Genomic DNA, 72,089 nt, shown 5'->3' with positions numbered 1-72,089 from the left:
TTTGTAATGTAGAGTGAAGTTTTCTTGTATTTTAAACTTGTCTCTAACGACTGATTTCCACTCTGCACAGGTATCTGAATATTCAGAAGGCAGCTGAAGCTTGTGAATGAAATGTTCATCAAGGATCACCCGTAATTGTGCCGAGTGAGCCATCTCCTTTTTTAAAAATGACAGTTAAATTAATTATCAATTTAGAGAACAGACATGCATTTGAATTAAGCCGTCATTTTAGTGTTTACTAAAAGGTTGCAATGTTTAGTAAAAAGATAAATAAAATTATGGTGATCAATAAGAGCCTTTTATGCCCAAATTGCTTATCTAGAATTGTATGGAAATTAAATGTTTCAAAATAACCATACACTTTCCCTTAACCACATATGCGGCTAATGGCACACAACCATTTAGGTTGTGCTGAAAAAGTACTTAAAAGTTTAAAATACCTGCACTATCTACAAGTGCACATTGTACCAGGACTTTCTGATTTTGTGCAAATACACCAGAGAGTCCTCCAGTGGAACCATAAGGCAGAACCATACCTACACAGTATTTTGTTTAAAAACAGAATACCATGTTGGCCAACAGAACTGACATTTTATTTGAGAATTTGCCTTCAAACTGCCTTCTGTACAGCATTATGTAGCAAATCCAGCTGGACATTGGTAACATGCAATACAGAAATAGCCAGTTTTGAAGACTCAATCATGGGAATGAAAAGCCATCAACAACTGCTGCTTTGCTGCAAGGGACAGCAAGATGTTTCAAAAAGATTTGGTTTGCTGCACAACACGTTTATAAAAACTGTGCTTTGTCTTGAAGCACATGGTACATAAAGCCACCAAAGAAAACACCAACCAATCTGTGTTTGTGCTCAGATATTTTGATGTCAAGGTAAGAAACGGACTCCTGTGTATGGACTCCAATGAACTTGTGCAACTATCGATTCCTCGATAGCAATTCGATAACAATTAACCAGGCAGGTTCATCAACTGGAATTGATAGACCTATAAAAAAATGGAAGATCTGAGCAGGGCCCAGTTTTCATGGGCATTTCCCCCAATACTCTTCTGAGTTTCAAAGGACAGAGGTACTGACTTTGGACTGTTAGTCTTGTTTGTCCATTTATTTGGGAAATGTTGGATGGTAACATTTATTTCACTTACTGTCACATTTCTTTCGAATGAAAACATCCAAGCACAAGGCAAGTTCTTCAGGAACAATCCCTTCAAAAACATTGTGCAGAAGATCAGGTGGGTATCCAGATAGAACATGAAAATAACTTGACACATTTTCTTTTGACACAAAATGAATGGACAATGATCGGATCTTGTAGTACTGACTGAATATGTTCCTCATTTGTCCTTCTTTGAAATGCTCCTGTGCGCAATTCTTTTGATATAAAATCTGAACGGTGGCCAAAGCAAAACCTGCATGCGCAATTCTTTTGATATAAAATCTAAATAGTGGCCAAGGAAAAACCTTCATGGGTATAGTCCAGAAATATTTTAGACAAATGAATGACCACTATTAGCATCTAATTCTAAATTGAAGTGATCTATGTCGACCTAGACAGTCATGCTGTAATCTATAATGTTTGAGTAGGTCTGCTTTTTTTAGAGAAAACTGAGATGATTATTTGATGGTAAATAGCCAATTAAATGTGTAAATACAGAACAATAAAATATATATTGTAAATTGTTACCTGCAAGTGCTTTGTACAGTGTCCTAAAGTCCTGGTTTAGTTTTTGCTGTTGCATGGAAAGATGGACATTAATAAGAAAATAATTTAACAAAAACAATAATATTAAACAACAGGAAATGGTGAGAGAGAAAAGCATTATTGTCTCTAACATCGCGCATTTGCATAAAAAAATATGTTTCATGCACATTTACAAAAAAAAAACCCTCACACATGTATTTGTATTTAATATTTGTGCATTAGTGTAAACGCGAACTTGAACCAATAATTATGCACAGTTGACACAAAGCACGCACATATACTTTTAAAATAACCAAAGATACATATTATAAATGTCCAGAACAAGCATAGTTGATGTGAGCTATATATAAAATTTGCATATAATATAAAAAATGCATATAAAATAAACTAATGTAAACATACATTGGATGGATGAATAAATACTCTTGCAAGCGTACTATAGGTGTATATATTTATTATAAAATACTCCTCCAAACATACAATGGATCGACTGATGGATAAAAAAGTTTCTTTTCGGCTTCTCCCGTTAGGGGTCGCCACAGCGGATCCTCCGCACGTTTGATTTGGCACATGTTTTACGCTGGATGCCCTTCCTAACGCAACCCTCCCCAATTTATCCGGGCTTGGGACCGGCACTAAGAGTGGCTGGGGATGGTTCCCTGACCGGGAATCGAACCCGGGTCGCAGCGGTGGGAGCGCTGCATCTTAACCACTAGACCATCAGGGGACCTGGATCGACTGATGGATATATTTCTAAAATAAACTCTTGCAAATGTACAATTGACCGAAGGATAAATGATATAAAATATACTCTTGCAATCGGATGGATCGATTGACTGATGTATATTAATAAAATATAATCGTATGTGCATACAATGGATGTTTAGACGCATATATAAAACAAAAATAAGATAGATGAAATTTTTAATCCACTTGTAAACTTTCAAGTCAGACAATATGACATTAGCAAGGAACATTGCTAATTAAATAAACTAATGTTAAACAATGTTTAATGGACAATGTCTTTTTTTTACATAGTTAATATTAAGACATAAAATTTTACAATATAAAATAAAAGTTATAAAATAAAGGTTTGGAATAAGAAATTTGGAAATATGTACGCTTTTCAGTAATGTCTTGCAAACTAAAGTGTCTTTTTTTTTAATTTTATATATATTAGAGTACGTATTTTTTTCTAGAAATCCTTCCAAACAACTTTTGGTAATGTAGGTGCTGTCATGGAACACCAGACGGCGAAAACCCGGGAGTAAAAGAAGATGTAGTTTATTTATCTTTGAAGAGAACAAACATAGGAGATTCAGAAACTAGTGTGCAGGAAATAATAAACATAATAAACTTAGCAAGCTTCACAAGAAGCGTAACGACAAGAATAGGATCAGTAGGGAGTCCGGATGATCTAGGGTAGGTAAACGGTAAATCGGATGGCGAGTGAAGGGGGAGAGAGATCTTATAAAAGAGATGGATTAAGTGAAAACAGGTGCAGGTGGTTAATAGGAGGGAGAGGTTGAGCGAGAGTTTTGAGCGTTAAAGGGGGGGGGCTTGTGGTTCTCTGACATAACCCCCTTCTCCAGGAGGGTGCAGGGAGGTAAGGGTCAGACAGTTCTGGCACTGTTGGCTCCATTTGATTATGTTACATGGGCTCCAGGAGAACCTAGGGGAGTGTTGTGAGAGCCAGGGACACCTGAGAATGATGCTGGTGGTGGAGTTTTCTAGGACCAGAAATCGTATCTCCTCTTAATAAAACAATCCTACTTGTAGGGTGATTACAGTATTTCACCCAGCCACGTCCTAAAGGTCTCCCCTGGATCGTTTGTATGGTGAGCTCCCGAGCCCCTCTCTCACAGGCCAGCTGGAGGTGCTATAGGCATTCTTGGGATATGAAATTTCCCAAAAAGTCTGAATCTACAAGGGCCGAAACTAGAAGTGATGACGTGGGGGTGATTTTGACAGGTGGGTTATCTCAGAGGTGAGGTTTACGGTCCTCACCACTGGAAACGGGGTCTTTATACGGAGCACTGGCATATAAAGTGACCAGGATCATAACAATATAGGCATGCCCCAGCCATGAGGCAGCACTCTCTCTCTCTCTCCCCTCGATAGCCGTTGGGTACCGATCTGCATGGGTTCCGGTTCTGGGATGGAAGGGACGGTGGGGTGGAGTGATGGTTCAGCCTCTCATGATTGACAGACGGCCAGCCGCTGGAAGATGCGTAAAGCTTGCTGGATGAATGCCTCTAGGCCCAGTGCGTCATCATATATTGCCATAGCCATCTTGATGTTCTGGTTTAGCCCCTGACAATATGTACTGTAGGGCCGCCATTCCAGCTGCTAATGGCAGCCAGCATGCGGAATAAGAGGCTATACTCTGTTAGCAAGGAAGACCCTTGGCGGAGATTAAAGAGTTGGTCGGTTGTAGTGAGTGCCCTAGTGGCTACATTGAACACCTCAGTGAAGTGAATGGTAAAATTAGAGTACAAGGTGGTAATGGCACTATTGGCATTCCATATCGCTCTAGCCCATGACAGAGCCTTCCCAGTTAACAGCGAGATGAGAAACGCGACCTTTGAGAGATCGGTGGGGAATTAGGCAGGCTGCATTTTGATTTTAGAGATTTACTTGTAATAGGAAGCCACTGCACTCAGCCGCTTCCCGGGAGATGGAAGCCCGAAGTGCCATTGGGCTGCCGGAGACGTGTGGTGTAGCTACGCTTGCAGGAGCCGGGGAGCTGGAGCCGGAGCGAACGCCTCCCGGAGAGAGGTGATGAGTTCCTTGACTGGACCTGTGGCTAGTGGTTTTCCGACAGGTGCCAATGAATTATAGTTTTGGAAACTATCATTTGCAATTCCTAAACTTTGATCTTTGAAGATGTTTTTGGCCACTGAAACCATTCTCTTCTCAGTGTTGAGACAATATAGTCGTCCTCTTTTTTCAGAACACTTAACTTATTTACTTAATTATTGCCCTGGTGGTGGAAATGGGCATTTTATTTTTTTGCTAGTTTCTTATAGTCACTTTCTCTTTTGTGTTATCTCATAGTTGAACAATTTTCTGTTCCTAGTCACCTATTTGATGAATGGGAATAAACATAAAAAATATTTGACTATATGGGTTCATAAGGATGCCACTAATTGCGTACATACAGTATTATGCAAAAGTTTTTGGCACTTGTGAAAAAAAGCTGTGAATTAGAATGCTTTAAAAAATAGAAACTGGGGTTAGTCTGGTTCTCTCTCTCTCTCGGTGTGTGTGTGTGTGTGTGTGTGTGTGTGTGTGTGTGTGCGTGTAATGGACTAGTCTTATGTGTATATAAGCTCCCCATGTTTGTGGTTTCAGGAAGGTTTATTTTTTTTTCTCAGTTTGTTAATTTGTTTGATTATTGTTAAGTTTGGTTCTGTTTAGTTGAGTCTTTTTTTTTAACATGCCCAGACCTGTCTTTATCTTCTTTTAGTCCCCAAGTAATTGAATTTGTAACTTTATTTTTAATCAATTATTTTTGTTAGGAAATCCTGCGTTCCTGGCCTTTGGCCGTGTGGTCCCACATAATATATATAAAACAAGCAGGTTTCAACTGTTCAAACTGTTTAGACATCCAGGGGAAGTTTATTCCACTACCTCTGGGCCAGAAAAGAGAAGAGTGTATATGTATACTTACCTTTTATCTTGAGAGATTGTGGGATTAGAAGAGCAGTGCTATACGATCTCAGGCAGTGTGGTGCAGTGAAAGGAATGATGAGATATTTGAGGCTGCTGGTCCAATTTTAGCTTTTGTAGGCAAACATCAGTGTTTCAAATTTGATATGTGCAGTAACTGGAAGATAGGGGAGGAAGCACAGCAATGGATGAGAATTTAGGCAGGTTGAAAACAAGTTACACAACTGTGTTTGGGATATTGAATGTGACTGCCCTTTTGCGGAAAAACTGCATCAATTGTTCTAGGTACACTTGCACACAGTTTTTGAAGGGACTCAGCTGTTAGATTGTTCCAAAGACCTTGAAGAACTAACAATAGATCTTTAGAGAATGTAGACTGCCTTTAATCCTTCTCTCTCACCATGTAATCATAGACAGACTCAATGATGTTGAGATCAGGACTCTGTGGGGTCCAAAATTATTACTTCCCAGACTCCTTGTTGTTCTCCACACTGAAGAGTTTTTAATGTCATTGGATAAATGTTTGGGGTCGTTATTTTAAAGTAATGCGACTGACACACAGCTTCAATGACAGATACATGACAATACATTACAGTTATCATACTGCAGAATAAATTAGCGGCCAGTCAGACATGCTACTGAACAATGGATAAGTATCTGCCAGTATTTCTCAAAATTCTGCATTAATTCTGACTAATTCTTTAATATAGCGGTAAAACTGTTTAATTAACAGTTATTCTGGCATTATATAATTGTTTGCGGACTTATCCTAGTTATGTGTTATCCTTTACTGCCCAACGTCTGCCGAATATCTTCTCTCCAGGTAGATATACAGCATTCCAAATCAGTAATCACTAACCAGTAATTAGATCTTTGCCTTCGCATAATTTAGGCCAACACACAGGAGGGCCGGCGGCAGCAGTGGGCAAGGGTAGGCTTAGCCTGCCCAAATTTGTATCTTGCCCACACAGTCAAAATAACATTTTTGTTATTTTTAGCCAAAGGGAAAAATAACAGAAAAATACCAGCATGATTTCTAACTTCTGATTTGGTTTTAGCCTGCAGCCAATGATCAATGATCTGTCTCTAACAGTCCTACCCAAAGCCCCGCCCCAGCAGCACAGAATCGATTTTTTCACCACTTTTCTCACACTACTTCCAGTTCAATAAGCTTACAAGCTTTATCTCCATACTGTCTTTTTTTTTTTTTATTTGTCTACTTTTCTCAGTTTGTGATTGTTGTGCAGTAGCTAACAAATGCTGGTTTAACCAACATTACATTTTATTAAACTTTATTCAACGGTTGTTACAATTTGACGCGTGATGTATGTATTTTTTTCATTGCTGCTGCTAGCACATCAGAGGCTACAGCTAATTTTAGTTTACCCTCCACAAGCACTGCTTCTCCTCAGTCCTCAAAAAGTGCCCCAAAACAGATCCATCTCTTTGCTGTTTCAGACCCAGTTCAGGCAGTTTCTGACATGCCATTCAAGCCAATATGAGCTAATTACCCAAAGCATTCTTTTGGTAATCTATGGTGCTCATTTCATCCTTCATTGTGCTGAACATGAAGATGACTGGAGATCGGGGAATTATAGTGTTTTTAGCATCATGTGTGAGTTCTTTCACATGGTCAAGAATCCTAACCCCCTATCATCACACCAAGTTACATAAATGAAATTTGTAAGGATTTGAAAGGGATAAAGATAATAAATAAATAATCTGATAAACAATCATCTTTATCTGATAAACAATACAAATAAAGTTGTAGGTTGCAGTTGGATATAAAAAAAAATATTAAGATTTATTTGTATTATAAAAGTGGTAAAAAAAAAAAACATTTTTATAATGTTCTGATTCCTTTTTTGTAATGAATTGAGGAAAAAAAAGAGTGAAAAAGTTTGATAAAATTAGAAAAAAACTATTTTTTTAGATAATGTTCTGATTATGGACTGAATTTTGAATATAGGATTGATAATTTTATTTAGGATTTTATATTATTTGGGAGCTAAACTGATCCAATAAAAACAAGATTTATGGAGTTTAAAGAATAAGATGGGGGAAACTGAAGGAGGAAGACTAGTGTGAGATTCAGGGAAGAGGTCAGACAGGGGCTCGGTGGTGGTGAAGAGGTGCAGGATGATTGGGCAACTACTGCAGAAGTGATAAGGGAGACAGCTAGAAAGGTACTTTGTGTGACATCTGGAAAGAGAAAGACAAAGAGACATGGTGGAATGAGGAAGTGCATGAGAGCATAAGGAGAGAGTTTGGCAAAACACAATTGGGATCGACAGAGTGATGTGAAAAGTAGGCAGGAGTACAAGGAGGTGCGGTGGCAGGTAAAGAGGGACGTGGCGAAAGCCAAGGAAAAGGCATATAAGGAGCTGTATGAGAAGTAGGACACTAAGGAGGGAGAAAAAGGATTTGTACTGTTTTGCCAGACAGAGGGACCACACTGGAAAACATGTACTGCAAGTTAGAGAAATAAAGGATGGAGATGGAAATGTGTTGACTAGTGAGGAGAGTGTGTTGAGAAGGTGGAGGAAGTATTTTGAGCAGCTGGTGAATAAAGAAAAAAAAGAGAGGGAGAAGGTTGGACTATGTTGAAATGGTGAAGCAGGTAGTGGATAAGATTTGTAAGGAGGATGTGAGAGCAGCAATTAAGAGAATGTACAGTGGAAAGTTGGTTCGACCAGATGACATACCGGTAGAAGCATGGAGATGTTTAGGAGAGATGGCAGTGGAGTTTTTAACAAGATTGTTTAACAGGATTTTGGAAGGTGAGAGGATGCCTGAGGAATGGAGAAGGAGTGTGCTGGTACCGATCTTTAAGAACAAGGGAGATTTGCAGTCTTGCAGTAACTACAGGGGAATTAAGTTGATCAGTCACACCATGAAGTTATGGGAAAGAGAAGTGAAAGCCATTTGCTTTGAGAATGTTGATGGAGAAGTATAGTGAAGGTCAGAAGGAGTTGCATTGTGTGTTTTGGATTTATAGAAAGTGTGCAACAGAGAGGAATTGTGGTACTGTATGAGAAAGTATGAGAAAGTCACTGTAAGTCACTGTATGAGAAAGTCAGGTGTGTCAGAGAAGTATGTGAGGGTGGTGCAGGACATGTATGTGACAGTGTGACAACAGTGAAGTGTGCAGTAGGAACGACAGACTTGTTCAAGGTGGAGGTTGGACTGCATCATGGATCGGCTCTGAGCCCTTTCCTGTTTGCAGTGGTGATGGACAGGTTGAAGGACGAGGTCAGACAGGAGTCTCCATGGACTATCATGTTTGCGGATGATATTGTTATTTGTGGTGAGAGTAGGCAGCAGGTTTAAAAGAGCCTGGAGAGGTGGAGGTATGTGCTGGAAAGAAGGGGAATGAAAGTCAGTAGGAGTAAGAGAGAGTACGTGTGTGTGAATTAGAGGGAGGGCAGTGGAGTGGTGTGGTTGCAGGGAATAGAGGTGGAGAAGGTGGAGAAGGTGGAGGAGTTCAGGTACCTGGGGTCAACAGTGCAAAGTAATAAAGAGTGTGTTAGAGAAGTGAAGTGAAGTGCAGAAAAGAGTGTAGGCATGGTGGAGTGGATGGGGAAGCGTGATTTGTGATAGAAGAGTGTCTGCAAGAGTGAAAGGGAAAGTTTTTAGGACTGTGGTGAGACCTGCGATGTTGTATGGTTTAGAGACAGTGGCATTGAGTAAAAAACATGAGGTGCAGCTGGAGGTAGCAGAGCTGAAGATGTTGAGGTTTTCGTTGGGAGTGACGAGGATGGACAGGATTAGAAATGACTTTATTAGATAACAGCGCATGTAGGACATTTTGGAGACTAGGTGAGGGAGGCGAGATTGAGACGGTTTGGATATGTGCAGAGGAGGGACATGAGGTATATCGGTAGGAGAATGCTGAGGATAGAGCCACCAGGAAGGAGGTTAAGAGGAACGCCAAGGAGGCGGTTTATGGATGTGGTGAGGGAAGACATGCAGGTAGTTGGGTTGAAAGGGGGAGATGTAGAGGACAGGGGGGTATGGAGACAGATGATCCGCTGTGGCAACCCCTAATAGGAGAAGTCCATTCTCTTTTCAGATGTCAGACCAAGTATCTTCCTAGTTGTCTCCCTTATCACTTCTGCAGTATTTGCCCAATCATCCAGCACCTCTTCACCAACAGCACCTGTCTGACCTATTCCCTGAAACTTACTCTACAGTCTTTCTACTTTAGTTTCTACCATCTTATTTTTTTTAGTCCTCACTCTCCTCCTCTTCTTCTTCATCTCCAAAACCATCTACAGACCACCATCCGATGCTGTCTAGCTACACTGTCCCCTGCCAACACCTTAGTGTCTTCAATCTCTTTCAAGTTGCATCTCCTTCATAGAATGTAGTCCACTTATGTGCACCTTCCTCCACTCTTATGTCACCCTATGCTCCTCCTTCTTCTTAAAATAAGTATTTACCACTGCCAATTCCATTCTTTTAGCAAAATCTACTACCAATCTGTCCCTGTACCAGTCATAGTACCAATGTTTAAAGTGCCCACCCTTACCTCTACTTTCCTACACTTCTACTTTCCATGCTGTCTCACTAACAACATCAGCCTCACTAACAACTGACCATAATTATATTCCCTGCTCATATCTATTTAGTACTGCACAGAACTGTCAGTCATCACATCATCTGTATATGTTGCACACACTATGGCTACTATATACTGTACAATGTTTTATAGTAAACTCTCTAATCATACCTGACACACAATACTATCATTTGCACTACCATGCACTCTCACACTTTATGTACATTACTGATCTGTATCCGTATTTATTACCCACACTGTCTATACTGTCTCACATTGCCTGTATTGTCTTGTATAGTCTGTTTGTGTCTTGTCTTGTCTGTTTTGTCATGTATAGGTTTTATTTATGTCTGGACTTTTGAGAGTCACTAACAGCTGGAACCAAATTCCTTGTGTGTGTCAACACACTTGGCCAATAAACCTGATTCTGATTCTCTGTAGATGTCTTCCCCTCTCCTTCTCCATCCTTTGGACAACAGTAGCCAAATTTTCACCGATACCGTGTTGGCTAACAATATCTGTGGCAGTCTGAACATCTAAACTCTGCTACAAAGGTAAACTTGTGGAAGTCAGTTGCAAGATGCAAGGTAGTTATATTGCATCAGCAAGGTGTTTCCCAGGCAAAGATTTTAATGCAGTGGTTCCAAGATATGCTTTAAGCTATTTTGAAAAAGCCCAAAGAAACAGGCAATTTTGAGTACCGTAGATGCAGTGGTTGGCCAAGGTAGGTAACTCAATGTAGCTAAAGAAATACACATCATGCCTACTGTCCTTGCACATCAGAAAATGTCCAGCTATGCCATAGCAAGAACTGGCAAAATCCAGTGGAACCCAGCTGCACCTATCTACTGCCCAGAGAAGTGTGGCCAGTATTGATATTAATAAAAAAAATGCAGCCAAATGGTGGTGCCTCTGGAAATACCTCTGACATGTATTCTGCAGCAGGACAATGATCCCAAACATGCAGCCAAAGTCATTAAGAACTATCTTCAGCATAAAGAAGAACAAAGAGTCCTGAAAGAGATGGTCTGATCTATATCATAAGGAAGAGAGGAACCTTGAGAGGAACCAGACTAACTTGCAATGAGTCTGTTACAGTGCTGTGGAGGAATTTCGGTCCACTCATCTATGCAGAATTGTTGTAATTCAGCCACATTGGAGGGTTTTTGAGAATGAACCGCCTTTTTAAGGTCATGCCACAGCATTTCAATAGGATTCAGGTCAGGACATTGACTAGGCCACTCCAAAGACTTTGTTTTGTTTTTCTTTAGCCTTTCAGAGGTGGACTTGCTGGTGTGTTTTGGGTCATTGTCCTGCTGCAGAATCCAAGTTTGCTTCAGCTTAAGGTCATAAACAGATGGCCGGACATTCGCCTTCAGGATCTTTTGGTAAACAGCAGAATTAATGGTTCCATTTATCACAGCATGTCTTCCAGATCCTGAGGCAGCAAAACAACCCCAGACCATCACACTACCACCACCATATTTTACTGCTGGTATGATGTTCTTTTTCTGAAATGCGGTATTACATTTATGCCAGACGTAATGGGACACACACCTTCCAAAAAGTTCAACTTTTGTTCCACAGAGTCAGTCAGTCCACAAAGTATTTTCCCAACTTTCCCAACAGTCTTGGGGATCATTTGACAGATGTTTTCTGTCAAAACTGAGATCAGCCTTTATGTTCTTTTTGTTTAGCAGCTGTTTTCGTCTTGGGATTTTTGCCTAGTCTCTTTCTTATGGTGGAGTCATGAACATTGACCTTAACTGAGGCATGTGACCTGCAGTTCTTTGGATGTTATGGGGTCTTTTATGACCTCTTGGATGAGTCGTCGCTGTGATCTTGGGGTAATTTTGGTCAGCCGGCCACTCCTAGGAAGGTTTTCCACTGTTCCATGTTTTTGCCATTTGTTAATAATGGCTCTCACTGTGGTTCACTGGAGTCCCAAAGCTTTAGAATTGGCTTTATAACCTTTTCTCGACTGATAGATCTCAATTACCTTTTTCTCATTTGTTTCTTAACTCCTTTAGATTTTGGCATGATGTCTAGCTTCTGGGGATCTCTTAGTCTACTTCACTTTGTCAGGCAGGTCCTATTTTTATTTTTATTTTTTTCTCTCAATTCTTTTTATTGAAAAATCAACAATCACAGATACAAAAATATAAACAGAAATTCTCCATTTTTCCTTTTTAAACAACAAAGAGCAAACACCCCCACCCCCCAAAACACAAACAAACCCCGAGACAAAGACACAGACACATGCGCACGCTGAACCTTAAACTGAATTAGACTGAGGCAGGCACAGGAAGTGGTAGACCGTATTCTATCTACATCTTTCTCCCACCGTTCGTCGCCAAACTGCAGCCCCAACTCCAACTCCCAAGCGGTCCTGGTTTTATCTGTATTACAGCTATTGAGAGATAAAATGAAACTGTAAATCCAGGAAATCAAACTACGCTGGTGTGGAGTAAACATGACTAAACTCTCCCAAGGTTGCTTGGGGGGTACAGAGGGAAAATTGGGAAGGCATTTAGATACAAAGCTGCAGACTTGGAGATATCGAAAAAAAAATTAGCTGTAGGCAGCCCATACTCTAAGGACAGGCTGGTGAAACTTCTAAAGATGCCATCTTTGTACAAATTATAAAGTTGCTTTTCGTGCCATAGTGAGAAAGCTGAATCTAAAAGTGACGGGGGAAACAAACGATTTTTATTCAAGAGACCCAGTGTTGACAGAGCCCTAAAATTAAAGTGACGCCTAAACTGAAACCAAATCTTAAGTGTATTCAGTACGACTGGATTGTCAGTATATCGAGATGGTTTAATCGGAAAAGGTAAGCAAAGCAGAGCAGATACAGAGGTTGATCTACAAGACAGCAGCTCTAGATTGCACCAAGTGGATTCTGTTGAATTGGTCCAGAAGTTCAGTTTTTGGATATGTGCAGCCCAGTAGTATATTTAAAAATTGGGCCAAGCAAGCCCACCACTAAGCCTACATCTCTGCAATAAAGTCTTACGGATTCTGGGCGGTTTTCCACCCCAAAGAAAATAATTAATGATTATATCTAAAGAATCAAAGAAATACTTAGGTAAAAATAGTGGAAGCGATTGAAAAAAATTAAAGAAACTTGGGCAGAACAATTATTTTAACTGCATTTTTCCTGTTAAAGACAGAGGCAGATTGCTCCACCTCTGAAAATCCGACTTCATGTCTGCCACAAGCGGAGCAATATTGGCAATAAAAAGTTTGGGTAAGGAACGGGTCACCGTGATACCAAGGTATTTAAAGCCTGAACAGTTGAATTTGAATGGCAGATTCAGACGCTGAAGTTGTAGAGCGGTATTGTTTACCGGATAATCACTCTTATGGAAATTCAGTTTGTATCCCAAGAAAGAGCCAAAATTATCCAAGACAGATAAAATGACAGGAACAGAGGCTGCAGGATCCGTCACATATAACAACAAATCATCAGCATATAAGGACACCTTATATACTCCCTTGCGAGTAATACCCTTAAAGGCTAATGAGGATTTAAGTTTAATGGATAATGGCTCAATGGCAAGGGCGAATAGCAGTGGTGACAGTGGGCACCCCTGACGGGTTCCACGCCCGAGACTGAAATAACCAGAGCTAATATTATTTGTACGGACACTGGCTTGCGGAGATTTATAAAGGAGGCGGATCCAGGATACAAATGTATCACCAAACCCAAATTTCTTTAATATTGCAAACAGGTATTCCCACTCGAGTCTATTAAACGCTTTTTCAGCATCCAATGAGACTACAACCTCAAGCAAAGGAGATGACTGCTCAGAGTAAATTATATTGAAAAGTGTATGAGTGTTAAAAAATGAATGTTGCCCTTTTATGAATCCAGTCTGTTCCATAGATATGATACGTGGTAGTACATTTTCTAACCGGGAAGCAATCACTTTCGCCAGCACTTTCACGTCGGCATTCAGCAGCGACAGTGGTCTGTACGACCCGCACAGGTTGGGATCCTTGCCCTTCTTCAAGAGAAGGGCTATTGAGGCCTGATTGAAAGTGGTTGGTAGCACGCACCGATCCAGAGATTCATTGAACACACCAAGGAGCAGCGGCACCAATTTATCGATAAACTTTTTTAAAAACTCACCTGGAAAACCATCTGGGCCTGGGGCTTTATTAGACTGCATCGCCTTTATTGAAGCTCTGACTTCATCAAGAGATAGTGGAGAGTCCAAGTCCATACAGAGACCGTATCAATAACAGGAAAATCGACACTTTGAAGGAAATCACCCAGTCTCTTACTATCAGTAAGGCATTCAGATTTATAAAGAGCAGAGTAATATGACTTAAATACCGCATTGATATCTATGGGATCGGTAACGGTGACATTTGAGTCATTATTAATCTGCGGTATTAGGCGTGATGCAGCCTGCCGTCTTAGCTGATGAGCTAACAATCTGCTTGGTTTGTCACCATATTCATAATACGATCAACGAGTTTGTAGTAACATGCATTCAGTTTTCTTAGTGTAGAGGAGATCGAATTCTGCCTGCAACTCAACACGTTGTTTGTATAGCTCTGGAGAAGGGTTGGACACGTAGCTCTGATCGAGTTGGCTGATAGCCCATGAAATTTCCCTGAGTTTAGCTCTGTGCTCCCGATATATGAAAGCAGAGTACGAAACGATTTGCCCCCTGAGATAGGCTTTCAGAGTCTCCCCTAATAATGAGCATGGAGAAGAGTCAAGACGATTAAACAACAAGAATTCATCAATAGCTTTAGAAATAGACGCACAGAAATCCTTGTCTGCTAGGAGATGCGAATTAAACCGCCAAGGAGATTGTGTAGGTCTATGGGTTAAGAATTGGATATCCAATGCTAGAGGAGCATGATCAGAGATCACAATGCCCAAATAATCTGTAGAGACAACAGAGCGATTAAGACGGCTATCGATAAAAAAAAAATTAACCAGCAGAACCTTGGTCTGTATCTGTGTACCAGCCACAATGACATATCTGCCATTCCTATCTGCAATTGTATGGGTAGGTGAAAACCGTATGCTTCTATTTACTAGGATGGCCACCCCTCGTGCCTTAGAATTGAAATTGGAGTGGAAAGTTTGACCAACCCAAGGACGGTGAAGCCTAAGATGATCTCTGACTCGGAGGTGTGTTTCCTGTAAAAATACTATGTCGGCGCGTAAGCATTTCAGGTGGGTAAAAATCCTAGACCGTTTAATAGGATTACCCATGCCCCTAATATTCTAGCTAAGGAACCGGACAGGTGCACCACTGCCAGCTAAACGCGAGTCTGTATTAGCATCAGCCATTCATCCAAAAACAACTACACAAAAAAAAAAAGAAAACAGGACCTGTGAAGCCAGGGGAATACACACCCCCCCCACCCCAGTGCGCGCGCATCCAACACACAAACACAAACACATACCCAACACACAAGTAGAGTCCCCATACTAACAGTAAACCCAGGGGACAGAAACATGAACTATCAAAAAAGAAACCTATCGCCACCACACAAATAAATGTGCTAACGACACGGAGAACAAGCCTATCCTAAGAAAAGAGAGGGCTCCAGCAGATTAAACAACACAAAATAAATTATGCGCAACTATATCTAGTTCACGGCTACTCATCCCCGGTCTACATAAATATATAAACAATGTTTCTAGAGGAAAAAAATTCCCAACATAAATCGACCAAGCGTTTATGAAACAAACATTAGGTTTTCAGGATCACTTACACTTTGATTCCCGTAAAAATAACACTTAACGCAAAAAAAAAAGCGACAAAAAATATGTTCACACTTTAGACAGTTTGGATAGTTTTTAGATACTTGCTGGCCTTGTCAGGTGAAAGAAAATCTTTGCCCACACCATTGTGTGTAATACGTAGCCACGCTGGATAAAACAACCCGTACCGCACACCTTCAATGCCACGGAGCTGCCGCCGCACCTCGTTAAAGGCAGCCCGTGCTTTTGCGGTTTTTTCGTATGGTCGGGAAAAATAGAAATGTTCAGGCCCTTAAACTGAATGTGCTGTAATTCTCTGGCGCGCTGTAAGACATCCAGACATTCGCTGTGATAGTGAAATTTGGCCACAATGGCTCGTGGTCGTTCACCAGGCTTTGGTACGGGCTGTAGAGTGCGATGTGACCTGTCCAGAACCGGCTCCTTCTCCAGACTCAGTGCCTCCCTCAACAGCACGGCAACACTCGCGGTAGTGGAGCTATTGGGGCCCTCAGGAACACCAATTATCCGGACATAATCGCGCCGTGATCTAGCTTCCAGATCTTTGCATTTGGTCTCCAGCTTATTGTACTCAGCAGTAAGACGGTGTATGTCACAATGCATTAAAGCGATATCATCGGTGCAAACAGAAAGTGAGTGCTCCATTTTAACCACGGTGCCCTTCAGTTTCCACACCGCAGCCTCATTCGCAACTTTATCGCTGGACAGCTGCGCCTTCACCGTCTGCAGCTCCGACTTTATTGTCAGCAAATCGTTTCCCAAAGTACGCTCCAATGCACGTAGCTCGGCCTTAAATACCTCGATGATTTTGAACCTCAGAGAGGACAGCAGCTCTGACTTTAATGAGTCACTATCAGCCTTAGAAGCCGCCTGTGAAACGATGGGCCCTTCACACGGAGGTGAATCACGAGAAGGCAAGGCCGCAACTGTTGCACCAGGCCACAGCTGCGACTGAGTTGTGCTACGGGTCTTAGTAGTTTTACCAGACATTGTAATTACCTCTAGATTCAAATACACAAACAACGAGGGTAAACCGAGGGATTGAGAGCAAAAATAAAAGTGGGGAAAAACTCGAAATAATAACAATTATAACATTGATCCACCGGAGCCCCCTAACACCACATCCTACTCCATGACAAGCTCGATAGCACCCTCAGGCAGGTCCTATTTAGGAGATTTCTTGATTGCGAACAGGTATGGCAGTAATCAGGACTGGGTGTGGCTAGAGAAATTGAATTCAGGTGTGATAAACCACAGTTTTAACAGGGTGGCAAAAACTTTTTCACACAGGGCCATGTAGTTTTGGATTTTGTTTTCCCTCAATAATAAAAACCTTCATTTAAAAACTGCATGCTGTGTTCACTTGTGTTATCTTTTACTAATATTTAAATTAGTTTGATGATCTGAAACATTAAAGTGTGACAAACATGCAAAAAAAATAAGAAATCAGGAAGGGGCAAACATTTTTTCACACCACTGTAGACAGGTTTGTGTGCCTTTCCAAATCATATCTAATCAACTAAATTTATCACAGGTGGCGTCCAATCAAGTTGTAGAAAAATGTCAAGGATGATCAGAGGAAACAGGATGCACCTGAGCTCAATTTTGAGTGTCATGGCAAAGGCTGTGAATACTAATGTATGTGATTTTTTTTCACCTTTTTTATTTGTAATAAATTTGCAAAGATTTCCAACAAACTTCTATCACCGTGTCATTATGTGGAATCTTTGTAGAATGTTAAGGAAAATAATGAATTGAATCCATTTGGAATAAGGCTGTACATAACAAAATGGGGAAAAAGTGAAGTGCTGTGAATACTTTTCAGATGCACTGTGTGTGTGTGTGTGTGTGTGTGTGTGTGTGTGTGTGTGTGTGTGTGTGTATATATATATCTTTCAAAAATAGGTGTTAAAAAATCATTTCTTAAAGCATTCTCAGTTTACACTATATTTTAAAGGCTGCATTAAACTTTTTAATCAGAACCTGGTGTATGATTAATCAATTATACCAAGCAGGTCCTCATGATTTAATAATAAATTTTCATATGTAGGTTGAAACACAGACATTAGCTGAAACTAAAACAGCTGTGTAGGAAGCTTAAAACTGGGTAAGGAACAGTGAAACTCTGTTACTATGGTGAGGTTGTGGAAAACAGTCTCAAGACACAAGGTAGTTATACTGCCTTAGCACAGTCTCAGGAACAGTAAACATCTGTGAGTTTAAGACAGAAAGTGTTAAATTTGTATAAAATTTTAAAGAAACCGCACTGTGTGTGTGTGTGTGTGTGTGTGTGTGTGTGTGTGTGTGTGTGTGTGTGTGTGTAATACACACACACACACACACACACACACACACACACACACACAGATAGATAGATAGATAGATAGATAGATAGATAGATAGATAGATAGATAGATAGATAGATAGATAGATAGATAGATAGATAGATAGAAACCCAGCCATTAGGGGGGCACAAGCCAGTGCACTCTTAGTGCCGATCCCAAGCCTGGGTAAATGGGGAGGGTTGTGTTAGGAAGGGCATCCAGCGTAAAATATGTGCCAAATCAAATATGTGGATCACAAATGAGAATTTCATACCGGATCGGTCGAAGCCCGGGTTAACAACGACCGCCACAGGTATCGTTAGCCGACAGGGTACCGGTGGAAATTGGGCTACTGTTGGCCGAAGGAGGAGAAGGAGAGGAGGAAGACGTCTACAGAGACGGCGGGAAAAGGAGCAGTGTAGGAGAGTAGAGGTTCGGGTTGGTACTTTAAAGGTTGGTACTATGACGGGTAAAGGGAGAGAGGTAGCTGATATGATGGAGAGGAGAAAGGTAGATATGCTGTGTGTTCAGGAGACCAAGTGGAAAGGGAGTAAGGCCAGGAACATTGGAGGTGGGTTTAAACTGTTTTATCATGGTGTGGATGGAAAGAGAAATGGTGTAGGGGTGATTCTGAAGGAAGAGTACAGTAAGAGTGTAGTGGAGGTGAAGAGAGTTTCTGATAGGGTGATGATCGTGAAGGTGGAGGTTGAAGGGATGATGATAAATGTCATCAGTGCCTATGCTCCACAAGTTGGCTGTGAGATGGAGGAGAAGGAAAGATTCTGGAGTGAATTAGATGAAGTGGTAGATGGTGTACCTAGGAAAGAACGATTGGTGATTGGGGCAGACTTTAATGGGCATGTAGGTGAAGGGAACAGAGGTGATGAGGAGGTGATGGGTAGGTATGGTTTCAAGGAGAGGAATGTGGAAGGGCAGATGGTGGTAGATTTTGCTAAAAGGATGGAAATGGCAGTGGTGAACACGTATTTTAAGAAGAAGGAGGATCATAGGGTGACGTATAAGAGTGGAGGAAGGTGCACACAGGTGGATTATGTTCTGTGTAGGAGATGCAACCTGAAGGAGATTGGAGACTGTAAGGTGTTGGCGGGGGACAGTGTAGCTAGACAGCATCGGATGGTGGTCTGTAGGATGGTTTTGGAGGCGAAGAAGAAGAGGAGGAAAGTAAGGATTGAAAGAAGAATAAGATGGTGGAAACTGAAGGAGGAAGAGTGTTGTGTGAGGTTCAGGGAAGAGGTCAGACAGGGGCTTGGTGGTGGTGAAGAGGTGCTGGATGATTGGGCAACTACTGCAGGAGCGATGAGGGAGGAAGCTAGAAAAGTACTTGGTGTGACATCTGGAAATAGAAAGCAAGACAAGGAGACGTGGTGGTGGAATGAGGAAGTGCAGGAGAGCATTAGGGGAAAGAGGTTGGCAAAACAGAAGTGGGATCGACAGAGTGATGAGAAAAGTAGGCAGGAGTACAAGGAGATGCGGCAGCAGGTAAAAAGGGATGTGGCGAAAGCCAAGGAAAAGGCATATGAGGAGCTGTATAAGAGGTTGGACACTAAGGAAGGAGAAAAGGATTTGTACCGATTGGCCAGGCAGAGGGACCGAGCTGGGAAGGATGTACTGCAAGTTAGAGCAATAAAGGATGGAGAGGGAAATGTGTTGACTAATGAGGAGAGTGTGTTGAGAAGATGGAGGGAGTATTTTGAGCAGCTGATGAATGAGGAAAATCAGAGAGAGAGAAGGTTGGAGGATGTGAAGTTGGTGAAGCAGGATGTAGATAGGATTAGTAAGGAGGAAGTGAGAGCAGCGATTAAGAGGATGAAGAATGGAAAGTCGGTTGGACCAGATGACATACCAGTAGAAGCGTGGAGATGTTTAGGAGAGATGGCAGTGGAGTTTTTAACCAGATTGTTTAACAGGATTCTGGAAGGGGAGAGGATGCCTGAGGAATGGAGAAGGAGTGTGCTGGTACCGATCTTTAAACATAAGGGAGATGTGCAGACCTGCAGTAACTACAGGGGAATTAAGTTGATCAGTCACACCATGAAGTTATGGGAAAGAGTAGTGGAAGCCAGGCTGAGAGAAGAGGTGACCATCTGTGAGCAACAGTATGGTTTCATGCCGAGGAAGAGCACCACAGATGCCTTATTTGCTTTGAGGATGTTGATGGAGAAGTATAGAGAAGGACAGAAGGAGCTGCATTGTGTATTTGTGGATTTAGAGAAAGCGTACGACAGGGTGCCGAGAGAGGAGTTGTGGTATTGTATGAGGAAGTCAGGTGTGTCAGAGAAGTATGTGAGGGTGGTGCAGGACATGTATGAGGACAGTGTGACGGCAGTGAAGTGTGCAGTAGGTACGACAGACTGGTTCAGGGTGAAGGTTGGACTGCATCAAGGATCGGCCCTGAGCCCTTTCCTGTTTGCAGTGGTGATGGACAGGTTGACGGACGAGGTCAGACAGGAGTCTCCCTGGACTATGATGTTTGCAGATGATATTGTGATTTGTGGTGAGAGTAGAGAGCAGGTTGAGAAGAGCCTGGAGAGGTGGAGGTATGCGCTTGAGAGAAGGGGAATGAAAGTCAGTAGGAGTAAGACAGAGTACATGTGTGTGAATGAGAGGGAGGGCAGTGGAGTGATGCGGTTGCAGGGAGAAGAGGTGGAGAAGGTGGAGGAGTTCAGGTACCTGGGGTCAACAGTGCAAAGTAATGGAGAGTGTGTTAGAGAAGTAAAGAAAAGAGTGCAGGCAGGGTGGAGTGGGTGGAGAAGAGTGACAGGAGTGATTTGTGATAGTATGGTATCTGCAAGAATGAAAGGGAAAGTTTATAGGACTGTGGTGAGACCTGCGATGTTGTATGGATTAGAGACAGTGGCATTGAGTAAAAGACAGGAGATGGAGCTGGAGGTAGCAGAGCTGAAGATGTTAAGGTTTTCGTTGGGAGTGACGAGGATGGACAAGATTAGAAATGAGTTTATTAGAGGGACAGCACATGTAGGATGTTTTGGTGACAAGGTGAGGGAGGCGAGATTGAGATGGTTTGGACATGTGCAGAGAAGGGACACGAATTATATTGGTAGAAAAATGCTGAAGATGGAGCCACCAGGTAGGAGGAAAAGAGGAAGGCCAAGAAGGAGGTTCATGGATGTGGTGAGGGAAGACATGCAGGTAGTTGGTGTGAAAGAGGCAGATGTAGAGGACAGGGTGGTATGGAGACGGATGATCCGCTGTGGCGACCCCTAATGGGAGCAGCCGAAAGAAGAAGAAGATAGATGGATGGATGGATGGATGGATGGATGGATGGATGGATGGATGGATGGATGGATGGATGGATGGATGGATAGATAGATAGATAGATAGATAGATAGATAGATAGATAGATAGATAGATAGATAGATAGATAGATAGATAGATAGAACTTTATTGTCATTGCATAGTACAGGTACACAGCAACGAAATGCAGTTTGGCATCTACCAGAAGTGCAAAATGTAGCAGTCGTGCAAAAGTGCAGATAAATATCTAGCATATTTACAGTGCAGATAACTATCTAGCATATTTACAGCAAGTGGTATATATGAAAGTATATACAGTGAATAAATATAAAGGCTATTATATATATATATATATATATATATATATATATATATATATATATATATATATATATATATACATACATACATACATACATACATACATATATATATATATATATATATATATATATATATATATATATATATATATATATATATATATATATAATATAACTGAAAAGCTGGGACAAATTTTAAACAGTGTGTATTGATACATTAAAGACTTGTTTTGCTTTTATCACTGGTCTCCCTAATCTTTAGTAAAAAAAAAAAAAAAAATGGTAATTAGGAGAATTCTTACCACAATGTCCAGCAGTGTCTTCAGCAAAAAAATGTATGGACCCAGGTACACCTATTTACTTTCAGGAGAAATCTTACCAGAAGTACACAGGCAAGAATGAAGCATGGTAGTGGTTTTGGTTTTGGTCTGCATTTCTGCAAATGGCGTTGGAGATTTGGTTTACAGCATTTTTTTTTTTTTATACTTGCCTAACATTTTGCCCAGTACTGTAATAATTAATTTTGAGATAAAATATTGTTTGCCAATTTAATATCCATGAGAGCAGAGTGTGTTTTTAACAATACAAACAATAAGTCTCAAAATTAATGCATGTTAAGTCAAAAAATGTTAAATCTAATACATGTATTTATACACAATTTCTACTTTGCACATATTTAATGAGTGCCAATATAAGTGTATATTGTGTATAGTGTGTGTTCAAGCAATGTAAGTACTTGAACAACATCCACCTTAATATCTTTATTGTTCTGATACAGAATTTTTTCCTTTTCCAATTTTATTCTATTTTCCAATTGCTATTTCTATTTCTACTTTTTCTTTCCCCTACACAGCATTCATCCTTCATTTTCAGTTTACCTGTTTTTATGCCACTTCTCTCTATTTTCGCTTGGTCACAATCCAATGTTTGTACATAGAAAGTTAAATTGTTTTGCGTTATAGATAAACTTTAGGATACAATTTATATAAAATATATAGGTAAACTCCCCATAACGCGTCGTTTTACCTGTGTATATATATATATATATATATATATATATATATATATATATATATATATATATATATATATATATATATATATATATAATTTAGTCCTATCATTTTATATATATTTTTATCCCACTTGGTATGCAATTTGCGTCTTATGCATTCAAACCTGAAGTATGAATTAAAATAAACTAGTTTGCCCACACTCCAGTCCAATAGGTGGCAGTAATACACTTTTTTTTGTGCGACGTAAAACTCCTATTTTCAAAAAAGAAATTGTTCAAAACGGCTTGGCTCTGAAATATAGATTATGGGTAACTATATTTATTTTTTAAATTCTTATTATCTAACTATACAGTTTGCTGTCAGGTATATTCAGATATCGTTTACTGAAATAGGCGATCTAATCAAAATGGTGTTTGTCTTATACTATGAACATACATTTCGGAAATTATCTTGTGAACGTCTCCTGGATTAGCTAAATAGCCTCTGAACCATTTTGACTAGCTAGTAACAAACTTTAAATAAAGGTTTACCTTACATTTTCAGGAGCTAAAACAAAAGCTACCCACATTAAACATAGCGTTGGACTAAATTCTGCTAAAGTGATCTAGGTAATTACTGATTCAAAATATACAGCATTTTAAACTATGTGTTTCTATATCCAGACCAATTAACTTTAATGCAATACTATTACACACAAAAAATATTGCATATTAACCATATTGCATATTTAACACATTGCTTCATTACTTTACATGTATTTGAACACATTCAATCTAATTTTTAAACCTGGTTAATATGCAATATTTTTTATGTGTAATTAAGTTAATTGATCTGGATATAGAAACACATAGTTTAGACTCCTATTACCAGGTGTGTGTTGTTATAATCTTTTGGCAGTGAAAATGCCACAGCACAAGGGATATCATTTTAGCACCTATCTGTTTGCATTTTTTAGGCATTTTTGTTATTGCTGTTTTACTTTAGGACTGTTTGTTTTACAGACCTACTGTATAACTAAGTTTGTCAATGTGCCAGTTCCTGCTTTTAAATAATGTTTTAACAATCCCTGCAAAAAAGCAATTTGTGTAGACAGTGTTACAGTGTTCCCCCAGTGATGGGCCGTTAGAATCACAGAATTGGGTCTTAATACATATTTTCCCATGAATATGTATTAAATTATTGCCAATAGTCGGGTCTCTTCGTTTCCTAGCTTTTCTCTTGGTTGAGCTACTTACTGTAGTGTATGTTTATGTTAGAGTTTCTATATTTCAGCCATCATGTGTTGCCAGGGTCTAGAAGTGTCCCTGATTAAGGATTTAAATAGTCGAATCAGATTTTGTCCAGTATAGTTGTAAGACAATTTCTCATAACATTTTAAAGCCACGATGTACAGAACATAACACAAATATATAGGAAAAAAAGGTATAAAAACATTTTGGATCAATAAACCTTAACAAATAACTGCAGAAAGGCCACAAAGCAGACAGGATATGCACTTCACCTGTCGGCAAATCAAATTAAATCGGATAAATTGCCTGTGCGAGCACGTTCTAAGTATAGCACAACATTAATACACTGAAAAACAATCTATTTAATTTACACAATTACAATTTAATTTAATTAGAACAAATTATAATTTTACAGAATATCCCAGATTTTGTTACAAATTTTAATCCCTGCTGTCAAGATGCTCTGGATCATGGAAAGTGAAATTTAAATATCTCACAGGGATGGTTTGATTTATTCACACACTAAAAATATTTATTAAAAGCTTCTTTCTTTTTCACATTTTTATTCACAACATTACTATAATGAGCTGTATATTCATTTATTGGGAGGAAACCGGTAGTTCTATGTGAAATCAGACATTGAGCACCTCGTATATCCAAAATTGGATGATCCTCATTTCATGGCACCTCTGCGAAGATTTGACTGTCAAATCAGGTTCCCCCTATCGAATCCTAGAATCTTCGACTATTCAGGATCATCCCTACCAGGGTAAAAATCTGGCCTCCAGAATCAGCAGTGTGGGCACCTGTATCATAAAATACACATCATGCTGTCGCTTTAACTAATCAGATGTGGAGTTGGCAACACCAGGGTGTTTGAGGGTCAGAGAGTACACTATTTAGAGCTAGCAAAGAGCATCTGCACAAGCTTTAGTTGCAGCTATACTTAGTTTTCAAGACAGACTTTTCAAGAAAAGCTAGATATTATGAGGGAAAAATCAAAAAGTTCAAAACAGTCGTTAAGCTTTTTCAAGAGCCATTTCTTTCTGTAAAATCTTTACAAAAACACATTATTTGCCTTAAATAAATAAAAAAAAAAAACCCTGGAAAGCCATCATATTTTCTGTGGTCAGAGAACTACAAAAATGCATGGAAACAGGGGGTCGGCGGACCCTGTGGGCTCCTACAGATGATATATGCGGTGCAGTGAAAGGAGACTTGTTGAATTGTGTTTATTGGCTTTCTTGTTTAGTAATGGCATTCATTCTCACTGTATGAGATTCCTGTTTGTGATGCAGTGCTCTATTATTCTGCGTTTTTTGTATAATATTGATGGTTTCTATGGCTGTGGCATCATGATGGTATTAAGAGATGAATTGTTTCAGGCTGGACACCACTGAGATTCTAGGTGGGAAATGCACAGCCTGTCACTCTGTTTCCCATTAGTTACCAATTTATTTAGACATATTGCCACTATCAAATTCAATATTTCCTTATTTTTTCCACTTAAAATGGTAAATTTCCTTAGGTTAAATATTTTTTTTTATTTCTATGTTCTATTACAAATAATATATGGGTTAATGACATTTGCAACTGATTCTTTTGTATTTATTTTACACAGCGTCCCAATACCTTTGGATATCTACCGTCATTTCCGGACTATAAAGATTTAAAATATAAAAGATAAAAGATTTTTATTTTGAACATAAATACGCCGCACCTGTCTATAAGCCGCAGGTGTCTACACTGAAACTAATGAACTTTACACAGGCTTTAATGAAAGACAGTGTCTGTTACACGGCTTGTATCTAAACAGTAGCCTACCAAGAAAGTCATTGTTCACTGTCTTCCTCCTTCCTTTAACAACAATTTCTCTCTGGAGTTTATCTTTTGGCATTGTCGTGCGTTTAAAAATCACCATCGGTGAATCCTTTCTCCCGATGCCGTGCAGCTCAGAATACAGGTGAAGTGCTTTTTTTTCATGGCCGGTTGTTTTCAGCATGACGAATGATACGCATTTCCTGTAGTCAGTCTGAGTGAGCGGCAGGTTAAATGTCAGAGGAACCTCATCCATATTCATGATGTGGTGCGGCCTGATTGAGTGGGAGCACATGTGATTTAATATAGAGTTTTATTGGTTCACCTAAACCCTTTCCGTAATTTCATTGGTCTAATGTTATGGGGTTCAGTTTTTTGGCTTGAAGCTTGTGAAACCGGGAAAAACCGGTTTGTTGTTTAAGCCGCGGGGTTCAAAGCGTGGGAAAAAAGTAGTGGCTTAAAGTCCGGAAAATAGCCGCTTCGTTGTTTAAGCCGCGGGGTTCTAAACGTGGGAAAAAAGTAGCGGCTTATATTCCGGAAAATACAGTACCTACCGACCGACCGACCTACAGACAGACAGACAGACAGTAAGTATTCGGCCCCCTTGAACTTTGCGACCTTTTGCCACATTTCAGGCTTCAAACATAAAGATATAAAACTGTAATTTTTTGTGAAGAATCAACAACAAGTGGGACACAATCATGAAGTGGAACGAAATTTATTGGATATTTCAAACTTTTTTAACATAAAAAACTGAAAAATTGGGCGTGCAAAATTATTCAGCCCCTCTACTTTCAGTGCAGAAAACTCTCTCCAGAAGTTCAGTGAGGATCTCTGAATGATCCAATGTTGACCTAAATGACTAATGATGATAAATAGAATCCACCTGTGTGTACTCAAGTCTCCGTATAAATGCACCTGCACTGTGATAGTCTCAGAGGTCCGTTTAAAGCGCAGAGAGCATCATGAAGAACAAGGAACACACCAGGCAGGTCCGAGATACTGTTGTGGAGAAGTTTAAAGCCGGATTTTAATACAAAAAGATTTCCCAAGCTTTAAACATCCCAAGAAGCACTGTGCAAGCGATAATATTGAAATGGAAGGAGTATCAGACCACTGCAAGTCTACCAAGACCTGGCCGTCCCTCTAAACTTTCAGCTCATACAAGGAGAAGACTGATCAGAGATGTAGCCAAGAGGCCCATGATCACTCTGGATGAACTGCAGAGATCTACAGCTGAGGTGGGAGACTCTGTCCATAGGACAACAATCAGTCGTATACTGCACAAATCTGGCCTTTATGGAAGAGTGGCAAGAAGAAAGCCATTTCTTAAAGATATCCATAAAAAGTGTCGTTTAAAATTTGCCACAAGCCACCTGGGAGACACACCAAACATGTGGAAGAAGGTGCTCTGGTCAGATGAAACCAAAATTTTTTGGTTTAGAACTTTTTGGCAACAATGCAAAACGTTATGTTTGGCGTAAAAGCAACACAGCTCATCACCCTGAACACACCATCCCCACTGTCAAACAGGATGGTGGCAGCATCATGGTTTGGGCCTGCTTTTCTTCAGCAGGGACAGGGAAGATGGTTAAAATTGATGGGAAGATGGATAGAGCCAAATACAGGACTATTCTGGAAGAAAACCTGATGGAGTCTGCAAAAGACCTGAGACTGGGACGGAGATTTGTCTTCCAACAAGACAATCATCCAAAACATAAAGCAAAATCTACAATGGAATGGTTCACAAATAAACATATCCTGGTGTTAGAATGGCCAAGTCAAAGTCCAGACCTGAATCCACTCGAGAATCTGTGGAAAGAACTGAAAACTGCTGTACACAAATGCTCTCCATCCAACCTCACTGAGCTCGAGCTGTTTTGCAAGGAGGAATGGGCAAAAATTTCAGTCTCTCGATGTGACTGATAGAGACATACCCCAAGTGACTTACAGCTGTAATCGCAGCAAAAGGTGGCGCTACAATGTATTAACTTAAGGGGGCTGAATAATTTTGCACGCCCAATTTTTCAGTTTTTTATTTGTTAAAAAAGTTTGAAATGGCCAATAAATTTCGTTCCACTTCATGATTGTGTCCCACTTCGTGTTGATTCTTCACAAAAAATTACAGTTTTATATCTTTGTTTGAAGCCTGAAATGTGGCAAATGGTCGCAAAGTTCAAGGGGGCCGAATACTTTCGCAAGGCACTCTATCACTCTCTATCACTCTCTATCACTCTCTATCATCTATCTATCTATCTATCTATCTATCTATCTATCTATCTATCTATCTATCTATCTATCTATCTATCTATCTATCTATCTATCTATCTATCTATCTATCTACAATTAGAATATTCACATTCTCTCTTCAATTATTATTCTCATCCTCTCTCCAAAAGCAGCATCAGATTTAACCAATAAAACATTTAAGTCTAGATTAAGAACGATAAGAACTTAAAGCTGATGGTCAGCCGTTGGGATATTTAAGCGTCGGTCGGCTTTATTTTTAACGCATCAGTTGTTTTTTGGCAGATTCTGTATGTCAATTTACCAGCTGAGCTCATTGACGTGAAATTGAACTCTGATTGGCTATTTGGCACAATTGGCCGATAGGGATTAACTAAAAAAAATGCTGAAAAAATACAAATTCGGCCAAATTAATCGGTCAAGGTCTAATATCTAGCAATATGTTCGTTTTATTGCTGTCTGGATGCAGTAATTGGTGAAGAGTTTATTATTCCTAGCAGGCTGAATGATATGGCCATATGATCATGCTTTATGGACAGCATGATGATAGTGTCCAAGTGGTGATGAAAAGCTAATGAAGTGGTGAAGAGACATTGGCTCTTATTTCAGTTTGGGTTGGGCCAGTGTTTCGGCAATACATTTTAATTAAATTAAACAGTAATTTCAAAATATATTACAAGCAGCAGTTTTTTGGGAAGAGTGTAATGTCTAGGGTGACCTTTAAGTGCAATAAACCAAACCATCAATTCAAAATAAAAAGCCAGTCTTTTATTGGCCTTGCTTACTTTAACTAGTTACAAAAATATCTCTTGTCTTGACCAGCTAAGCAATTCTGTCTTACAGTTGTGCTAAAGTTTCGAATTACATGTGCATAAAATGTCAACAGAGTGTGAGGTTCAGCGATTGCAGCAGAAAGCAGAAGAGGCACAAGAGGCTCTTCAGAAGGCAGCACAGTATGGACTTCAGCTCTTGGATGACAAAATGGATCTACAAAATATGTTGGAGGAACAGCGAATTGAGATGACATCTCTAATTGAGGTTAGATTATTTAAGTGGAAAATGCACAGATAAAAATTTTTTTGTATAGGCTTTAATTAAATTCTTTTTTTAACCTTAGTTTGGAAACTATTAAAATGTAAAGGTTTGTTGATTGTGCATGTCTCCAGCAATGTGCCAGTTCCAAACATTGTTATTTTCATTTGAATCTTCCAATATACTTGCACAAAACATGAACAGGGTCATTGCAGCATGAATCAAAGGGTATCAAAGGACCACAAGGTAGAGAAATAGACAATCAAAAAAAGAATGTCAGCTTTTTCCTTTTAGTAGTGGGAACAAAGGGAAGAAGGAAAGTACTGAATATTACAATGAAATATCAGTACTTTGTTAAAAAGCAGTTGCTGACAATTTTATTATTTTATCAAAATTTATTTCAATCCAAAGGGGAAATAATTTTTTGCAAGATGTTGTGTTAAATGTGGTCAAGTTTGCATAAAGTCTTCTTTAGCTAATCTTCAAACATTTTTAATTTGGTTCTGTTCTCTGTTGTGCTCAATTTGAGTCCTATGACAGTGGTACCTTGACCTACGAGTTTAAATCGACGAGCTCGTATCTCAATTTGCTCGCACATCAAATCAGTTTTCCATATTGAAAATACTTAAAATGGCATTAATCCATTCCAACCCTCAAAATGACACCCCGTTTTTATGTTTCATGTTATTAAATTAGGAAAATACATTTCTAAATAACAAATCTTGTAAAAAAACATAATAGAAAGAGTATGTAAAGATTATAATAAGGTTTTATTCAGTGTATTTACCTTGGAGATGAGACGACTTGAGCTAATGAAAATGCTGGCGGAGGGGGGCGATAGAGGCGATAAGCAGAGGAGGAGGGAAAACTCGTTTTTTACTATCACTACTGTACACTACGTATCCCTAAACTTTTAATTTTTTACTTTTTCTTCTTTGCTTATCTTAATTTTCATCACAATCTTTGCTTTTTGGCTTCGCTTCACCATTTAGCAGCGGCGTCTTGAGCTCGTACCTCAATTTAATTTTAATGTAAAATGTTTTTATCTGATTAGTCTATCTAAAAAATTATTTTCTTAAAGCCTGTCTAGTCCCTATTTTTGAGTTAGCATTGTGTGTTTAAATGCTTTTACTTTCAAAATTAAACATAGGCATGGGTTCAGCTGTTGTTTTTGATAAGTTTGACTTTACCAAACGTTTAAGTGGTCTCTGTATGTGATCCGTCAATATTTTTTTTCCTATTGATAGTAGGGGAAAATAAAAAAATAATAATAATAAATAAATAAATAAATAAAAAATCTTTTTTCAAGATATACAATTTCCCATATTGATGGTTCACCTGTCAGGAATCCACCTGCCACGCTCCCTACGGCGGCTGTCATGCTGCCGCTATCTCTGCCGCTCACGGCTTCATTACACACACCTGGGACTCGCTAATCACTCATCTCCGGCACCATACATATACCCCTCACTCACACTCACTTTCTGTCCGTTATTGGTCGTTGATATATGCATGACCCTATGTGTTCTGTTCTGTTCCGACTCCGCTGTCCTGCAACGGCTGCGATTTTCTCACAATCGCATCTCGGATCAGCTGCACTTTTCCCCAAGCGCACCTCGGACTACTCTCTCTACATCTTAGGCCTGCTGTTTGTGTGTGTTTGTGCTACTCTCTTTATTAAACCCGAGCGAGCTGTACTCTGGCTTCCGCCTCCCTTCATTCGCCCCCTGACATCACCACTACCCCTCTAGTCTTAGACAATTTTTTTTAATGGTTTAGATAGTTCCTAACCTTATTTTAGTAGTTTTAGCAATCTCTTAAGTTTGTTTAAACGTGCTTGGTTGACCATTTTAGGCAGTTATATTTAACGGCTCTATATAGTATAATTTATACTATACTATATTTTAAGACTGAAACACCAGATTTTTTTATTTGTATCAGATTCTGCTTTGCTCTGAGCATCAACAAAGTTGCATCAACACCGTTCAAGAATAATGACCAACAGATCAGTTGTCTGGCCCCACTTGTCTTGGAGGGCGCACATGATATACTTTGCCCTTGTGGATTGGTAGCGTCCTTATTATGAGTAAACTAATTTAAAGAGAAGATTGAGGATACATCAAAAAAGAACAAAAATCTACAGACAGCCACTAGAGGGCACTTTTGTGTCCCAGTTATAACGTCGATCTACAGTTTATATTCATTAGTGTATGCCACTACTCGTTAAAACCTCATCACTTTTTACTTTCATGTTGATGACACCCAGCTTAATCTTTTTGATAAACAACTGCATAAGTTTGTTTATGCACAGGTGTGAAAATTTCCACTGTTGTTAAAACTGTATGTTGTATTTTGTGTTTTTTTCATTGCTACAAAAAACGTAACACCTTGTGCTTAGCTTGATTCTAGAAACCTAAAAAGTTTTTTTATTTATCTTATGAAATTAAAAAGATCAGATCAGGTCTGTCTTTTTCTGACAATTTCAGTTATGCTTCTATTTCTTCCATGCTTAATTTCTGTAATAGCCATTACGCTTTTAATTTGAGCAAAGCACCGTATTAGACCCCAATCCTGCCTCTTCACATTGGCTAACTGCGAGATATAACATGATTTAAAATTTTTGTTTTTAATTTACAAAGCATTAGTTAGCATTTAACATTATTATATACAATATATAATGCTATAGCACTCAGGTCATCTATCCTGGGTCTGTGTCTATACCAATGTCTCTCACCTGGTGACTAAAGTGGTGTTTGCTGTCTGTTGCTTTGTTTCTCTGAATCGGGCTACATATTCTTAAAAAAAAATTAATTCTTCTCCCACCAAATTCAATTTGCTTTCTTCAGGTAAAACAACTTAACTGGAATAATAAGAAATACAACTTAAAAGATTTGCAATAAATATGTTAACAGGGCTTGGAGCAAGAAAAATATTCACTGCAGAGAGAAGTGGAGCTAAAAAACCGCATCCTGGACAGCCTTAATTCAGAATTTGATGTTGTTAAAAAACAACAAAAGCATCTGTTGGAACAGCAACAAGCAACATTTGAGTGGCACCATGCAGTGGAATGCACTGAATACAAAAACAAGGTCAGAATAAAATTCTTTATTTATTCTTTATTTGAAAATTATTATCCAGACCATCACTGGTGTGCTTGGTTAGACACTTCCTTTTAAGCTTTTATTTGTTCGATTTTTACAGATTAATACTTGATGTGCAAATTAATATATATTAATAATGTGTTCTTCATTCTATTTTAACTGATTTTGGATGGGCATTACATTTCTACCATGGGACTGCTTTCTATCAAAGATGTTAGCTTTCAGATATAACCAGATTGAAGACCTCAGAAATGAATGATGCTAGCATTAGCAGTTTTGTCATTATAACTCAGAGGCTAAGATAAGTACTCTTCAAGAGTTTAAACATCCTAGATTTTCTACTCATCAAACGAAAGCAGAAATGTAATTGATTGACAATTGGCATGCTATTGCTTAAGCTTGAATGGGTGATGATCTCTGATTCTAACCTTTGAACTAGGGCTGGGTGATTTTTTTATTTTTTTGACAGTTTGTGGAAATCATGCATATGATAATCACTTATTTATTTATTTATTTATTTATTTAATTATTTCATATTTTTAAACATGATTACTGCATTAAGTAATTGAATTTTTTATGTTATTGAAACTTTTATTTATTTGTTTAACAGCATTAAATATCTTTAAGATTTATTTTGGTCCTTTTCCTGTAGGTATATTTAACTCAAGCAATCCACATAATCAAACTGAGGCTAAGATTGTATTGCTTGTAAGACTGCATTCTTTCTTCTGATGCTTTATTTCAGGGAAGATTGAAAACAATGTCACATTTTGCAAAAAGTGAATTCCCTTGCACCTAATGTCAATTGTTATTTATTAAATTCTGGTTTACATTTATGTGAAAAACATTTGATTAGCCACATGTATATGATTATTGAAAATTTGAATAAATGTTTTAGAATTGAAAAAGTTGAGAAATGTAATATTTTGCTTTGAGTTTAGTTTTTATTTTATTCTTTTTTTGTAATCTATATCCTTAGTTTGTAGTCCCTTCAAAGCTTGTGAACCAACTGGTTGGCCTCAGCAGCATATGGTTTTCACACCCTGTTTTAGATTTTTTCCAACATTTATGAAATAACCAAGCCTTTAAATTAACAAATAAAATGTTTTTTTATCCTAGTGTTGCCTACTGTTACTATGTACATAAACATTGCTTTATATACTCTAAGGCAGTAGTTATCATCCCCCTCATCCATAGGTGGATAAGTTGAAAGGGGATCTAGATGAGGCTAAGCTTCTTGAGAAACAGCTGAGACATAAGTTGGAATTGCAGTCTCAAGCTTTAACCAGCAAAAATGAGGAGCTACGCAGAATGTCTGAACCTGCCGATGAAACTATGTCTTCAGAGATCTTGGCGCTACAAATCCAGAAAATGGACCTGGAATCATCTAAGGTAAAGATGTTTTATATTATTTCTATTATTATATATAAATATTTTAAGCAAAATATTTTCAATACATCACTGTATTAAATGCAATTTGAATAGTTCTTAAATAAATCAAAGCATGAAATTAAAGTTTGTAAATTATACAGACAAACTGTGTTAATCCCACAAAAGAAAACAAAAGAATATTAAAGTATTTTTATTTTTGTTGCGACACCTTTTGTTTTGATTATGGCATGCATACCGTTTATAGAATGTCAGAACATAACACTTTTTCATTGCTCCAACATCTATCCTTATGGTACCTAGCAAATTAAAGCTTTTTCCCTGATTCGGTTTTAATGTAATGGACAGTCTTTAACCCAATTTTTGTAGTTTCTGCAGTCTCCTTAGTTGTTTGTTTTACAACTAAGCTACTTGGTGCTAACTTTTTGCCAGCTCAAACATATTAATAATTGCAGTATTTAATGGGAGTGTCTTGGTTAGATCCAGGTGGTAACTTTTTTTTTTTTTTTTGGCCAAGCAGAGTAGATTAGATACAAAACATAAAAACAGATATGTCAATGCAATAGCATATAAAAGATGATGTTAGTAACAGCAAGCAGCGCAGTAATGGTTTTAAAGAGGTTTCTAAAAACATGAGTTTTGAAACCTGACAGACTAGATGCATTTTTTTGCATACAGTATAATTGGCCAGTGGGTCCAGTGTCATCGGTGCTGTTGACCCAACAGCTTAACCCCTGCTCCACGTGCTTGGCTGGATGAGGTAGAAAAACAAAAACCTTACTTTACAAAAATCTTTATAGAACAATTAGTGATCCAACACCATCCAACTAATAAACAGATGAAGTCGTATCCAAAAAAAGAAAAGAAAAAACAAGTTCAAAATAGGCATGGGTAGTTTGTCCGGACAAATTGAGAGAAGGATTCTTTGTTTGTTTGCCACGAGAGAACCGATACAGAGCTGAAACTTTCCAGAAGGTCTTGGAAAATCTTCAACAGAAAATGTTCTAGGCTTTTCTCTGACTGTCTTAATGTTCATGAGTTCTATCTGGAGATTTAATTTAGAGACAGTGAACCCCAATTAGGAGATACCTGAATGGTTGTACATACATTTTTGGCTTACTGTACAAGTGATTCATTAGATGTTTGCTAAACTGGGTATAGACATGTTCATGGGGTTTCTTAGGGAAAAAAAAGAGGACGTATTCTTATGTAAAAACATGGTTGGTTGGACAACATGATTGAGCATGTCACACAGGACATCGTTGATTAGTGGGTTAGTAAGCCAACTGGGGCATTTGGCAGACTAGATTATAGTAATTCTTGAGTTCAGAGTTTGTTTCCAAAAGCCAAACAGTCTCTGATGCATTCCTCAATGGCTGTACTTTTGGATTCTGAAGAAAAGAAAAAAAAGATTCGTCTTTAGGAGTAATGTCTTGGAGCAGGTCAGTAGAGAAGTTGCAACAGTGGTGTGTAATCCTCTGACTACACAAAATGTGGCTAACGAGTGTTCTGTTTCATTGAGCAGCAGCAAGAATAAAGTATTGAGGCGAAGTGCTGTAAGAGAGCTTTGGCAAAGTTTTGTGTGTCTATATGATACTGTATATGTGCCCAGTAAAACGAACTGCAATGAAGGAACAAAGACAGAAACACTAAGATGCCTATTCACACATCAGTATAAATCCCAGAAATTTAACAAACACCTCCTTATTGTTATTAGATTTGAATCAGCCAAGATTTCGAACATTAGTCACTCAATTCTCAGTTATTGCAACTTATAGGTGCAGGAGAACCTTTGTCTTTCATTAAAATACAGGTTGTGAAAAATGGGTCTCAAAGTCTTTGTACAAGCTGACTCAATTTAGGCTATGTTTGGATACTTGCCATAATTTGTGTCATTAACTGCCATAAACCTTGATCCATTATCTCAGGAAAAACCAAATGTTTTATCGGCTCTGTGGATCTGTTCCAGACCAAGGGCTCTATCTCAATCAACAATAATGGAGAAAATATAGATAATTAAATGGCACAAAGTAGGCTTGGTTGTATTTTACAGTGTAAATAGTGCAATAATTAGTATATACATTTTATACTAAATATCGTATTTCTAACAAATAATAGTACTGTTGGGGCATTTTATAATTTAATTGTAACTATTTTAAAGAATCAATAAAAAAATTTGGACAGGCACACAAAAAAATTGTAAATTAAAAAGATAAGGAACATTGCATTTGGCGTGATAGACAACTGCAATTAAAACTTGACTAGAATTCTGATTGTTGTGGGTACATAGAACCAGTAATGAGACACCACGAAAGGACATGGAAACATTCTGCATTTGGCAAAATTGTAGCAATCACTAGTCTACAGCGACTAGAATTAGCCTGGCACAACTTCAATCTGTGACCATGGTGGCTCCAAATGAGCATGGTGAGTAGTGTTACTGACTTGGTATAACTAAAACCATACTGTAAGGAGCAAAACCAATGATGTGAAGAATGTGTTGCTATGTTTTTGTACATTTCATTAAAGGTGTTTTATAGGTTTTTAAAGGCTAAATTGAGAGGTTTTTTTAAAGGCTATATTTGTCCTATTTTCAGGTGTGATCAAGTTGTGGTGTACAAAAAAAGAATGTATTTTTTTCTTGTCTTGTTGTTCATTATTTATCATTAACATTAATTTTTTTTTATTAAGTGTACATACTGAATGGTACTTAACTGTGTGGATGTAAGAATATGCTTTTATATCAGGGATAAAAAAAAAAAATTTCCCCTTTGTCATTTCAAACAGCCATGCATCTAAGTTTTTATTTTGGACTCCATTTTTCTTAAGGCTGCCATAGAACAGAAGCACCAGGATTTAAAATACAAAGAACAGCAGTTGGAGCTGGCTAATTGTATCCTCCAGAGGCAACTAGAGACACTTGAAATTGCAAAGGAAGAAAAAGAAAAAGAGGCCATGACACTGTACAGTGCTTTGGAGGTAATTTATTAACAAGCTTTTGCTCTGAAGTATTAATAACATTGGTCAACCTTATGAACTAAAGGAAAACTAAGATTATTTAATAAAGCTGAACATTTACTATTGAAATGAAATGTTATTCTGTATGAGCTTATTTAATTTCACATTTACAGTGCATTTAGAAAGTATTCAGATCCTTTTCACTTATTTTCCAATTTTATGTTGCAGTCTAATACTAAAATTTAAAAAAAATTCTCATTATTCTATGTTCATTACCCTATAATGACAAATTAATTTAATAAATGTCTGTAACAGTTTTAATATTTAAAAAAACCCTAAAATATCACATGTACCTAAGTATTAAGTCCCCTTTTAACAACACTTGAATATTAGTGAAGGTGCTTCCTAATTCTTGATTGTTGCTTTTTCTACACCATGATTGTAAAACACCTGTGAAAATATTTATTGATTAGACAGGATTTGAAAAAAAACACACACCTCTCTATAGAAGGCCTCACAGCTGACTATAATCATCCGTCTCCATACCCACCATCCTCTTCATCCCCCTCTTTCAAACCAACTACTGCGTGTCTTCTCTCACCACATCCATAAACCTCCTCCTTGACTTTCCTCTTTCCCTTCTTCCTGGTGGCTCCATTGTATAAGATCAACCTAATCAAAGTTTTAAAACAATTGTTGATCTCTAATAATAATTTTGTGTAAATTTAATGTCTATAAATTCAGGTAATTACAGTAATAAATCATGAAACCCCATAAATCATTACACATTGCTCTCCTCTACAGGAAAGATACTTTTCTTGTATTTACTTGGTATCGGATCCATACCTAATTTTGTAGTATGGCCCACCCCTGTTGTCACCCCCTATGGCCTCGCCCTCCCACTACAATGCTCCAACCCCATACCATACAAATCGTTTACAACCGTCCATAAAAATGATTTACTAAACCTGCGCAAATTTGCGTAATTCCCTGGACCTAACACCTACTAGCACCCCTGCTGAGATTTTCACAGGCCTTCAGCTCCATTGTTCTCCTGCTTTTGTTGTGCAAACACACTCATTACCTGTGAGGCCTGGCACATTTGCATTTGTTTACTCAGAGTAGCTCAGAGGCCAAACCTCTGTTTGTGCTGCATGAATCGGCAACGAAGTTCCTTAGCTAGAAGACTCAGAAACAATCTTCTTTTGCCTGTCCACCCTGTACATGCCTTGTGCAAAATGTAGGCATTCACCGCCGCCAGGTCCAGCATATTGTAAAAAACCGCTACTGGCCACCTGCGTGTTGCTGTTTTTACGAAATACATCCACGCTATTTGGTCCAGCACGTCTACACCACACTGTAAAAGCAGAGAGAGAGAGTGTCATGAGTATATGTGCTTTTTTTCTATAGGCCTGTAAAGTACACATCAGAAAACATTGTAGCACTGGTGTAAAATTATACACACACATTCACATAACTTCATGTGGTTATAGTCTGTTATCGTGTTGGGTTTCCTCTTTCTGCCGTCACCGATTGTCACGTCTTGGTGCATGGAACTTAGAACACACACAGTCTTGTTTTTCAGTCTTGTTGCAATTAGTAAGATTGCAGCAAATTTGTCTGGTTTCACCTGTTCTGCCCACGTGTCCTTGTAATCAAATTAAAGGTGTTGCATAATTGAAATTATTCTATCTCGGGGCATTGTCTCTTTGATTACTGGCACCATAAAGCTTTCTGACCAGCAATCCACAATGGAACCAACGGGACACATGATTGCTCTTACAAACAGAATTGAAATGAATGCCATCAGTTTATGAATTGCCAAATTCCAGTCCGGCTCTGTTCTGCGGGCTTGATGGACTGTGCAGTCCCTGATGGTCTGCAGCATTCCCACGTCTAACAGGCAAAGGAAGCTTTGGAGCACGCTTGTAATTTTACGCTGTCGGAAGATAAACAAATAGAGAGTGGTAAATTTGCACAAACTTCACTCTAAATGGGTTTATATAAATATCATATGTATTATGGCAATGACAATCCTTAGCAGACTCTGTGGGTCTGTTGAGTCATTAATATAGTTAGCTCAGCTCTCTAGGCTTTTCTAAACCTGCTCCCTACTCTCACCACAAATCACAATATCATCCTCAAACATCATAGTCCACGGAGTCTCCTGTCTGACTTTGTTCATCAATCTGTCCATCACCACTGCAAACAGAAACGGACTCAGAGCCGATCCTTGATGCAGTCCAACCTCCATCTTGAACCAGTCTGTCTTTCCTACTGCACACTTCACTGCTGTCACACTGTCATTGTACATGCCCTGCACCACCCTCACATTTAGGATTCGTCAGGCAACACCCTTACTTCTCTGGCACACCTGACTTCCACATACAATACCACAACGCCTCTCTCGGCACCCTGTCGTAAGCTTTCTCTAAATCCACAAACACACAATGCAACTCCTTCTGACCTTCTCTATACTTCTCCATCAACATTCTCAAAGCAAATAATGGGTCTAGCTTGTGCAGTAAAGCACGAGTGATTTGCTACTGCACTGGGCATTCCAATGTCCTCCTCTACCCACACAGTGCCGTCTTTTGCCGTCTGGCTCAGACAGGGCTTCCCAGTACCACATTAAATGATTGCAAAATTGCCTGTATAGTAAATTTCAGCAGGAAAAACTTAAATAATTCAAATGGCCGAGGGCGAGGCAGGGGGTGCTCACTGGTTTGCGGCCTAGGCAACCACCTAGTTTGCCTATGCCTAGAAATGGTGCTGTGCGTGAATGTCCCTGTTTGTTTGAACAAAATGTTTTAAAATCTCTCTTTTCTACCAAAAAGGAAAGATTTAAGAAATGTTTATTGTTTTAACTATATTAATGACTCAGCAGACTTCTCAGCACATGCCAATCTTATATCTCATAACAGAAATCCAGGGAAGCCAACCAGGACCTTCAAATACAATTGGACCAGGTGTTGCAGCAAGCACAGGATCCAAACAGCAAAGGAAATTCATTGTTCTCTGAGGTATAGATTTCTAAATTATTTAAATAACAAAAAAAGTTTATGGTCATGTAATATAAAATTTGGGATTTCAAAATGTATTTATTTACAGGTAGAGGACAAGCGTGCAGAAATAGAGAGACAATTGATCAGTGTAAAAGTACAGTACCAGTCTCTTCAAAAACAACATGCTTTTACTAAACAGCAGATGCTTCGCATGAAGGTAAAATTTAGAAACATTTTTTATTGAGAATAAAACAGGAACTGCAATTTCTAGCCAATTATTCCATTCTGGTCTTTCTTCCATTATAGGTGCAGATATCTAATATGATGCAGCTTCAGGGCATTAGAGCTGACCCAGCCCAGCTTGAGCGATTACAATTCATGTTGTCCGAGAAGACCAGTGAACTAGAAACCTTGATGAAGAAAGTGCAACAATTAGAGAAGGTGGAGGTAAAGTTTTTGTATAAGTAACTTCAATTGATACATTTTTGATAGTGAACTTTTTGATTGCTAGAACTTTAAATAGATGTTTAAACTATTTATCAATAGGTGGCACTTGAGAATCAGTCCACTGGTGTCTCCAAGGATATTGAGTTTGTGGATGAGACCTACTACACTGATCTTTTGAAAATGCAACTGTCGAATTCAAAGTAAGTTTGAATGTAATGAAATATTAAGGGTAGCAGATTTCATGTGAGCTGAAACAGAAGGCAAAAGCAAGCATTCAGAATTACATTGCTCATAAATACTTTAAATTCAAATTAAATTAATTCAATTCTTAAGTGCCTGAATTTTAAGTAAATGTCTTTTCTTATGCTTTAATGGACTGTTAACATGTTGATAAAACTTGCATGAAGAGGTGAGCATGAGTCAGTCAATTCATACTTAGAAAGGATGCCATTCAGACAGTAGTTGAACATGGCAATAAAACTCTAAACCACTGCTGTAAACATTGCATTCTCCATACTATACTTGTTGTTCTTCTTCCATCGACTTCTCCCATTAGGGGTCGCCACAGCGGATCTTCCGTCTCCATACCCCCCTGTTCTCTACATCTCCCTCTCAAACCAACTACCTGCATGTCTTCCCTCCCCACATCCATAAACCTCCTCCTTGGCCTTCCTCTTTTCCTCGTTCCTGGCTGCACCATCCTCAGCATTCTCCTACCGATATACCCCATGTCTTTGCTCTGCACATGTCCAAACCATCTCAATCGCGCCTCCCTCACCTTGTCTCCAAAACGTCCTACATGCGGTGTTTCTCTAATAAAGTAATTTCTAATCCTGTCCATCCTCGTCGCACCCAACGGAAACCTCAACATCTTCACCTCTGCTACCTCCAGCTCCACCTTAGTAGGTAGCAGCAGTCTTCACTTCTCTTTTGGTCAATGCCACTGTCTCTAATCCATACAGCATCGCAGGTCTCAACACAGTCCTATAAACTTTCCCTTTCACTTTATCACAAATCACTCTTGCCACTCTTCTCCACCCACTCCACCCTGCCTGCACTCTTTTCTTCACTTCTCTAACACACTCTCCATTACTTTGCACTGTTGATCCTAAGTACCTGAACTCCTACACCTTCACCACCTCTTCTCCCTGCAACTGCACCACTTCACTGTCCTCTCTCTCGTTCACACACATGTACTCTGTCTTACTCCTACTGACTTTCATTCCCCTTCTCTCCAGCACGTACCTCCAGCTCTCTAGGCTTTTCTGAACCTGCTCCCTACTCTCACCACAAATCACAATATCATCCGCAAACATCATAGTCCACGGAGTCTCCTGTCTGACTTTGTTCATCAATCTGTCCATCACCACTGCAAACAGAAACGGACTCAGAGCCGATCCTTGATGCAGTCCAACCTCCATCTTGAACCAGTCTGTCGTTCCTACTGCACACTTCACTGCTGTCACACTGTCATTGTACATGCCCTGCACCACCCTCACATTTAGGATTCGTCAGGCAACACCCTTACTTCTCTGGCACACCTGACTTCCACATACAATACCACAACTCCTCTCTCGGCACCCTGTCGTAAGCTTTCTCTAAATCCACAAACACACAATGCAACTCCTTCTGACCTTCTCTATACTTCTCCATCAACATTCTCAAAGCAAATAATGCCTCTATGGTGCTCTTCCTTGGCATGAAACCATACTGTTGCTCACAGTTGGTCACCTCTTCTCTCAGCCTGGCTTCCACTACTCTTTCCTAAAACGTCATGGTGTGACTGATCAAGTTTATTCCCCTGTACTTACTGCAGGTCTGCACATCTCCCTTATTCTTAAAAATCGTTACCAACACACTCCTTCTCCATTCCTCATGCATTGTCTCACCTTCCAAAATCTTGTTAAGCAATCTTGTTAAAAACTCCACCTAAACATCTCCACGCTTCTACCGGTATGTCATCTAGTCCAACCGACTTTCCACTCTACATCCTCTTAATCGCTGCTCTCACTTCCACCTTACTAATCCTATCCACTTCCTGCTTCCCCATTTTCACATAAACCAACCTTCTCTCTCTCTTATTTTCCTCGTTCATCATCTGCTCCAGAATTTTTCCTTCTCCTTCATCTCACAACCCACTTGTGGAGCATAAGCACGGGTGACATTTATCATCACCCCTTTAACTTCCAGCTTTACATTTATAACCCTAAATTAAACTCTCTTCGCCTCCACTATACTCTTACTGTAATCTTCTTTCAGGATCACCCCTACACCATTTCTCTTTCCATCCACACCATGAAAGAGCAGTTTAAAACCACCTCCAATGTTCCTGGCCCTACTCCCTTTCCACTTGGAACACACAAAATATCTACCTTTCTCCTCTCCATCATATCAGCTAACACTCTCCTTTTACCAGTCATAGTACATAGTACACTTCTCCTTTTCCTGCATCTTCCTCCTCTCTTTCTCCTCCTTTGGCCAACAGTAGCACAAGAGTCAAAAAGAACCCAGGACAAACTCTACTGTCATTTTTTACTGTTCATTCCAATGAATTGTAAGAGGATCTAGCCTTTAAATGTAAATTAAGTGTAGTAAATGAGTAAAGGTCCAAATGGCTGGGCAATACTACTATCCAGCTGGAGGTAAGCCTGTAGTAATCACCGGTATTCAAACCTTTGCTGGCTCCAGCAGGTCAGTTAAGGATATTGTTCAAATGATTTGGTTTCAGACAAATGCATTAGCTACTGTCATTACAAAGTCGTCATATATGTTTAAGGTGTAGCACCTCTAAATGCTGTGGGGAGAAGCATTACATGCTAAATTCAGCAGTTAACTCTACTCCTTACTGTGGTATCGTTGCTGTTATTTGTGGTAGAAATAACCCATACAATTCCACCTTGAGAGCCTGGAAGTTCAAACATACACATAAAAATATAATGACTAAGCAATTATTCCATTACCTCAGTGGTTTCTATTGACATGCAATCTTAGACCTTTCTTCTTACCTTAGCTTGTCACCTGTCACTTTAAAACATGTCTAATTGGATAAAATGTTTGCTAGATCAAGATTCAATTATAGTTTAATTTTCCAACATAAGATTACTGGTTATGGTTAACATTTACATCTCTGATAGGCCTAAATGCTAAAATTCTTCCCAAATCCAGCCTTATGTGACAATTTGAACTACTTTGGTGTGAATGTTTTACAGTGCATTAACAACTACGTACTTCATCACTATCATGAATAAACAAGAGTAGCAACTTAAGCTACATTATCCATAATGCACTTGAGAACAATTGCAGGAACTAATTTTAACAGTAGAAGCTTGTTCATCACTTCGAAATCTTTAGCAGGACTAAAATGCAAAAAGTTGTTAACCAAGGCATCATTAGCAAACAAATTAGCAAAAGTTCAATCTTAGCGGACAGTTAACCATTTAACTACAGACTCAATAGCTTTATTTCATACAGCTGTGAGCTCACATAGTTTTTTTTAGGTGCACAGTTACCTGATCTGGGTTATTAGAATGCATATTTTTTGTGCTGAAGGAAATAGGGTGGTGGACCTCCCTTTCCTAAAGACCAGCATTTATGGACTACATTGGCAATTTTGTGACAGAAGGAAAAAGAACATACTTTGCTTATCATCCAACTTTGATTGCTTGCATTCTTCTGTCTCCTTAAAATAATTTTTTAACACCTAGTGCCGATATAGGAATGTCCTTCAACTATAATTACTATTGTAAAACTGTATCATCTTCTTAATAATGTCATTGCATTCATATGAATGTCACATGCTTTGCTATTATTATTAAGTAGGAGGGTCATAGGGTGATGTATAAGAGTGGAGGAATGTACACACAGGTGGACTATGTTCTATGTAGGAGATGCAACCTAAAGGAGATTGGAGACTGTAATGTGTTGGCAGGGGACAGTGTAGCTAGACAGCATCAGATGGTGGTCTTTAGAATGGCTTTGGAGTTGAAGAGGAGAGGAGTGTGAGGACTGAAAAAAGAATAATATGGTGGAAACTGAAGGAGGAAGACTGTACTGTGAGATTAAGGGAAGAGGTCAGACAGGGGCTCGGTGGTGGTGAAGAGGTCCTGGATGATTGGGCAACTACTGCAGAAAGGAAGCCAAAGAGACGTGATGGTGGAATGAGGAAGTGCAGGAGAGCATAAGGAGAAAGAGGCTAGGAAAACCGAATTGGGATCAGCAGAGAGATGAGAAAAGTAGGCAGGAGTACAAGGAGATGCAGCAGCAGGTGCAGAGGATGTGGCTAAAGCCAAGGAAAAGTCATATGAAGAGCTGTATGAGAAGTTGGACACTAAGGAAGGAGAAAAGGATTTGTACTGTTTTGCCAGGCAAAGGGACCACACTGGAAAACATGTACTGCAAGTTAGAGAAATAAAGGATGGAGATGGAAATGTGTTGACTAGTGAGGAGAGTGTGTTGAGAAGGTGGAGGAAGTATTTTGAGCAGCTGGTGAATGAGGAAAAGCAGAGAGAGAGAAGGTTGGACTATGTTGAAATGGTGAAGCAGGTAGTGGATAGGATAAGTAATTGGAGCAGATTAAGAGGATAAGGAGTGGAAAGTCGGTTGGACCAGATGATCTACCTGTATAAGCATGGGTGTCCAGAGAGGAGTTGTGGTAGTCAGGTGTGTCAGAAGTATGTGAGGGTGGTGCAGGAAATGTATGAGGACAGTGTGACAGCAGTGAAGTGTAGGAACAACAGACTGGTTTAAGGTGAAGGTGGGATTGCATCAAGGATCAGCTGTAAGCCCTTTCCTGTTTGCAGTGGGGATGAACAGGTTGATGGACGAGGTCAGACAGTAGTCTTCATGGACTATGATGTTTGTGATTTGTGGTGAGAGTAGAGAGCAGGTGGAGGTATGTGCTGGAGAGAAGGGGAATAAAAGTCAGTAGGATTAAGACAGAATACATGTGCGTGAATATGAGAGAAGACAGTGAAGTGGTTCAGTTGCAGGGAGAAGAGGTGCTGAAGGTGGATGAGTTTGGGTATCTGGGGTCAACAGTGCAAAGTAATGGAGAGTGTGTTAGAGAAGTGAGAGTGCAGACGGGGTGGAGTGGGTGAAGAAGAGTGGCAGGAGTGATTTGTGATAGCAGGTCTCACCACAGTCCTATAAACTTTCCCTTTCACTCTTGCAGATATCCTTCTATTGGAAGCAGTCTAAAGAATAAGAAGATTTTGCATTCAAAGCCATATACGTGCACTATGAATAATAATAATAATTTCATGACACTGCATTATTTTATTTGTAAAACATCACAAACATTACATATTATAATAAACAGTCTACAAGTTAAGTCTTTTTGAATCTGAAAACGTTAATGAAATATAAATAGTAATTTTATCCAATTATGAAAAAGAACGGGGAAGGCTTAAATGGTTTATTTCCAAACAAGTAAACACATTCTTGTTGACCATATTGAAAATAAATAACAGAAAAGCTTTTTTTCTAATAGCATGCATCTGTAAAAAAAAACAGTGATTTACTGTTTACTTGTTTCTGTTCTGTACTGATGATTTATGGGTTATTACGGTGAAATATTGCAGTTTTTACATAGCAATAATGCAAGTATTATGTTTCCTTGTATTTACATAAATGGTATGTAAATTTTAATCAGTAATTTCATGTTTTAGAATTAACAGTTTCTTACCTTCGATATGGTACATTCTTTCACTATTAAAACTACGAAAATATTTTACAGTGTAGGTGCAATGTGATTAATGAGCACACCTTTCACACAACAGGTGTAGAGTGTGGTAGAATAAAACAGCCCTTCTTTTACTTTATTGTTTGAGTACTGTGATTTTAAAGCTTAACATAAGTAGCACGTTAGAGAGTTATTGTGGCATCCTGGACATTTGAACAGTTGTCACTCTGGAAATGAATTATGTCATGGCAATCAGTGTGGGTGATAACTCAGGTCAGTTTGCAAATAGAGACTGTGCAGTATGGGAGGAGGCAGCAGGACAAAATAAGACAGATTGCAGAAGTACAAGCATTTAAACAGAGACCACAACTGAAGAAAATGTGTGCAAAAGTCTATTTGACTGGTAAGACAAATTCCAGCAGTGAAATCTATGTACAATGGATGTGGGAAAGGTGGACACTGGATTTATTGGCTTTACAAGAGCAATCTTAAAGCATAGTTTCAGAGCAAAATGTTTTTTTCTAATATAAAATTCTCAAAGAAGGATGTAAGTCATATACGCCTCCACTGACAGGCTCTAAGACAAAAAGTTGGCTTATGTACTTCTGTGCAAGAAAGCTTTAATGATTTTTAGCTTGTCGGTAGTTATTTATGACAAATTTTATTTTCTCTCCTTACCTACAATTTAAGTGGACAGCCTGTTATAAGCAGTTTAGCAGTTTGCAGCACATTTTAAAATATAGATTAAATGGTAACAGCAAAATGTTAAAAAAAAAAAAAAAAAAAAAACATGTTAAAAAAATTTAGTTTCCATCGATTTGTTTTAATAAAAATCGGGTTTCTCTTTAATGTCCGCCGACGCTCCCCTCTGGGCTCCCATAGTTTCGAACGAACTCAGCCCTCCCCCCGCACGTTTTCCATAGAGATACACAAACAACATGGCAGCGAGCAAGCAAAGGTAGCAGTACCATCAATTTACTGCAGCACCTCCAACAGAGGCATGCTGTCGAGTGGGAGAGATGTAGGGCCCTACGAAATGAACAAGACAGTGGCAGCACAAGACTGCGGTTAAGCAGCCGCATCTTGAAAATACACGGTTAAGCAGCCGCACTTTGTTTAGTGTTGCGTGTCTAATCGTACACTTACGGTGTGGGTGGTGGGAGTGGTCAAAATACATGTAAAGACGCTTCAGAACGGCGTTTCCATTAAGAAACAGAAAAATCAGAGCGTTTGAATCACCATATTCAAACACTCATAAAACTTTTTTTTGAGGTTTGCTCAAGCTTTCAAATAATTTTTATTTAGAATCTCCCTGTCTATTATATTCATTCATTCATTCATTCATTTTCTCCCGCTTATCCGTAACTCGGGTCGCGGGGGCAGCAGCCTAAGCAGGCCCCCGCCTTCGACTGCTGCCCAATCCTCACAGCACCGTCCCTTACGGTCCCTCCTGAAGGTGGTGAGCCCACGGGATGTCTATTATATTCTTATTTCAAATTTTAACTCATTTTACTGTGGAGTTTTGGAGAAAAGTAATCACTCCAAGCATCACTTGTTCCAAACACTCATAAAACATTTTTCTTTATAGGTTTGCTTATTTTATGTTGTTACATTCTATTTTCACAATTTACAATGGCAGGGCCTGTCATGTTGTATTTTTGGCTTGTTGTTTCTGATTGCACTTTAACCCAAAGTGGGTTATAATCCCAGAAGGGTAAATAAACTTTATTTAATAAAGTTAAAACTTTTTTTGAACATTTTCTTTGTCATATGCAGATTGATTTTAAGCAGGGGGGAAAAAATAGATTTAAATCGCAAATCTGATTTTTTGTGAAAAAATCTGGGATTTTTTTTTTTTTTTTTTAGGCCATATCGGCCAGCCCTATATGTACATATAGAATTAATTGCTTCAGCAGTGCTCAAGTCAAGTCACGTTTATTTCTATAGCGCTTTTCACAACTGACATTGTCTCAAAGCAGCTTTACAGAAATCAACAGTTAAGGTGAATAATGTGTATTTCTCCCTGATGAGCAAGCCGTGGCGACTGAGGCAAGGAAAAACTCCCTTAGATGTTATGAGGAAGAAACCTTGAGAGGAACCAGACTCAAAAGGGAAACACAGCCTCCTTGGCCAACATCAAGAGTTTGATCATAAATCTTTTAATAATACAGAACACTGGAGAGAGAGAACTAACATGAGTACTGGAGTATAAGATTATAAGTAATGTTCTTTCTACAGTCTTATACAGTCTATATGGTTAGTAGCTCCTAGTTTTATGAGCTCAACATTTGTGATCATCACAGATCCAGCATCAGCTTCTCCATGCCTGAGCCTTTAAACACTCCAGGAGGTCCAATGTCAAAACCACACATGTAGCGGGATCCAATTGCCACTAGGACGTCTCTAGATGGTTCGGGATGTTTGCGAGTTCGGCATCTACTTCTTCAAAGGTCCATAATCTTCATGAGGTGGGACGTGACTTGAGCTGGCCAACCTCAGGATGCCTCGGGATGGGGAGAGAAAGAGAAGCAGTGGAGAGGAATTAGCGTAGCTGCTGTTCATGATATTAACAGCACAAGTTGATAATGTGCATGTGATCAGATGTTCTGGAGCACAGGGTTATGATGTGAGACGTATGTTATGTGTAGGCTTTCCTAAAAAGACATGTTTTTAATCTGCACTTAAACTGGAAGAGTGTGTCTGAGCCCCGAAAACTGTAAGGAAGACTATTCCAAAGTTTAGGAGCTAAATGTGAGAATGACCTACTGCCTTTAGTGGACATTGCTATTCTAGGAACTACTAGAAGCCCAGAGTTTTAAGATCTCAGGTAGCGTGGCGGATTGTAACGTGTTAAAAGACTGGAAAAATACATGGGAGCCAAACCATTTAGTGCTTTATAAGTAAGAAGTAGTGAGTTTGAAGTCTATTCGAAACTTAACAGTTCGCCAGTGCAGGGATGATAAGATTGGGGTTATATGGTCATATTTTCTTGACCTTGTAAGAACTCTTGCTGCCGCATTCTGAACTAACTGAAGCTTGTTTATTAATGATGCAGGACATCCACATAGTAATGCATTACAATAGTCTATTCTGGAGGTCATGAACGCATGGACAAGCTTCTCTGCATCGGATATAGATAACATTTTTCTTAACTTAGAAATATTTCTAAGGTGAAAGAAGGCTGTTATTGTAACTTGATTGATATGATTTTTAAAAGACAAGTTGCTGTCTAAAATAACTCCCAGGTCTTTTACCATTGAACAAGTGGTTACATCCGTCTAAATTTAGGTTGAGATGCTGGAGCTTCTGTATACTGGTTTTTGGGCCGATGAGCAAAATCTCCCTCATCAGAATTTAGTAGTAGAAAGTATGGGTCATCCAATCTCATTTCTTTAACACACTCAGTTATGCGAGCTAATTGAGCTGTATCGCCTGGTTTGATGAGATATATAGCTGGGTATCATCAGCATAACAATGGAAGCTAATTCCATGCCTTCTAATATTATTTCCTAACGGAAGCATGTATATTGTGAAGAGCAGGGGTCCTAGAACTGAACCTTGTGGCACGCCATAATTTATTAGCATTAGCCTGGATAACTCTCCATTTAAGTCTACGAAATGGTAACGATCGGACAAGTAGGATTTAAACCAGCTTATTGCCTGTCCCTGAATGCCGATGTAATTCTGTAAGCGATCTAGGAGGAGATCATGGTCTATAGTGTCGAATGCAGCACTAAGATCTAGTAAAACCAACAGCGAGATGAAGCCTTGGTCTGAAGCTAAAAACAGGTCATTAGTGATTTTAACTAGGGCACTTTCTGTGCTATGATGGGTCCTAAAACCTGACTGAAACTCTTCAAAGATATTGTTCTCTTGCAAGTGGGAACATAACTGGGCAGTGACAATCTTTTCTAAAATCTTAGACATAAATGGGAGATTTGAAATTGGTCTGTAATTCGATAGTGTGTTTGGATCCAGATTAGGTTTTTTAATGAGAGGCTTAATAACTGCTAACTTGAGGGATTTAGGGACGTGACCTAACGATAGTGAGGAGTTAATAATATTGAGAAGAGGCTCACCAGCTGTATATAGCACTTCCTTCAATAGATGAGTTGGAATGGGATCTAACTGACATGTTGTTGATTTAGCTTTGGTAATAACATTATACAGCTCTTCCTGTCCTATACATGTAAAACAGTGTAGATGTGGAGTTGTATGCAAGATAATGTCAGGAGATGCTGTCAGAGGTTGGATCGCCACAATTGTTTTTCTAATGTTATCTATTTTTTCAGTGAAGAAATTCATAAAGTCCTCACTACTCAACTGTGATGGAACACATTTTTCAGATACCTGATTTGTAGTTAGTTTAGCTACTGTACTGAAAAGGAACCTGGGATTGTTTTTGTTGTTTTCTATGAGTTTGCTCAGGTGTTCAGCTCTAGCAGCTTTTAGCGCCTGTCTGTAGCTAAGCATACTGTCTTTATACGCAATTCTAAATACCTCCAATTTAGTTTTCCTCCATTTTCTCTCCAGATTACGTGCTGTTCTCTTGAGGGCATGCGTATGACTATTATACCAAGGTGCAGGTGCTTGTTTTCTAACCTTTTTTAACCGGATGGGGGCAACGGTGTCTAATGTGCTAATGAGGATAAGGTCTATGTTGTTAACCATTTCATCAAGATTATTAGCAGTTATGGGTTTAGTGAGAAATTGAGATAAATAAGGCAGGTTATTTATGAATCTGTCCTTAGTGGTCAGAACAATAGTCCTACCAGGTCGATAACATGGTTAAACACAGCTAATCTGCTCTACCGGTAGTGTGTACAGTATGAGATAATGGTCTGTGATGTCATCACTCTGAGGTAAAATATCTATATCAGTGACGTCTGCTCCGTGGGATATTATTAAGTCTAGTGTGTGGTAAAACGATGAGCTGGTCCGGTGACGTTTTGTTTAACCCCAAAAGAGTTTAATAAGTCAACAAATGATAATCCTAGAGCATCGTTTACATCATCTACATGAATATTAAAATCTCCTACAAGCAGCACTTTATTAAAATTGATCAAGAGGTCTGAAAGAAAACAAGCAAACTCTTGAAGAAAATCAGCGTAGGGCCCTGGGGGTCTATACACGGTGACCAGAGCGAGTTTTTCTATGTATGTCTGAAAGTATTTTAAGAACAAGCACTTCAAATTATTTAAAACTGAATCCTAATCTCTGACTGACATTGAGAGGCACTATAAATGGTTGCTACACCACCCCCACGACCAGTCTGACGGGGCTCATGCTTATAAACATATCCTGACGGTGTAGATTCAACAACAGGTGAGAACAAGTAGAAGGATTCAGACTGTCTAAATGAATTAAAGGAACTTAACACAATTGAGAATGCATTTTACCTACTGAAGAGGAGACTGATCTTATATTATTGCTTACCAGAAAATATATATATATTTTTGCAATGAGTGGTCTGTAGTTACTTTCAGGGTTTGGAGATACAGTTTAAGCTGGAAAAGATTGAATACATAGAGAAAGCTATGATATGTATTATTATTATTATTATTATTAATAATAATAATAATAATAATAATCACAGCTTTCTCTATTTATTCAAACTTTCCAAGCTTAAACTTATAAAATAAATAAATAATAATAAAAATAAACAATTCTCAAATTCTGCTTTTAAGTTTTCATCTGTCTGTCTGTCTAACTTTCACAGAAGCAAATCAAGGTTATGTATGCAAAATCAGCTGTAATCAGGTTTATTGGCCAATTGTGTTGACACATACAAGGAATTTGGTTCCAGCTGTTAGTGACTCTCAAAGTACAGACATATATAGAAAACAATTATCAAAAAAAACTACCAATGTCATGCAGGCAAACAGACAGAAAAACAGACATACACTACATGGTCAAATATTTGTGGACACCTGACCATTACACCCATATATGGGTCTTCCCTAAACTTTTGCCACAAAGTTAGTATCAAACAATTGTATATAATGTTTTTATATGCTGTAGTGTTACCATTTTCCTTTACTGATATTCCCCCTCCCTCCCCAATTGGACCTATTTCCCTGTGCACAAAAAAAACTATGTGAAGATACCCAACAAGTTGGCAAAGTTGAAGTGCAATAGCTCAATTGTCCTGCACAGAGCCCTGATCTCAACCTCTCATTAGATAAATTAAATGAATTAAAAACAGCTTGTACCTGTTAGAGGGACTGTTTTTAAAGCACGTTTTATTTTGTGTAATTTTGTTTTAATTTGTGTGTGTGTGTGTGTGTGTGTGTTTGTGTGTGTGTGTGTGTTTGTGTGTGTGTTAGGAAATTTGCAGAGAAAATAAAGGAGGAATTATCCATGGCAAGAATGAAAGCCCTTTCTGAGAGTCACAGGGTGCTTGAGTTGGAAAGGAAACTCTTTGCAGCAGAGAATTCTTTAAAGCAAGGACGCATTGATATTATCAAGCTCCAAGTGAAAATTGAAGAACTCCAGATGAAATATGAGCCTAATGGTAAAATAATACTCACACAATATTCAGTGCCTTTCAAAAGTATTCAGACTTAGACTAGTTTCCTAATATTACTGTGGTATGCAATTACAGATCGTACACTAAAGACAATTATTATAACCTGACATTGGATTTATGCTGGAAACAAAATGAAATATTTAATATGTAAATGTGAAACTGGTATATAGTCTTTCATTATAAACATTTTGAGAGAAGTCCATGACATCCCTTTCTCAAACCACAAGCTTTAATATGCTTTACCCCACCTTTTCAATGCTTGCCAGTGTACACTGTCATCTTAGATTGGTGTGTCTCAAAGCTCCCAGCAAATAGTTTTACTGATATTGCTTCAGAAGACAATTTGGAACTTAATAGCAAGTGCTTCAACTTATTAATTTGTGAGCCTTGTTTTGTAATTTTGCATGGTTTACTGCTCTGTAGCTGCTTGTTATTAAGCTTTGCTAGCTTTGCTGAGTTGCTATTGTTCTTCGGACAAACATTTCACAAACAGAAGTATGATAATACTATAAAAAATAATAATTTTAAGGGGTGTATGTATTTATGAACTTTGCAAGTTGACTAGTGAATAACCATAGATTCTTTCTCCAGAGCTGAACAAGTCAAAAGTTCAAAAATGCAAGCGGGAGAAATTTCCGCAAAACTTATCTGATGAGTCTGGCCATAACACCATGGAAACTCCTAGCCTGAAGATTGAGAACAAGAAAAACGCTGTAGATGGAAAAGACCCAGGATGTAGTTCTGTCTTCCCTTGTGACACCAAATGTGATCGTATCTGTGAGAATGCGCCTTTCTCTATTCCTGTTTCCCCAAGGTAAATACTTACAAATGACATTTTTGCTAAGAGTTTTTAAAAGCAAGATTATTTAAGTAGGTTTATGGCATTTCTGAGCTCACCGATGCTTCCTTCTAGTACAGAATATCAAGTCAAGAAATCAAGTATTCCTTTCCAGCAGAATTGTCATTGAGCGTTAATTCCTAACAAAATCTTAGAGCTGGTTTAACTTTAATGAAGTGTCATGGTATGAAATTGAGTTTTGATATATATTTGAATCTGTTATTCCTCTTATCAAACAATATACTCTATTTAATTCAAATACATACTTGACAGACTTGTGTGTGGCCAGTATAAGACAGTGAATAATTTGCTTACTCATGTATACTGAACAAAACTGCGACACTTTTGTTGCCCCCATTTTTCATGAACTGTATTGAGGGGGTGACCACCATTTGCCTCACGTATTTTGCCCTGTACGGAAAACACCAGGATTCACCCGTGAAGAGAACAGAAGAGGAACAGTGACAGAAGCCATCGAATGTTCGCATTTGTTTTATAAAACTGTTGCGTTTATAATTTTGTTCAGTATATGTATCAATTGTGTTAGTATGAACCCCTCCATGTGTTTAAGATATAGTTTTACACAGTTATTTTTTAAGTAACTTTCAAAAGTTTTTAGTGTTATTACTGACTACTCTATATAGTAAAGGGGGTAGGGCTGGGAAACGGGAAATTTTAGAACTAAGAGTTAGCGACCCTGGGACATCAGCAATTTAATTCAGTTCAATTCATTTTTATTTGTATAGCGCTTTTAACAATGAACATTGTCTCAAAGCAGCTTTACACAGATAATGTGGTGATAATGTGGTGATTTAAATGTAATGTATGTATGATAAAGTGATGATGATCAGAAGCAAACTGTATTCCTGAGTCAGTGTAGCAGACTGTTGACATTAACTACAGTCCAATCCATCCTCAAAGCACCCGTTCTACTCCAAAATAACATGGAACCACCAAAGGTGTTGATGAGAGACCGTCCCAAGCTGCACAGAAGTGTGAAGATCAACGGAGGGGAGAGGGGCAGGAACAGTGGTCACTGGAGCCTCAGGAGCATGTTTAACTCGACCGAGAGAGAGAGAGAGAGAGAGAGAGAGAGAGAAGAGAAGGATATGGATTATTAAGTGTCCCTATTGGTGTATGAAAGTTAATGTCACTGTGCAGTTTGGACTCCGGCAAGACTCGCTATGGCAGGATAACTAAAAGGGAGAACCAGAAGGTAACACAGACATGAGGGATCTCTGGAAAAAGAGACGACCCACCACACCACCATCAACAAACCCGTGTGAATGTGAGGGGACGACAGCATACAAATATACCAGTTCACCAAACACTCTATATCCATGCTCCCTCCAGATCTGAGCCTTTACCTAAGAAAAATCTACTGATAAAAGGCTTGACTAAATAAATAAGTTTTCAACCTCGACTTGAACACTGAGACTGTGTCTGAGTCCCGAACACTGGTTGGAAAGCTGTTCCATAACTGTGGGGCTTTATAAGAGAAAGATCTGCCCCCTGCTGTAATCTTCATTATTGGAGGAACCAACAGATAGCCAGCACCTTTTGATCTAAGTAGGCGTGGAGGATCATACTGGTACAGAAGTTCACTTAGATACTGCGCTGCGAGACCGTTAAGTGCTTTATACGTCAGTAGTAGTATTTTATAATCAATGCGAGATTTAATTGGGAGCCAGTGTAGACTTATTTAAACAGGGGTGATGTGGTCATATTTCCTAGATCTAGTGAGGACTCTTGCTGCTGCATTCTGAACTAACTGAAGCTTATTTATGCACTTACTCGCACACCCAGACAGTAAAGCGTTACAGTAGTCTAATCTAGAAGTAACAAAAGCATGAACTAGTTTTTCTGCATCCTGTAACGACATCATATTTCTAATTTTAGCAATATTTCTAAGGTGAAAAAAGCGATCCTGGTGATATTATTCACGTGAGACTCAAAGGAAAGACTCGGGTCAATAATCACACCAAGGTCTTTGACAGCCGTACACGCTGAAACAGAAACACCATCCAGAGATGCTACGTAATCATACCTCATAGAGTGTGGAGAACTCACCATTTACATCAACAAACTGATAGCGATCAGTCAAATAAGACCTGAGCCAAGAGAGAGCTGTTCCCTTTATTCCAACAACGTTCTCAAGTCTAGCAAGTAGTATAGTGTGATCAATGGTGTCAAAACCTGCACTAAGGTCGAGCAAAACAAGTAAGGAGACAAAACCCTGATCAGAACCCAATAAAAGGTCATTTACCACCTTAACTAGCGCTGTCTCTGTGCTATGATGAGGCCGAAATCCTGACTGATACATTTCAAAAATTGGTCTGTAGTTGGACAACTGACATGGGTCAAAGGTCAGGTTTCTCAATTGTTTGAAACCAGCCTTTCATATGGAAAGGTGCTGTACAGAGGGAGCTTTGGCATCATTACCATTTAGGACATCATGGAGGGGTTCTAAATGAGGTTGCACTGGTTCAAATGCTGACACCTGGAACTCCTAGTTCTTTTTTTTCCTGTGCCACCCTGTACTTTTTGACTGCTCTATTTAATCTGAAAAGATGTTTAGTTCAATGTATCAAATCCACAGGGGCTGAAATTCTCACTACTATTACACTTGCTATTCAGCTTCATATAAAGAGAAAATGTAAAAACACGATGATCAACAACATTCTGTTTATCTTTGTTGTAAATGATTGTTTGTTTGTTTTGTTTTTTTGCTTGTAGGCCTTTAGTGAATGACTGCATTAGCACAGCCACCCAAAAAATGCTAAAATGGGATGAGGAAGGAGAAAACTGGAGCTCTGAAAAGTGCAAGAATTTCCAAACACCTGTTCATGTTGACTCAGAGAACACAATGGAAAGACAGTGTGCTCAACAGTAGTCATCTTGTCTCTACTATATAGAGTTGTTACTTGTCTAACTCTTATTTGATAAAAGTTAATAGACAATAGCTTTGTGTGTTCTATATTATTTGTCTACATCTGTTAGTAATCTTTTCTAAACAGCAGATCACCCACAAATGGCATGATGTCCACATGTATATTGTGTGTTTAGAGAGCTTGGAAGCCAGCAATATTATCTACATGTGAATGTCACGTGTGAAATATATATTTTTTTTAATATATATATATATATATATCACATTAAATAAAACTTCTTATATTTAAAATATAAATTTTTTTTTGCTTTAGACAATCTTCCTGCAAAGTAGACAATAATGCCTAATATTGCAGGCTATTGCAGGGAATTGTGGAGAAAAATGTTCGAATTAACCTTATCTAGAGTGTGTTTTAATCCAACTAATATCCATCCAACCGATAGACCTAATAATTAGTATAGAACCTATTAGATACAATAGAAGCAGCTTGATTAAAACCTATTTTAGCCTATGTGTTTTAATCAGTCTCATGTAGTTTATGTATTGCAAGTATAATTAACAATAGCGATCAGATATTAATAAATAGAGTAGAGTAGAGTCTGACTGGTGTTATGAGTGTGTTGGATAGACAAGAAAGAACAACATACAAGGTTTAAGCATGTTTATTGTGCAGAGAAGAGGTGAGATTTACGATGCTGTTAGTGAAGAATGCTCCTAAGAGATGTCCCAGGACGTCTGTAAGTTGGCGCAGAGATCACAATGACTAAAAACATACAACTAATATGTGCATGTAACAACAAAAGTAATAAGCTTACAATCGTTATAGTTGTGAAGCTTAACACATTATGCAACAGTCAGTTCAGATAATATAAATGAAGTATGACCTAGACACTAACATAACCATGTAGAATAATGTAGTTAAACATATACTTCTTCTTCTTCTTTCGGCTGCTCCCATTAGGGGTCGCCACAGCGGATCATCCGTCTCCATACCACCCTGTCCTCTACATCTGCCTCTTTCACACCAACTACCTGCATGTCTTCCCTCACCACATCCATGAACCTCCTCCTTGGCCTTCCTCTTTTCCTCCTACCTGGTGGCTCCATCCTCAGCATTCTTCTACCAATATAATTCATGTCCCTCCTTTGCACATGTCCAAACCATCTCAATCTCGCCTCCCTCACCTTGTCACCAAAACATCCTACATGCGCTGTCCCTCTAATAAACTCATTTCTAATCTTGTCCATCCTCGTCACTCCCAACGAAAACCTTAACATCTTCAGCTCTGCCACCTCCAGCTCCATCTCCTGTCTTTTACTCAATGCCACTGTCTCTAATCCATACAACATCGCAGGTCTCACCACAGTCCTATAAACTTTCCCTTTCATTCTTGCAGATACCCTACTATCACAAATCACTCCTGTCATTCTTCTCCACCCACTCCAACCTGCCTGCACTCTTTTCTTTACTTCTCTAACACACTCTCCATTACTTTGCACTGTTGACCCCAGGTACCTGAACTCCTCCACCTTTTCCAGCTCTTCTCCCTGCAACCGCATCACTCCACTGCCCTCCCTCTCATTCACACACATGTGCTCTGTCTTACTCCTACTGACTCTCATTCCCTTTCTCTCCAACGCATATCTCCACCTCTCCAGGCTCTTCTCAACCTGCTCCCTACTCTCACCACAAATGACAATATCATCCGCAAACATCATAGTCCAGGGAGACTCCTGTCTGACCTCGTCCGTCAACCTGTCCATCACCACTGCAAACAGGAAAGGGCTCAGGGCCGATCCTTGATGCAGTCCAACCTTCACCCTGAATCAGTCTGTCGTACCTACTGCACACTTCACTGCCGTCACACTGTCCTCATACATGTCCTGCACCACCCTCACATACCTCTCTGACACACCTGACTTCCTCATACAATACCAAAACTCCTCTCTAGGCACTCTGTCGTACGCTTTCTCTAAATCCACAAATACACAATGCAATTCCTTCTGTCCTTCTCTATACTTCTCCATCAACATCCTCAAAGCAAATATGGCATCTGTGGTGCTCTTCCTTGGCATGAAACCATACTGTTGCTCACAGATTGTCACCGCTTCTCTCAGCCTGGCTTCCACTACTCTTTTCCATAACTTCATGGTGTGACTGATCAACTTAATTCCCCTGTAGTTACTGCAAGACTGCACGTCTCCTTTATGCTTAAAGATCGGTACCAGCACACTTCTTCTCCATTCCTCAGGCATCTTCTCACCTTCCAAAATCCTGTTAAACAACCTGGTCAAAAACTCCACTGCCATCTCTCCTAAACATCTCCACGCTTCTACCGGTATGTCATCTGGTCCAACCGACTTTCCACTCTTCATCCTCTTAATCGCTGCTCTCACTTCCTCCTTACTAATCCTATCTACATCCTGCTTCATCAACTCCACATCGTCCAACCTTCTCTCTCTCTCTGATTTTCCTCATTCATCAGCTGCTCAAAATACTCCCTCCACCTTCTCAACACACTCACCTCACTAGTCAAGACATTTCACTCTCCATCCTTTACTGCTCTAACTTGCAGTACATCCTTCCCAGCTCGGTCCCTCTGCCTGGCCAATTGGTATAAATCCTTTTCTCCTTCCTTAGTGTCCAACCTCTCATACAGCTCCTCATATGTCTTTTCCTTGGCTTTCGCCATATCCCTCTTTACCTGCTGCCGCATCTCCTTGTACTCCTGCCTACTTTGCTCATCACTCTGTCTATTCCACTTCTGTTTTGCCAATCTCTTTCTCGTTATGCTTTCCTGCACTTCCTCATTCCACCACCACGTCTCCTTGTCTTGCTTTTTATTTCCAGATGTCACACTAAGTACTTTTCTAGCTGCCTCCCTCATCACTCCTGCAGTAGTTGCCCAACGGCAATCATCCAACACCTCCTCAACACCACCGAGCCTCTGTCTGACCTCTTCCCTGAACCTCACACTACACTCTTCCTCCTTAAGTTTCCACCATCTTATTCTTCTTTCAGTCCTCACTCTCCTCCTCTTCTTCTCCGCCTCCAAAACCATCCTACAGACCACCATCCGATGCTGTCTAGCTACACTGTCCCCTGCCAACACCTTACAGTCTCCAATCTCCTTCAGGTTGCATCTTCTGCATAGCACATAGTCCACCTGTGTGCACCTTCCTCCACTCTTATACGTCACCCTATGATCCTCCTTCTTCTTAAAATAAGTGTTCACCACTGCCATTTCCATCCTTTTAGCAAAATCTACCACCATTTGCCCTTCCACATTCCTCTCCTTAAAATCATACCTACCCATCACCTCCTAATCACCTCTGTTCCCTTCACCTACATGCCCATTAAAGTCTGCCCCAATCACCAATCGTTCTTTCCTAGGTACACCATCTACCACTTTATCTAACTTACTCCAAAATCTTTCCTTCTCCTCCATCTCACAGCCCACTTGTGGAGCATAGGCACTGATGACATTTATCATCATTCCTTCAACTTCCACCTTCACGATCATCACCCTATCAGAAACTCTCTTCACCTCCACTACACTCTTACTGTACTTTTCCTTCAGAATCACCCCTACACCATTTCTCTTTCCATCCACACAATGATAAAACAGTTTAAACCCACCTCCAATGTTCCTGGCCTTACTCCCTTTCCACTTGGTCTCCTGAACACACAACATATCTACCTTTCTCCTCTCCATCATGTCAGCTACCTCTCTCCCTTTACCCGTCATAGTACCAACATTTAAAGTACCAACCCGAACCTCCACTCTCCTACACTGCCGTCTCCGTAGACGTCTTCCTCCTCTCCTCCTCCTCCTTCGGCCAACAGTAGCCCAATTTCCACCGGTACCCTGTCGGCTAACGATACCTGTGGCGGTTGTTGTTAACCCGGGCCTCGACCGATCCGGTATGAAATTCTCATTTGTGATCCGCATATTTGATTTGGCACATGTTTTACGCTGGATGCCCTTCCTAACGCAACCCCTTCCCATTTACCCGGGGTTGGGACCGGCACTAAGAGTGCACTGGCTTGTGCATCCATAATGGCTGGGTTGTAGTTAAACATATACAAATAGACAATTTAAGTAAAATAATATAGCTTGATTTAATAAAAATGGAATAGCAAATAGCGTTATAAAAGCATAACACTTAACCTCAATTCTAATCGACAAAATTAACTTATTTGGGGGATAGAGTTGGAAGAATCCAACACGACCTTGTGTAAAAGTGGGACGGGTAAACGCCCACCTGAAGTGGTTAGACGAAAATAGACATCCAGGGCACCGTAGAGAAGCGAGCAGAGCGAGAAAAGGGTGCATCATGAGTGCAGAAAAATCCACGATCACACCTGTGGATGTGATAATTCTAAAACACAAAGGAGCGGAAAAAGAGATCAGAAAGTACATGAAAAAATGGCCAGAAGAAGGAACATTTAATAAAGAAAAGTGTGATATAATGAGAACCAGGTTAGAATGTTGGGGAGAAATTAAGAAAGAAGAGAGAAAAAACAAAAAAGAAATTAGATATCATAGAATGGTTTGAATATGAGGGAAAAAGGCTGAGATCACATGGGAAAACCTAGGAGAAGGGAAAAGAAGGTAAAGAAGAAAAAGGGTCAGAAAAGGCTTTAGCCCCACCATTTGAGGAGTCTGAGGAACAGAAAAGACCATCGCGATATTATGAAATGAAGAAACCTAAGGTGGTTGGCATCTACCTAGTGATAAAGGAAGGAAAAGAATATCATGACATACAACTAGACATAACAGGAGGACGGATTAAAGGAAGGCTAGAACTCCCAGCCTCAGACAACATGATAAAAAAGGAAAGAACAGGACAAACAGTGTTTTTTGATCATTCTGATGAGAAGGAGGAAGAATGGGGACAGGTGACAGAGAAAGATCTTTAGGAAAACCAGGATGTAGCAAGTGGGGAGGAGAAGGAGATGTGGAAGAAACGAGGTGCAGTACAAGATCTCAACACAGGGTTATGGAGAAGCATTGATGGGGTATGGGTGGCACCTATAGCTCTTTTGTCAATGCTCATTAATGAAGCACATGGGGTAGATCACTTTAATCATAGGGAGATCATGGACACAATCCGAAGGAATTGGTGGTCGCCATACCTGGCCAGTATGGTGGACAAATTCCTGAGGTCCTGTGATCTATGTGCAGCACATACCTGAACCAAGGGGACCATTTAAACATTTGATGATGGATTTTGTGGACATGACAGACAGGAAGGAAGGAAAGAGATACATTTGGTGGTGATAGATCGTTTTAGCAGATAGGTGGAGGCAATAACTACAGCTAAGAATGACTGTATCTAGGTTTTTGGTCATTTCCAAGGTTTGGAATACCTGATAAGGTGAGTTCTGACAATGGACCGCATTTTCTGAATAACGTGATTAAGTCAATATCAGAAGCTCTGTGTATCAAGCAAATAATGGGTTGTGTTTATCATCCACAATCACAGGGAATGGTTGAGAGAGCCAATGGTGTGTTAAAGGAGAAAATTTGTGCAAGTACAGATTTGAATTGGGTACAGGCTATTTCACTAGCGTTGATGAAAATGCACTCTCATTAGCGAGACTGTGCACTCATTGTTTGGACAATACATACAGCTCCCAGTGTATGAAGTTACAGGACAGGAGTTTTCCACAGATGACGGCTCTGCAGCTGTGGATCAGAATATCTACGTGGATGTGGATGAAGGGTTTTTTTTTCGGCCCTAGTCAAGTAAAAAAAAAAAAAGTTAAAATAGAAGGTTAAATAAAAAGTTTAAAAAGTTTTAAAAAGTTTTAAAAAGTTAAATAAAAAGGTTTTTAAGGAACGTATCCTTGTAAATGTATATACTTGTGCTTGGTTACTAATTTTTGATGTAGTGACATGACTACTGATTTTTCTACTCTATATCACTCTCTTTGATCGAAAACACTATATCCTTTATATGTTTCGTTTAAGATTATATCGTATTAATCATGTTGTTGTTGTGAGTATTTCATGCTGTGTACAGGAACATGGCTGCTGGTGGACTTAGGTGTGTATGCATACGTCGACGCGTGTGCTGAGGGGTATCGCTTCGACTTGGGCACATTCAGAGGTCCGTGCGTTCCCGGACTTCATTATGCACCGCACCTTTGTGACGTACTACACCATCACCTTCTGTGGCTATGTTCTCTCTCCTGCCGCACTGGATCAAACGCATATCTCCCATTCCATAGTTCCACCACTTTGCACTGGACTGCGTATTTTTTGTCCGGTTTTGTTTTCTTATGTGTTATGTTTTAGCTACCTGTACAATCACGACTGAGGATGACCTTGGTGGTGAAGCCACTGTCGTGCCACTGGCGGGCAGGGTGGGAATTTTCCATGAAAATTGGCTGCTGTCAGGGTTTTTCGCCCACTTCTGGTTCATCATGTTGTGATTAGGCTTATTCGATGCTGTCGTGATGGGGGAGTGATGTAAATTTCGGTCAATGTTTGGTTTTTTTGCATTTTCAAAGATTTTAGTCGATTTCACTGATCTTAGGCGATTTTTTGAGTCGAGTTTTTGGTGGCTGTTTTTGTTTTGTATTCTACTTGCTGTTTTCGATTTTAGTCGATTTTTGTTCATTTATTTTTACCTTCTGGATTTTGTCGATTCTGATGCAATTAATCTGTGTTTGATTTTGATGCAATCATATTTTTCTTCAAATCCTGGGTCTATGTGTCACTGATGTACTGCTATTATGATTATTTTACTTTGATTATTGTGGACGTTATGCCCTAACAGACGTTTGGATTCCGATCTTTGGATCATCATGTGGATTTATAATTTTCTTTCATGGATGTCAACATACGAGCACCTGGTAAAGTGCTAGTAACCTCTTCCAGGGCTCCAACGAGACCCCCTGCGATACGTAAAGTATCTGAGTCAGAAGAAAACTACATGTGCCAAAAAACTCAATGTAAAATTTTTATTTTTGTGTTATGTGACATATATGTTTGTTGGATAGACAAGAAAGAACAACATACAAGGCTTAAGCATGTTTATTGTGCAGAGAAGAGGTGAGATTTATGATGCTGTTAGTGAAGAATGCTCCTAAGAGATGTCCCAGGACGTCTGTAAGTTGGAGCTGAATAAAAGAAACAAACAGAGATCACAATGACTAAAAACATACAACTAATATGTGCATGTAACAACAAAAGTAATAAGCTTACAATCTTTATAGTTGTGAAGCTTAACACATTATGCAACAGTCAGTTCAGATAATATAAATGAAGTATGACCTAGACACTAACATAACCACGTAGAATAATGTAGTTAAACATATACAAATAGACAATTTAAGTAAAATAATATAGCTTGGTTTAATAAAAATGGAATAGCAAATAGCATTATAAAAGCAAAACACTTACACAGAGTAGATGTAGGGAAGATAAAGTAGGCCGCAAAATGGTTGTCCACGCATAAAAACCTGAGAGCACGAGGGAGCGGTGCCTGGCTCTACTAGAGGGGGTGATAGTTGTATACACATTCTTTTCTTAAGTGACATAGAGAAAAGGCCGTAAATAAGGGTGATGGGGGAACAGGAAAACCCAAATATGGAATCACAGGAAGGGGACTTTGCTAGGATGAAGAAAATAGGAAAAAAAGTAAAGGTGTCATGTAACACCAGGGTATAAGAATGAGTGTGTGCAAACTGTGTGTGCGCTTGATCATTTTGATGTGATGAAGTGACCACCTTCTATGGGCTCATCAGAACGTGTTTGGAATAAAGAAGTTTTTGCTCTTCCTCATCCAAGACTGAAGATTTTTCATTGGCTTTTGAGGTCTATTTCATTTTATTTTATTAAGAGTGCTACATTGGGAATTAACTGAAACAAAGAATCCACTCTTGATGTGTCTGCTCAGAGACGGGTTCTGAGTTCCAACAGAATCAGCAGCCCTGTTTAATTCCAACTATTATTTAGTTCAGTATTTCTGGAGAGAGAACAGGAAACACTAAAACGGACCATTTTATCTGCCTTCATCATCATGTTATTTCTTTTGAAACAAAAGTTTGACTGTGCAAATCTATTCCAGATTTAAATGCTACTATTCCCAGCTGACAGATGCTGGACTGCAGGGAGGGACTGCATAATTTGTGGTGCATGATTGTCTTGCTATATAAAAACAGCTATATAAAAATACAGATACAGAGATTGGTGGCCAAATGTAAACATAAAACACCTTCCATTCAAGACCTTTATCAGAAATGGCTAGTTGAAAACGTGACTAGCTAGCAATACAGTAGAGGTGAGCCATGCATTTCACTCTTAGGCCTCCCCCCTTGTCATTAAATCTGAAAACAAATTACTTTCTTCTCCTCTATCAGCCATTGTGGAACAAAAAAGGTGTGAAGTCTACATGAATATATGTGCAGTATAATACTCTGACTGGCACTTTCTGACCATCCATTCAAAGACATGAAAATGGCAATATTTATTGCATGCCTTCTAACATAACATAAAATCTGACTGATTAAAGCAACAGCTTCATTGATATGTCTGTTTTATTTTATACATGCCCTGCACTGCTGATTGTCTATGTCTCAATGCAGATTTTGACCCTGGCAACACATGATGGTTGAAATATGATAGGATGAAAACTCTGACATAAACATACACTACAGAAAGCAGCATAACTGAGAGACAAGATATAAAATAAAAAATATTGACTATTGGAAATAATTGAATACATATTCATAGAGAAAATATATTAAATACGTCACTGATTCTGATTCTGAAGCCATCTGTTAAGGCCTTGCTGGCCCTAGCAGCCTGACACTACAGTAGTCATAGCACTTTGTCTAGTGTTAGCTTATTCTCAGTCTGAGGTCATTTTCAGTTCATTTGCTAAGTCTATTGGTGTAGGTGATTTTTTGTGCATGTTTTTGAAACTGTCCAAATCAGTGACATTTAACCCAATTAACAAGCTTAAAGTAAAAATTATCTATTTTAAATAGCTTACATCTTTTCCAGATGTCTTCTAGATGTGGTCACTGGGTTGTTATTGTCCACTGGTTAGCATCACATACAGTTACATAATCATCTGAAATGGTTTATGCACAGTGATGAGCAGTATTTGGCACTTTTGAACAGCCAGCACAGGCAATAAGGCAATAATTGGGCAGCTTCTACAGAGGAGATAAAAAAAAAAAATATATATATATATATATATATATATATATATATATATATATATATATATATATATATATATATATATATATATATATATGCACTATTCGATGTTGTGTGCAAATGATCCAACATTCTGTTCTCTCTGGTAACTGGTGGAGGGTTGGTAATGTAGTGAAGCGTGACACATGAAAAAAAATCCCCATGAATCACAATGACAATGGTCGAGTCTCACCAAGTGAATGATGGCATATTCTGTGCATGAGTATGCTTCTTGAGTATATACAGTTTATGGTTGGTTGATTTGTGGCCTAGCCACTCACTGGTGGTGGTTCTCAAACTTTGTACTGAATCTTTTATTCATTACAACATTTTAGTATTTATGTTATGTTTTCCTTTTATTATCAGATTTCTCTCAAATAGAAGACCTGTATTTATTATAATTTTTTTTAAAATCTATTTTATAGATGTGCAAATAGGTAATTGTTTTAGTTGTTCTAGGAATTCAGCCAGCAAATGCTCTAGCCAACATAGAGGGTTCAGTATATTATATGTATTTTATTATTTAGTCCTCTATGTGCTGCACAAACCTTAATCATGCCAGTGAAAATTACTCAAACATTGTACTGCTCCTGTAGATTGTGGGTTATGGGTAAAAATGTGTTTTCAATTTGTGCTTCAGAGATGCAGAATCAATTTATTCAAATCATATTCTTAAACTGTCATAATTTTCCGATTAATTTTTAACTGATATGGCAATTACCTAAGTAAATATTGTTTGCATCCTGCAGCTGGTCATTGTCACCATTTGTAAAGGCTTAATATGTTTTGCAATTCTTCTGACATCATGTCAATTTTTTTGCCACTGCAACATAGAGAGCATTTGTTTTGCTGCATTACAGTTTGCTACAGCAGCTGGCCTTTCAACAAATGCAATGTTGAAGGTAACAAATACTCTGCTTTTTTGCAACACTATCATCACATTCCCTATATCCCATCATGGACAAAGATATTGAAGATCAGTTTTAATCTTTAAATCATCAGACAACCAACAGTTAGTCATACTTCATCTTGCAGTGCAACATTTTATCACTATGAGATAATATTGATACAATACTTAATATACAAAGCTGAATGCCACCATTGTTGTTTAAAGTTGTCTCCCCATAAAAAGCTGAATCGGACAGCAGTGGAGTGACTGTATACCAGCATAGCAAGATAGGTAGCAGCTGCCTTCTTGAGGAGATCTCTCAGTCTTTACTGCTTATAGATCTTTGTTAATTAGTGGTGGGCAATGCATTTCACACATAGGCCTTCAGTAGTGGCCTACCTGAGTCAGTCCACCTTTTAATATAATCATCGACACCACTGCTATAGAAACCAATATTATACAAAACCCAGTATACTGTAACAGAGCAAACCGATTAAGACAATTCAACAAGCCTCCTTTCACTAGAGCCACAGCTGCACCACCCACATACATCATCTGTAGCAGAAGCATCTATATTAACCTCATAAAATTACCTGGGGGTCTGTGAATCTTTGTTAATCTTTTGGTGCATTAAGGTTTTCTTGGGTATTTAAATTGCAAATTGCATGTTTTTGTGCAAATTCTACAGTAAAGAAAACACAAATGTATAAATATTTCAATAAAATATTAACTTTTTTTTGGGACCTTTCCTTATAATTTTTAGCTTTTCTTGAAAAATCCATAATGTGATTGTAAATATATCTGTGACCAAATCAATCTCTTCTCCTCTGTCCGCCATTGTGGAATGGAAATAAAAAAACAGCTATTAAATTCAAACAAATATATTTGTAATGCGAGAAGCTGAGGCGGAAGTAAAGCAAAACAATGTTTAATGTCAAATCCCAGGCAATGCTAACACAAACACTTGCAAAAGAGATATCCAGTGGTGCGTTTACCGGAGCGCTGCCCACAGAGTCCCGAACCGCATGCAAGGCGGGTCGTGAAGGTAAGTCCAATGGTGCACGAAGGGAAGCGCGGAGCTGAGCGAAACGGGGAAGCGTAACTGAAACCAAACGAAGGGGAACAACACACATGTACGAACAATAATGGACGGTGGGTGTGTGGAAGTGAGGGGTTTAAATAGGCAGGTGATTAGTGAGTGAATGAGCCTCAGGTGATCCACATCAGTAGTTGGGCGAAGAGCTCCGTGCGGGCGGGGCACGCACAGGAGAAGGAGCAGGGAGCTCCCTGACACCACCCCCTGCCCCAGGGGCGGCACCGGACGCCCGGACCCTGCGACGAGGCCGACCCCGAAGCGCCGGGCGAAGCAGATGTGAGGCGTGAAACTCCGCCAGCAGCGCGGGATCCAGCACGTTCTGCCTGAGTACCCAAGACCGCTCCTCCGGACCGTAACCCTGCCAGGCCACCAAGTACTCGAGGTGACCCCCGCACCGTTGGGAGTCCAGCACCTCCCGCACCATGTAGACACGGTCTGTAGGCAGACCAAACCACGCTTTCTTCCAGGGGATCGGGTGTGGCTGTCAACAAGGGACCTGAGGCTGAGGCTCCTATGCCGTAAGATGGTCCACTACCTCTGGCTGAGCGGGCACCGAGGGGCCACCTGGAGGACGAGAAAGAGAGGACACACAGGGTTTGAGCAAGGACACGTGCCCCAGCACACACTGAAAAGGAGTAAGACCCGTGCTGTCCTGGTGGAGGGAGTTCTGGGCATACCCAGCCCATGGCAGGAAGCGGCTCCAATCCCCCTGGTCCTGGCTGCAGTAGGTGCGGAGGTACCTGTTTAGCTCCTGTATCTTTCGTTCCGCCTGGCCATTCGACTGCGGGTGGTAACCAGAAGACAGGTTCATGACACCCCCAAGAGCGGGAAGAAGGCCCTCCAAACCCACGATGTGAACTGCGGGCCACGGTCCGAGACGATCTCCTCCGGCAGACCAATGCACCTAAAAACATGATGAAACAGGGCCTCAGCCATTTCGAGGGCCGTCGGTAACCCCTTCAGGGAAATGAAGCGGCAGGCCTTCGAGAAGCGGTCCACCACCACCAGAATGCATGCGTTGCCTCCGGACTGGGGTAGGTCTTTGACGAAATCAATCCCCAGATTCGACCAGGGGTGCTGAGGAACGGGCATCGGCACCTGCAGTGCAAAAAACAGAGGTGCAAGAGGTGCAAAAGACAGCATGTAAACAGAATAGTATAATACAGTCAAAGGTGCAAAAACAGCATGTAAACAGTAATGCAGTCAAGTATAAATAATAAATAAATGATGGTGGAATGGATTTAGATTGAGATGAGTAATGATTAATGAGTGTGTGTTAAGTTTAGGTTGTACAGTTCGGTAACGCACATTTGAGTGTGTGTGTGTGTGTGTGTGTGTGTGTGTATGTGTGTGTGTGAGTTCCATTTCAGTTTTGTGTATTGAGATGCCTAATGGCTTGCAGGAAAAAACTGTTGCACAGTCTTGATGTGGCTGCCCGAATGCTTCGGAACCATTTTCCTGATGGCAGGTGAGTAAAAAGTGTGTGTGACAGGTGTGTGCTTCCGCTTCCTCGAGCAGCGCTTCCGACGTCCCCTCTCCCAGCCACCGACATCAGGTGACACCGAGGGCTGGGGGCCTGGTTTTTGTGGCCGAGGTCGTAGCAAGCCATGGTCGCAAAGGTTAATAATAACTTCATCATGCAGATTGTTGGTTGCATGATTCTTGTACCGTAACAGTGTCTGGTGGTCGTACACATGAACACAGCTGACTCTGGTGTCCATGTATTGTAAAAGGTCGGGCTAAATATGGCGAAAGCACCATTTTTGGATCCGGAGAGGCCGCTGCGAATTACTGCCGCGCCGCCATCTTGTCGGCTAGCAATCTATTAATTCCCTCTCCAGACCTTCTCTCCAAGGGTTGTTAGCCCTTGCCTCTTCTGTCTGCCACTACTTACTACCCAGACAACGGACAAAATGGGGCCGCCTGCAGACGGCCGTGGAGGGGGGTACTGTCAGGATCTTCCGGGCTCAAGGCATGCATTTCCAGTTCAATACCACTGCTGTTTTTCCCCCATCACTGGTTATTTAAGACCAAAAAAGACATTTACTTGTGGCCAGACTATCTAAGCGGCTTTTTAAGTCCCTAAGAGTTCTTTTACCAATTTACTTGTTCTGGTTCCTGTTGATGATCCTGATCCATGTTCTGCTTGGTCTCCCTATTACTCGGTTTTGGAATCTGGACTGTTTTTGTTTTTTTGCTCTGCCTTTGTTGCCCTGTTTGCCCCTGATTTTTGGACTGTTTTTTTGGATTTGTTTCTGTCTCTGCCTGCATTGCTCTGTTTGCCTGTGTTAAGACCCTGTACTGTTTTAAAGACTGTGTCTGCTCTGACCCTATTAGCTTTTTCAGTGGTTGGCACTGGTTAAGTTTCTGTTATGTTTTGCAATTGCTGGAGTCCAGGGGTAAGGTCATCCAGACAGATGTAGAAAGATGTCTCTGGAACTCTTGATCAACTCTTTGTCTAATAAAAAGATGGCATTATTGATGTGGGTTGTTAAACCGTCTCTGCTCAGAAGCCCACAACTGTCAGCTTTTGTGCCAGGTGCTACAGAAATAACTGGAAGTAGGCTATTCTCACTTCCGTGTGATGGCACAGGGTGACATGGCAGACACAGAATCAGACGAGAGTTTATTTATTTAACTATAATTTCATGTACCTCTATTGTTCTAAGTTCTGATATTTACTTATTTTTTCTTTTTACTTTTTTAGTATTATTTTTATATTTTTTATTTATATTTGTTTTATATTCCATATTTTATTGTTAATCTTTATATTTTGTGTAATTTATACTTATAATTAGGATATTTCAAATGTTTTAATTCTTTTAATAAAAGATATCTAAATTCCATCACATTCTGAGCATTTACATTTTATAAATAATATAGAAGGTCTGTAAGGTATATAAGCATGCCTACATTTCTGGGATATGGGTGGGCTGAACTTTAAGCCCAACCAATAAAATAGAAGCAAATACATATGCTGGCCCAATACCTGTTAAGATTTTGGGATGGGCTAAAAGAGTTGATACAAATAAAAAGGTTTTATGTCGACCCTGACATGAAAGAGCTATTGGTGTGAAATGCAAATATATCTTGGGTGTGAAAATTACCCTGAGAGGATTATCTACCATGGCAACTAATGGTCATAGCACGAAAGTTTACATCCGTCACATAGGTCCAAAATAGTACAGAATCAGATGTATGGACATGTGGAATTTAATATTTCTGCTTTAGATGATCTTTCTCTGGTCTCTTCTTGAGGCTTATGAATGGTTTGCACCTTGTGGTGAACCCTCTGTATATGCCTTTGTATGGTCTTTTCTTGCTTGAAGGGGTATTTCTTTACCATAGAGATGATGCTGAGTCATCCATCACTGTTGTCTTCCATGGCCATACAGGTATTTCCATGTTGCTGAGCTCACCAGTGCATTCTTTTTTTTGAATGTGCCAAATGTTGATTTAGTCAATCCTGTTATCTCTCTGATGTTGTTTTATTTTTAAAGCCTAATGATGGCCTGTTTCAATAGCATCGAGAGCTGCTATGACTGCATGATGTGAGTCCCTTTCGCGGTCAGGCGGTGATGTCACGGCACCCTTAGCGGGACACTGGATCCGAGTGGTCTGAGGAGCTCTGGAGCGGAGCGGCGCCCTCGGCGAACACTAGAGCGGAGCGGCGCCCTCGGCAGAACACTGGAGCGGAGTGGCGCCCTTGGCGGAACACTGGAGCGAAGAGGAGCGCTTAGCAGAGTACTGGAGCAGAGCCCTTCCAGAATCGAGGGGGCTGTAATGTAGATCCGCCGTAGTCATCCCGAACATCCCCATGAGAAGTCTGATTAAGTGGGTGCATGAGCTGAAATCGACTCCCGCCGCGCTCCACAACTTACTGGCGAGAGAGAGAGAGTCCCCAGACAGGCGAGAGATGTGAAGCGCAACTTTGGCTCTTTCAGTGGGGTAAAAGGACGAATACAAATCCATATATTTGCAGACGCTCCGTATAAATCCACCCCACTCTGCCATTTTGCCGGAGAAGCGTGCCGGGAATTCCATCGCACTTTCGGGGGGGCGTGGCCCAGCCGTACTTGCATGTTCTAGAGCCGGCGAGCAAAAATCGCGAGGAGCGAAAGACCACAGAGGTAACCCGATCATGTTTTTTTAAGGTCTGTTATTCTGTCATGCAGCGATGAACGCGAAAGCCGGAGTATAAGTCGCTGTATGTTTAATATAGAAGTGGTACAAAGATATACACTCACGACAGTCCATAGAATCAGAGAATGCAATATCCGTGGTACGCCCTGGAGGGGCGAGGTCCACACAGTCCTATCATGGGACTGTAGAAGGGAGAAGAGATATCCGAGGTGCGCTTCGGAGAGAGCGCAGCGGTAGAGCTCGAAATATTGCAGGCTAACGGACAAAATGTATTTTCACGATTTACAAAAATCTTTTTGATGAAGAAAACGAGAATAAACCAAATTAACAATTGGTGTCATGACAAATTATGTCTGTCGAATTTGCCTATTAGGTGTTCAATAGGGGCCCACACATGAGCAAAAACAGTGAAACACTACTTGAAACATTGAAATGTTTTTCAGTACTCAGAAAACAGCCTTTTGATTCAAAATAATAACAAAAACCGACTAAAACATTTATAATCTAACTACGCAGCAATAGCTCTAAGAAAGCATATGCAACTGCACATAAAAATGGCGTCACCTCACTTTGAAACAGCTGACCAGTGTGGGAGGCGGGGGGTGTATTCAGTATAAACATTATTAATTTGAATCCATTAAACTTAAAATTATTCACACATTTAAATATGTCTACAGAAGCAGTAGAGTTTACTTACATTTGATACTAATACACCCAATCTTAAATAATTTACATATGTTGAAATTAAATTGATTAAATATAAAATCCAGGCTAACAGATTTCTGCTTACACCTACACAAATTTCGTTTGCGCACACGCACACGCACACACGCACACACACACACACACAAACGTACAAACAGTTTTATAGATTTTCCGTTGTTTAATTTATGACTACAGAAATGTCAAAATATGTATTTACTATTTCATTTGACA

At 39.5% G+C, this 72,089-nt stretch overlaps 1 protein-coding gene across 6 annotated transcripts; it reads left to right on the top strand.

Moving 5' to 3' along the window:
* Positions 1–22,841: 22,841 nt before the first annotated feature.
* Positions 22,842–56,116, top strand: spdl1 (spindle apparatus coiled-coil protein 1; the record flags this gene model as incomplete). 6 transcript variants are annotated; one of them, XM_083560353.1, is made up of 12 exons in its annotated part: positions 22,842–22,949; positions 28,822–28,973; positions 31,880–32,056; positions 33,266–33,460; positions 36,287–36,436; positions 39,340–39,438; positions 39,527–39,637; positions 39,727–39,861; positions 39,967–40,067; positions 51,874–52,061; positions 52,668–52,890; positions 55,651–56,116. In XM_083560353.1, 12 exons carry the CDS (start codon positions 22,946–22,948, stop codon positions 55,805–55,807), a joined length of 1,692 nt encoding a protein of 563 aa, XP_083416479.1. In that variant the 3' UTR covers positions 55,808–56,116. The 6 variants fall into 6 exon arrangements, with proteins under 6 accessions (XP_083416479.1, XP_083416477.1, XP_083416480.1 ...); XM_083560351.1 differs by having other exon boundaries at positions 39,727–39,867; XM_083560354.1 differs by lacking the exon at positions 22,842–22,949 and adding an exon at positions 23,034–23,249 and having other exon boundaries at positions 39,727–39,867.
* Between the last annotated feature and the right edge of the window lie 15,973 nt (positions 56,117–72,089).

The sequence above is a fragment of the Silurus aristotelis genome (genome assembly GCF_946808225.1).
Source record: "Silurus aristotelis genome assembly, chromosome: 14".
NCBI lineage: Eukaryota > Metazoa > Chordata > Actinopteri > Siluriformes > Siluridae > Silurus > Silurus aristotelis.
The sequence above is the reverse complement of the archived record's forward strand: the minus strand, read 5'-3'. Positions and strand labels throughout refer to the sequence as shown.